Source organism: Microcebus murinus, chromosome 5, assembly GCF_040939455.1.
Source record: "Microcebus murinus isolate Inina chromosome 5, M.murinus_Inina_mat1.0, whole genome shotgun sequence".
In the NCBI taxonomy this organism is placed as follows: Eukaryota; Metazoa; Chordata; class Mammalia; order Primates; family Cheirogaleidae; genus Microcebus; species Microcebus murinus.
The window spans coordinates 113,094,561-113,164,282 of record NC_134108.1 but is presented as its reverse complement, the minus strand read 5'-3'; the positions used below and the strand labels follow the sequence as shown (position 1 = coordinate 113,164,282).

Sequence of the window (69,722 nt, the reverse complement as noted above, 5' to 3'; positions counted from 1 at the left end):
AATGTGAGATTAAAAACAAAAACAAAACATAAGAAAAACCCTAGAATCAAATCTGCTGCAATATCCTAGCAAGCATTATTCATCATGAGTGAGCATCTTAACTTTCCTGATCCTTAGTTTCTTTAGCTAAATAAAATGGGAGGAAAATCCAATATCTACTCATTTGTTTCCCTAAATTATTATGAGCTTCAAACAAGACAAGGTACCCTATAAGCTTGAAACACTGACAAAATATTAGAACTTAAAATTTCATTATGAGAGAGAAATAGATGGAAGAGAAGGTAATCCAGACCTCAAAAAGGCAGGGACACCAAGAAAAATAAACGTGTGTAATGGTCCAAGTGTGGGAGCCACTCATTGGACATTTGTAGTTGATTTAGAAACAGAGATAGGTGGTCTGGTCAGAAAGAATAAAACAAGGACTCAGAATGTTTTTCCTATGGATGTATTGATATACTTTTTAAGCGGTTCATAAGAAAATATTATGTGTTGATATCCTCTTCAACAACCACCATTAAAAGTATTACAGGTGTGCAGAGGAAATTGGCTGGCTGTGGGTTTTCTTCTCATTTGTTCAATAAATATTTATGGAGTAAGGCACTTCGCGACCACACGTGTGAGCGAGGCATGGTGGCAGCCTTCATAGCCCTACAGTCTATATGGTAGTATTAAAGCTGGAACATAGAAAGAAATAAGCTCATGGCCTGTCTTTATTATTTAAAAATCAGAATAGTGCATATATTTCTTGTGAGCACGGATTAAAATATCAAGTTTCCTTACTTTGAGGTGAAATAATTCACAGCACATGGTGCTGACTGTAAGGTTTTTCGGCGGTGGCGAAAAGAAAAGAGACACAGAAAGAGAAAGAGTGGGGGCCAAACCACGTGGCTTTATTAAACACTCGTGGACGAGGTTCTGGGAAGTCGCCGCAGTTTGAAGGGGCTGAGGCCTTTTATATCCTTTGGGCCTGGCTAGGGACTTTTGGCCGGAAGAGCTGGGGATTTTAGGAGGGGCTGGAGGTATTTGTGGAATCCAGGAGCCAAAACATTCTTATCTAGGTGGACATCTGGGTGTGGATCCTCTCAGCGGGGCCTGGCAGTTTTGTCCTTGGTGGGTCTGGTCTCCTGAGTCTTTTCTTTTTGATCCAGGGAAGGGAGGGGGCCGCCACCAGCCTTACACTGACTAGAAGATAAGTTACAAATTAAAAACATGTTTTTGCATTGTCCTGAGGACAGAGCTCTGGAAAAAAAATTTTTTAAAAGTGATATACCCCAAGGATTCAACCAAGAAACTCCTGGAACTGATCAATGAATTTAGTAAAGTCTCAGGATACAAAATCAATACACAGAAATCAGAGGCATTCATATACCCCAACAACAATCTCATTGAGAACCAAATCAAAGACTCAATTCCCTTCACAATAGCAACAAAGAAATTAAAGTACCTAGGAATATACTTAACCAAGGAGGTAAAAGACCTCTACAGGGAGAACTATGAAACACTGAGGAAGGAAATAGCAGAGGATGTAAACAGATGGAAATCCATACCATGCTCCTGGATCAGCAGACTCAATATCATCAAAATGTCTATACTACCCAAACTGATCTACAGATTCAATGCAATACCTATTAAAATCCCATCAGCATTCTTCACAGATATAGAAAAAATAATTTTATGCTTCGTATGGAACCAAAGAAGACCCCGAATATCAAGAGCAATTCTAGGCAACAAAAACAAATTGGGAGGCATTAATATGCCAGATATCAAACTATACTACAAAGCTGTTGTAATTAAAACAATCTGGTATTGGCACAAAAATAGGATTATTGACCAGTGGAACAGATGTGAGAATCCTGATATAAAACCACCCTCATATAGCCATCTAATCTTTGACAAAGCAGACAAAAACATATGCTGGGGAAAAGAATCCCTTTTCAATAAATGGTGCTGGGAAAACTGGATAGCCACTTGTAGAAGGTTAAAACAGGACCCATACCTTTCACCTCTCACAAAAATCAACTCACGCTGGATAACAGACTTAAATCTCAGGTATGAAACCATTAGAATTCTAGAGGAAAATGTTGGATTTCGAACTCCCGACTTCGAGCAATCCGCCCGCCTCGGCCTCCCAGAGAGCTAGGATTACAGGCGTGAGCCACCGCGCCCGGCCAGAGGAAAATGTTGGAAAGACTCTCCTAGACATCGGCCTAGGCAAAGAGTTTATGAAGAAATCCCCAAAGGCAATCAAAGCAGCAACAAAAATAAATAAATGGGACATGATGAAACTACAAAGCTTCTGCACAGCCAAAGAAACAGTCATGAAAGTAAACAGACAACCTACAGAATGGGAGAAAATTTTTGCATCCTACGTATCCGATAAAGGGCTGATAACTAGAATATACTTAGAACTCACGAAAATCAGCAAGAAAAAATCAAATAACCCCATTAAAAAGTGGGCAAAGGACTTGAACAGAAACTTTTCTAAAGAAGACAGAAGAATGGCCAACAAACATATGAAAAAATGCTCAACATCCCTAATCATCAGGGAAATGCAAATCAAAACTACAATGAGATATCACTTAACTCCAATGAGAATGGCCTTTATCAAAAAGTCTCCAAATAACAAATGCTGGCGTGGATGTGGAGAGAGAGGAACACTCCTACACTGCTGGTGGGACTGCAAACTAGTTCAACCTCTGTGGAAAGCAATATGGAGATACCTTAAAGCGATACAAGTGAATCTACCATTTGATCCAGCAATCCCATTGCTAGGCATCTACCCAAATGATCCAATGACACTCTACAAAAAAGACACCTGCACTCGAATGTTCATAGCAGCACAATTTATAATCGCAAGGCTGTGGAAACAGCCCAAGTGCCCATCAATTCAAGAATGGATTAATAAAATGTGGTATATGTATACCATGGAGTACTATTCAGCTCTAAGAAACAATGGTGATATAGCACATCTTATATTTTCCTGGTTAGAGCTGGAACCCATATTACTAAGTGAAGTATCCCAAGAATGGAAAAACAAGCACCAGATATATTCTCCAGCAAACTGGTATTAACTGAGTAGCACCTAAGTGGACACATAGGTACTACAGTAATAGGGTATTGGGGAGGGGGGTGGGGGGGCGGGTATATACATACATAACGAGTGATAGGCGCACCATCTGAGGGATGGTCACGCTGGAGACTCAGACTTATGGGGGGAGGGGGGAAGGGCATTTATTGAAACTTTAAAATCTGTACCCCCATAATATGCTGAAATAAAAAATAAATAAATAAAGAGAAAAAAAAGGGTGAATACCAAAAAAAAGTGATATAAATTTTTTAATATTTTATAAAAAAAACACGTTTGATTAATAAGAGAAAAATAAATGAATTATACATAAATTTAACTTTGTTGCTAAAAATCACCTCTCCAAACAGAGTTCAGGCTGGGGAAAATTTAAAAAAGCATAGAAAGCAAAAAAGCTACAGAAATGGTAGAGAAAACTTAAAGAACCACCAATTCATAGTTTTTAATAAAGCAATTATGTTATATTTATAAAACCAAGCTAGCATATTGCCATCCCCAACTGCAGCAGAAACATCTGGAAAAGAATGCCAGTCTGGTAACCTTGCCCTGGCATTGACCTGTCATAAGCCCTCTGGCCTCACTTTCATCTGTAAAATGGGCATAAAACTATTTGATCTGCTTATTCCACATACTATTGTGAGAAACAAATACAATCATAGAAAAGTGTTTTGAGGATGTAAAAATTCCATATAAGCACAAATTAGTATTTCCCTTATTGATTGGCATTCAAATAATGGCATGTTATATCACCAAGCTATTAGTTGCCCAGGCTAGAGTGAGTGCCGTGGCGTCAGCCTAGCTCACAGCAACCTCAAACTCCTGGGCTCAAGGGATCCTCCTGCCTCAGCCTCCCAAGTAGCTGGGACTTTTTCTATATATATGTTAGTTGGCTAATTAATTTCTTTCTATTTATAGTAGAGATGGGTCTCACTCTTGCTCAGGCTGGTTTGGAGCTCCTGACCTTGAGCAATCCGCCCGCCTCCGCCTCCCAGAGTGCTAGGATTACGCCCATTTGACTTCTGACATCCCTGTCTTCCCTGCACTTTGTGTCCAACCTCAGCGCAATAATTTAGTTTGACCACTAGATGGCACTAGTTACAAGGCAAGTTTAGGTCTTGTCAGAAATTGAGCATTTCTAAGGAGCAAATAGCTTTCTCCGGTTTTGTTTTGTAAATTTTTTTCTTAAATCATTGTTATAAAGGCCATATGCTCAGTGTGAAAATATATCAGGCACTGTATGAAATAAAAAGTAGATTCGTTCTTTTTAATAAACCTTGAGATAGTTTTAGCCCTGACTTGACTACAATAGTGTATAACCCTGGTTAACACCTTAGGCAGAAAGCTGTGCTAGGCCACTCCAGAAGGATAACCATAACTAGCTGAAAACCACTGTACCCATCTAACCCAGCCACCCCTAGACACCTACATCTCCACATTCAACTCCACTCTCACAACCTTGGAGGCCCCAGTCCCCCTGTAGTTTACTAGCTCCTTACAAAGTCCTCCTTCTCTGAGGGAATAGCATTGTTAATGGAAAAGAAGCCACACTCTGTAAAATAATTTTCTTTTTTTTTCCCCCTCAGGTATCATTGCATTCCATGTAAAATAATTTTAAAGAGATTTATTCTGAGCCAAATTTGATGACCCATAACCCAGAGCCACACCCAAGAAGCCTTGAGCAAGTGGACTTGCTGTGGCTGGGTTACAGTTTGGTTTTATGTTTCAGGGAGACAGGGCTTACAGGTAAAGTCAGAAATCAATACTTGGGAGGCATACATTGATACATTGGTTGGGCCCAAAAAGTGGGCCATCTCTAAGGGGGGGGGGCTTACAGGTTATAGGTGGGTTTAAAGATTCTTTGACTTGTTATTGGTTAAAGACACGAAGCTTTGTCTAAAGGCTTGGAATGTTTTAAGATCAGGAGGTCTGTTAATCAGAGACAAGCCACAGACATATATTTGTTGTGTAAATTGAGGACCTGCAGGTTTGTCTTCCATATCCTTGGGCCTATTAATGGGTTACAAAGGATGTCTCCAAGAAGGGAGGGGGCATGAGGAGGCATGTCTGACCTCCCTCCTCCTGGCAGGCAATTTAGTTTTAGGATATTCCCTTGGCCAAGAGGGGGTCCATTCAGTCAGCCAATGGGGGGTTGAGCTTTAAGGTTTTATTTTAGTTCACAGCATTAACACACCTAACTGGGCTGGTTCAACTTTTTGTGTCAGTAAGTCAGTAATTGAATCAACAGTTTCAAGAAGCATATTAAAAATCTTATATATATTATATGATATATATTATAATATACAAATATATTAACATAATAGGGTTTTTCTTTTCCTTCCACAAGACTTTTTCTGGGATACAACTCTAAGTACATATACCTTCTTGACTTGGCAACACCAACCATTCAGAATGCCGCTGAGAGCCAAGGGCAAAGGGGAAACAAAGTGCTTCAGTTTGTCAAAATGGCTGCCATGAAGTCATTTAACGAGAAAGACTATAAATAAGTTTAATTCAACTTGATTGTGTTCAGTTAAAAAAAAATTGGACCTCAATTTCCACAACTGACACTGGGAGAACCCGTTAGCAGCCCCAGGGCAGGGTGCTCAGGTCCAGAAGCACCCGGTTTCCTTGCAGAGATGGAGATGGACTGCGCAGGTGGGAAAAGCTACCAAGTCCCTTTCCTGGAGCAAGAGGGAAGATGACACAGGGAGGAGGACTTGGTTTCTGCTCTATGAGAGCTTTGGAAGTCGTGGAAGTGGATGTGGGATCTACAGTGAAGAAGGAGAAAGCGAGGGGAGGGGAGAGGAGAGGAGAGGGCGTGCCAACTCCAGCTGCCACACTTCCCGCCTGGCCCCAGAAAAGCAACCAAAGCTGCTTTCTCATGTGTCAGCCCTGCTTCTCAAATTAAATCACCTCAAGTTCCTCATCAGGATACACAATTAATTAATTCACAATTCAAGATCAAAAATAAAAAATACTAATCTCTTAGGTAACAGATTGGTGTAACCTAGATCAAGTAAAAATATAAATATAGTACTGGGGGGTTTGAATACAAGAAGGTGCCTGAGGGCGAACCCACAGCCCGAGAGGTGGTAGAATGTGTGAACTAAAATCCTCAACCCCTACCGGCTGACTGAATGGACCCCCTCGTGGCCAGAGGAATATTCAAGGGCAAAGTTGCCTGCCAGGAGGAGGGAGGTCAGACAGGCCTCCCTTCTTGGAGACTTCCTTTGTAACCCATTAACAGGCCTGAGGGTATGCAAGACAAACATGCAGGCCTTCTATTTGCAACAAATGGTGGCTTACCTCTGGTAAACAGTTTATGTTAAAACATTCCACCTCTTTATTTTTTTTATTTTTTTTTTTTTTGAGACAGAGTCTCGCTTTGTTGTCCAGGCTAGAGTGAGTGCCGTGGCGTCAGCCTAGCTCACAGCAACCTCAAACTCCTGGGCTCGAGCGATCCTTCTGCCTCAGCCTCCCGGGTAGCTGGGACTGCAGGCATGCGCCACCATGCCCGGCTAATTTTTTATATATATATATCAGTTGGCCAATTAATTTCTTTCTATTTATAGTAGAGACGGGGTCTCGCTCTTGCTCAGGCTGGTTTTGAACTCCTGACCTTGAGCAATCCGCCCGCCTCGGCCTCCCAAGAGCTAGGATTACAGGCGTGAGCCACCGCGCCCGGCCAACATTCCACCTCTTTAGACAAAGCTTCATGTCTTTAGCCAATTACAATCTAAAGAATCTTTAAACACACCTATAACCTGTAAGCCCTCACTTCAAGATGGCCCTCCTTTCTGGGCCAAGCCAATGTATACCTCCCACACATTGATTGATGGCTTTACCCATAACCCTTGTCTCTAAAATGTATAAAAACCAAACTGTAACCCAGCCACAGCGAGTCCACTTGCCCAAGGCCTCTTGGCAGTGGCTCCGGGTCATGGTCCTCAAATTTGGCTCAGAATAAATCTCTTTAAGATTATTTTGCAGATTTGGCTTTTTTTTTCCGTGGACAAATGCTAAGGGTGGAGATCTCAAGGCAGGGCTCCTAATTTGTCATCCATTCTCTGGACAAATGTATTCCATTATGTATGCCTCACCATTCGATGCCCAGGAGGGTACGCAAAACAAGACAAAGCCCTGCATAAGACAAGGGCCTAAACTTTATGCACCTTGTCTCATTTAATCCTCACATCAACACCGTGAGGTGGGTCATATAATCCCTATTTTGCAGTTAATGAAATTGAAGTTTCTTTAAGCTGTCCGCCCAGGGTCACGGGTCTTCCCACAGGATAGAATACTGGAGTGTGATGTGTCATCGGTCAACTAGGAAAGGGGGTGGGGGTGTGAAGTAACATAAAATTTTAAGGCCCACGCCCCCCACCAGCTGACTGAATGGAACCCCTCCTGGACAAAGGAATATCCTAAAATTAAATTGTCTGCCAGGAGGAGGGAGGTCAGACATGCCTTATGCTCCCTCCCTTCCTGGGAACATCCTTTGTAATCCATTAACAGGCCTAAGGGTATGCAAGACAAACCTGCAGGTCCTTAATTTACACAACAAATCTATGTCTGGTGGCTTATCTCTGATAACAGCTTCTTATGTTAAAACATTCCAAGCCTTTAGACAAAGCTTCATGTCTGACCAATGACAAGCCAAAGAATCTTTAAACCCACCTATAACCTGTAAGCAACCCCCTTAGAGATGGCCCACTTTTTGGGCCAAACCAATGTATGCCTCCCACATACTGATTTATATGAGTTTGCCTGTAAACCCCTGTCTCTCTGAAATGTATAAGAACCAAACTGTAACCCAGTCACAGCAAGTCCTCTTGCACAAGGCCTCTTGGCAGTGGCTCTGGGTCATGGTCCTCAAATTTGGTTCAGAATAAATCTCTTTAAAATTATTTTACAGAGTTTGGCTTTTTTTTCCGTTGATGGGGGAAGCTGGAATGTGCATCTGAGTATTCTAAGCTTCTATATATCCATATTTTGGAGTGAGGATATTATGAGTCCTGAAAGAGCTCTAGAAATTCCGGACTACTTAATTGTCCCTCCATATAGTTTTCTCTGCTACAAGATAAAAAAAAAAGACCATGAAGACTCTGCTTGCCAGGCTCCGAGATGATTGGCCAAGTGACAGTTGTCCAGTTCCAAAATGGCCACCATGGCATTTTCCTGGCGTCGGGGCGACAACATAGTAACGGAAGGGCCATCACCAGGTGAGCGCGCCCCGGGGCTGGGCCAGGTGCCTAGCTGGCCCCTGGCTCTTCCTTCTCCTCAGCTACCGGCCAAGCAGCATTATAGGCTCCACATCTCCTCAGTCCTCGCTGGACCAAAGAAGAGAAACGAAGCCGACTGGCGGAAAATGGGCAACGCAGGGCAGCGGTTCTGAAGCGAAAGGGCAAAGACAGCTTCGGCGGCTTAGCCTGGGCGTAGCTGCCCCGCTGGCAGGCGCCTCACTGTGACGCTTTTATAATCACCGCTTTATTCTCCGCCCCCAAAGGCTCCTGGCAGCCAATTCTCGATGCCGAAGCCGTAGACGTCAGCGGTTACGGGGCAGACTGGGCGCGCCTCCGGGTCCTTCAGCCAGCTCCCACAGCGGAGGCGGCGGAAAGTGCGGAGGCCAGGGAGAGGTCAGGAGGCCGGGAGAAGCGGAAAAGAAGCGGGAACTTATGTTGTTGTACCATCCTATAGGTAGGAAAAAACGTTAGGATGATACAGCCTAACCTGCCGTGCTGTGCTGGCTTGCACGTCCAGGAATGGGCGCTCCCTCCTGCAGGCGTTCCGCCGGGTCGGCAGCGCGGTGGAGGGTCGCTGAGCCGGACGCGGCGTCGGGTCGCAGCCCGCCGTCGGGTCGCGCGCCCGGCAGTTCCGCCCCACGAGGGCCCGGAGAACAGCCTGATGCCGTTCCACACGGCGCCCGATAGCCCAGTGGTTAGAGTCAGCACAAAGCCACCCCCGTTTCTGGGCGTGGGGAGGGGAAGCCTGACTCACAAGAAGCTGAATGCTTGTCTTTTTGAAAAATAAAAATATTGCTGAATTTCAAAATAATAGTAGCGAGAACTCGAAAATGGAAAAAATGTTGATAGATAAAATCTAAAGCTTTGGCAGACCGTCATTAGTTTTTTGTTCTCTACATTTTTCTATATTTTTTTCTAATTTTCCACACTGTATGTGTTACTTATGTAAATACACCAGTATGAAAGAGCAGCCCCTTGGGGGGAGGGGAGGGGTATATTCACACCTAATGGGTGCAGGGGATGGACTCGCTTGAAGCTCTGAGTTGGTGGGGCAAAGGCAACATATGTAACCTAAACATTTGTATACCTGTAATATACTGAAATTAAAAAAAATTAAAAATAAATTTAAAAAAATTAAAGAGCAGCCTCTGGCTTCACTGCAACACACATATGCACACAAGCTACAAGTACTCACTTGCTGGGTAGCTGCATCAGATTGATTCAGACCAGTGTTCTTGTTTCTCCTGCAGACCTATGAAGCATCTGGCTAAATGGATACAATCCAATAGTCATTGAGTATTGGTGGAATATCCACACCAATTTAAACACACAAATAGTATGAAAATAGGACCATAAAAGTAAAAAAGAAAATCTCAAATTCCTCTTGATATTTATGTCACTGGCTGGGCGTGGTCGCTCACACCTGTAATCCCAGCACTTTGGGGGCTGAGATGGGAGGATCTCTTCAGGCCAGGAGTTTGAGACCACCCTGGGCAATATTGAGACCCTATCTCTACAAAATATAAGAAAAATTGGCCGGGCATGATGGTGCATGCCTGTAGTCCCAGCTACTTGGGAGGCTGAGGCAGGAGGATGGCTTGAGCCCAGGACTTTGAGGTTGCAGTGAGACGGCAAGAGACAGCAGGGACCGGCCACTCAGGTTGACTGTGCTGTAGGAACATTCCCTGTGATGGGTTTCCAGAGCATCCCTATCCAGACCGGAGTGACCAGCAACCCCAGAAAACCCAAGCTTCCTGACAGCCAGCAGGCCACAACTGCTCCCTTGGGCCACCCCAAGGCCAAAGCCCCTGGGAGCTCAGATGACAGCAAGGACAGCAGCAACAGCTCTTCAGGGAGCGAGGAGGATGCTGAAGGGCCCCAGATAGCCAAGTCGGCCCAGCGGCCAGGTCCAGCCACCTCCAGCAGGGAGACGTTGGTGGGGGAGACCACAGACTCCAGCAAGGATGAGGTGGTGGCACCTTCCCGGTCTCTCCTCTCAGGTTATGTGATCCCTGGACTAACCCCAGCCAATTCCAAGACCTCAAAGGCCACTCCCAGGCCAGACTCCAACCCCTCAGTTTCCTCTGCTCCGGCCATCAAAGATGATCCAGATGGCAAGCGGGAGGTAGAGCCCCAACAGGCAGCAGGCATCACGTCCCCTAAAACAGGCAAAAAAGAGGCAGCTTTAGGCTCCATGTCTCAGAAGCCCCGGAAGCCCAAGAAGGGGGCGGGGAACCCCCAGGCGTCAACGCTGGCGTTCCTGGGAGAGTCCTGGCCCCTCAGCAAGGCCCAGGTGCAGGCCTCGGTGGCGAAGGTCCTCGCAGAGCTGCTGGAGCAGGAAAAGAAGAAGGCCACCAAGGAGAGCAGCAAGAAGGGCCGCAAGCGGAAGCTGCCAGGAGACCAGCTGGTTTCCAAGGCCCCCAAGAGCAAGAAGAAACAGCTGGCCACTGGGGAAGGTGGGGAGGGCGCTGTGTCCCCAGAAAAGGCCTCCGTGACTTCCAAGGGGAAAGCAAAGAAAGACAAATCAAGTGGTGATGTCAAGGAGAAGAAGGGGAAGGGGGTCTCCCGGATCCAAGGGGGCCAAGGACAAGCCAAAAGGGGAGCTTCCGAAGAGGGCAGTGAAGGTGGAGGGTGGCGATCAAAGCAGCCCAAAGACCAAGAAAGAGAAGAAATCCGACAAGAAAAAAAAGATAGGGATAAAAAAGAAAAGAAGAAGAAAGCAAAAAAGACCTCAACCAAAGACCCTGAATTACCATTCCAGAAGAAAAAGAAGACAGCAGAGCCAACCGTGTGAGGGCGCAGGCACCAGGCGCAGGGATCTCTTAGCCGAGTGGTGACCATCCCACGCCTCTGACCTTGGCCTACCTCTGCCCGCCATGGGCCGGAACTGAATTCTTAACTTCCCTTCCCTGAGAAGAAGACAGCCAGCTGCAGGGTCCCCGTACTGGCCAAGCCAGCGAGCCTGCAGGGAGCCTGGTCCCAGAAGAAAGTGGGCCCAGCTCCCACGACCTTGATCCCACCTGCCCCAGCACAGGGCGCTTCGTATAGATGTGTACTGTGAGGGGTCGAGACATTGCATACCTGCAAGGCCCACACCCCAGTGAAGCCGGAACTAACATCCGGCTTCTGGAAACTGTTGCTTGCTTGCCATGGAAACCATTGCTTGCTTGCTTGATTGCGCCAACTTTGCATTGTTCGGACCCCTGTATAGTGGGGCTGCCAGCCAACCAATCATGTTAAAGGTCAATGCATGACCACGCGTGATCAGCCACTGCATAGCGTATGCACCATAGGGATAAAAGGCATGCTGCAACCCCAGTCGGGGTCCTTGCCTGCAAGAGTGACCACTGCGTTGGTGCTCTGGGGCTTGGACCCTGGCTAGCCAGAAAATAAACCTCCTCTTGTGTAAGTACATCCTCGATGTCTCTGCTTTTCTGTCCGGTGGGGCTGTGGAAGGTCGGTCCCTAACATTTGGGGGTTCGTCCGGGATTTGCCTTCCCTACAGACCACCGGATAGAATTCAGGGCTGAGGGAGGAGTGTGAAAATCCACCCAGGACTAGCCGGGTGTGGTGTTGGGCAAGGGACACGGAATCCCCTTGCAGGACCCCGGATCAGGACGCCAGCACAGGACCTAGGCGGAGGCGCTGGTGAGTCGCCGGTCGGAGCCAGGCGGAGACGTCCTCTGGCCCCATTGGGACTCCGGAGCTGACCTTGTAGCCTAGGGCTCGGTCAGGAGGAGCTGGAGCTGACCTTGTAGCCAAGGGCTCGGTCAGGAGGAGACCGGGGAGTAGGTCCGGACCAGGTTAGTTTGTCTGTTTACCTCACTGTCCACTTGTCTGTTGTCTGCTTTGTTTGTCGCCGGCTTTCTGTGTGTGTGTGAGTGAGTGTGACATCTCTCGTTGGCTTGTTGGGGTCTCTGGGTTCTGTGGTTTCGGCCCGAGAACCCATCGGGGTTGCATGGGTTTTCGGGCTGCGGCCGTGGAATCAGGGGACCCACGAAAAGATCCGCAGAGGTGACTAGAACCTCCAGGTGAGTATTCCCCTGCATGGGCTGGCAGCACACAGTGTATCTCCTGCCGCCCGTGCCAGGAGTGGCTAGTGCGGGAGGGGCACGGCCGTTACCTCCGTAGGGAGTGTAAAAGGCTAGAGATTCAGATCCTTGTCCCCAGTGCCCTAACTGCGGAATATCGGTTTGCACATCTGCCTATTATTGACCAGCCATGGGACAGGCTCTAACAACGCTGTTGTCCATCCTGGTGAGCCATTTTTAAGGATGTCAGGGCAAGGGCACACAACCTGTCCCTAGAGGTCAAGAAGGGAAAGTTTGTTACCCTTTGTGAGGCCGAGTGGCCCACGTTTGGAGTGGGGAGGCCCAGGGAGGGCTCGTTTGATGCCTCCTTGATCAAAAAGGTAAAAGGGGTGGTATTTGGCCACCACGGACACCCTGATCAGATCCCCTATATTGTGGTCTGGCAAGACTGGGTTTGAGACCCGCCATCCTGGCTGAAGGCCCCCCTACCTGCCCCGAGGGAAAAGGCGGAAGTTCTGGCAGTTAAAGAAGTCAGAAAGAGGGGGGGGGCACGGAGTCCGAGGTCCATTGGGACACCAGTGTTGCTGGACTCCAATCTCTACCCAGACCTGACAGGTCTCGAATGAAACACCCTATAACCCTGGGGCAGCCTCTGCAGCTCTCCCGGCCCAGGAGGACGCGGGACCACCGGCAGCATGGCCGGCCTATGAAACCAGACAGCAGACTGGCCGGGCCCCAGACCCGGAGCCCTTAAAGGCGCTCCCTCTGAGAGCAGTGGGACCCCTGGGGAAGGACAGAGCACAGACATTCCAATATCGGCCCTCCTCTACCAGTGATCTTTATAATTGGAAGGCTCAAAACTCAAACTTCTGTGAGAACCCCAGAGATCTCATTAACCTTTTAGATTCTGTTCTTTTTACACATGAGCCCACTTGGGATGATTGCCAGCAGCTGCTCAAGGTGCTTTTCACCACAGAAGAAAGAGAAAGAATTCAGGGGGAGACATGGAAGCTGGCCCCGGGTGAAGATGGCAGACCTGCCACGAATCCGCAGACCATTGATCAGACCTTCCCCCTTGAATGGCCACCCTGGGACTACAATGAGGCTAAAGGTAGGGAGCGTCTCCAGGTCTACCGCCAGACTCTGATGGCCGGTCTCCTTATGGCGGCGCGAAAGCCGACCAATTTGGCCAAGGTAGGAGATGTTCGTCAGGGGCTGGAAGAGAGCCTGGCAGCATACTTAGAGAGGATCATGGAGGCCTTCCGGCAGTACACCCCCATAGATCCCACTATGGAAGGCAGCAAGCCACTGTTATGATGGCATTTGTTAATCAGGCAGCCCCAGACATCAGGCGCAAGGTGCAGAGAATAGATAGATTAGGCGAGAAGACTCTGCAGGACCTGTTAGAAGTGGCAGAAAACGTCTATAACAATAGAGAAATGCCAAAAGAGAGGTTAGAGAGGATCGGGATAGAAGATAGGAAATTCCAAGCTGGAGAGGCGCGTAAAGCAAACAAAGAAATGGCAAAAATCCTGCTAGCCGCCACGAGATGGGGGCAGACAGGGTCAGAGGAGAGGAGAAGGCCCCGGCGAGAGAGGGTAGGCAAGGATCAATGTGCTAATTGCAAGGAGCATGGGCACTGGGCCCAAGAATGCCCCAAAAAGAAAGGGGGGCGAAGACTTGGAGGTCCTGAAAAAGTCATGGTTGCAGGACAGGTGACAGATGAATAGGGAAGACGGGGTTCAGTCCCCCTCCCCGAACCTAGGGTAACTTTGCAAGTAGAGGGGAACCCAGTCAGCTTCCTCATAAATACAGGAGCTTAACTATATCGGTGGACCACACGGCGGAGATTAAATTTGGGTTCAGGACAAGTGAGTCACGCCTTTATGGTCATCCCTGAGTGCCCCACGCCACTACTGGGAAGAGACATCCTTACCAAGCTTAAGGCTATCAATAGCCCCGGGTCACTCAGATCCTGACCCTGACACAGGCAAATGAATATAGACTGTACCAGCCCATAAAAAGCAGAGAAAAAGGCATGGAATAATGGCTCTGTAAATTTCCCATGGCGTGGGCCAAGACAGGGGGCACAGGATGGGCAAAACACCGGCCGCCTCTTTACGTTGAGTTAAAACCCGGAGCCGAGCCAGCCCGAGTCAGACAGTACCCCATGTCCTAGGAAGCCAGAGTGGGAATTACGCCCCACATTCGGAGATTCCTGGACAGTGGGATTCTCCGGAAATGCCAGTCGGCCTGGAACACCCCCGTTGCCGGTGAAGAAACCGGGGTGTAAGGACTAAAAGGCTCGACCTCTGTATGAAGGGTGTAAGGCGGGGCGAGCATGAGAGTGGACTGTGCAAATGGAAGACGCTTTTCAAGCCCTGAGGGCAGCCATGCTGGAAGCCCCGGCCCTAGCACTCCCTGACAAAAGAGTTTCACCTGTTCATAGACGAGAAGAGGGGAATAGCTAAGGGCGTACTCACACAGGCCCTAGGGCCCTGGAAAAGGCCAGTGGCATACTTGTCAAAAAAAAATTAGATCCGGTGGCGGCGGGGTGGCCTGCGTGCCTGCGAATAATCGCAGCCACAGCCCTGTTGGTCAAGGACGCTGACAAGCTTACTTTGGGGCAGAGACTGTTAATCACCACACCACACGCTATAGAAGGAGTTCTAAAGAAGCCGCCGGGGCGATAGATCACAAATGCAAGGCTGACCCATTACCAAGGGCTCCTGCTGGACGCACCTCGAGTTGAGTTCCGAACCCCCACTGTCCTAAACCCCGCAACGCTTCTACCAAACCCCAATTCTGCCGCGCCTGAACACGACTGCCTCGAGATCTTGGCTGAGACCCAGATGGCTCGGCAGGACCTGCAGGACCGCCCCCTTCCGAGCAGCGACCTAACTTGGTTCACAGACGGGAGCAGTTTCGTCCGCGATGGACACAGGTATGCGGGGGCGGCCATAGTCGATGATCAAGGCAAACTCGTCTGGGCGGCATGCCTCCACAGGGAACATCTGCCCAAAAGGCAGAATTGATCGCACTGACAGAAGCTCTTACTCGGGCCCGAGGGAAGAGGCTGACAGTATATACTGACAGCCGCTATGCTTTTGGTATTGTGCACATACATGGAACCCTCTACAGAGAAAGGGGGTTCATCACAGCAGAAGGGAAGGAGATTAAGCACAAGCCTGAAATACTCCACTTGCTAGAAGCTGTCTTGCTGCCGAAGGCAGTAGTGGTAGTCCACACCCCGGGACATCAGGGTGGAGACTCACTGGAGGCACGGGGCAATCGAAGGGCAGATGCCGAGGCTAAAAGAGCAGCAGAAGGCGCTGCGCCACCCCAAATTCTGCATATAAGCCTACCACCCCCGGGCATGAGACAGATACCTTCTCTGCCAGACTACTCCAGCGCAGATGAAGCCTGGGCTACAAAACAGCTAAATGTGCAAAAAGAGGAAGAACGCCACCTGATAGTGCCAGAGACTTTGGGACGTCACCTGTTAACGCACCTACACCAGACCACACATTTAGGAAAGAGAAAAATGCTACAACTATTAAACACCGCCCAGCTTAGGTTCATGTCGCAGGGACGAGTGGCGAGCGACATCGTCCGGGACTGCCAAGCCTGTCAAGTCATGCAGCCGGGGAGGGCCAAAGGGACCCACGCAGGTACGAGGGAAAGGGGGAGGCAGCCAGGGCTGTTCTGGGAAGTAGATTTTACAGAAGTAAAGCCTGGGAAATATGGGTACCGGTATCTGCTAGTTATGGTAGATACGTTCTCCGGGTGGGTAGAGGCTTTCCCCACTAAGAGAGAGACTGCTCTAACGGTAGCCAAGAAAATATTAGAAAAAATAGTTCCTAGGTATGGACTGCCAGAAGGAATAGGATCAGATAATGGACCTGCTTTTGTCAGCCAAGTTAGTCAGGGACTGGCCCAGGCTCTGGGGACCAGTTGGAAACTGCATTGTGCCTATAACCCCCAGAGCTCAGGGCAGGTGGAGAGAATGAACAGAACAATAAAGGAGACTCTGACTAAATTGGCCCTAGAGACTGGTGGGGACTGGGTGACCCTCCTTCCCTTCACCCTGTTCCGAGCCCAGAACACCCCCTATCATTTAGGTTTAACCCCCTTTGAAATCATGTATGGCACTCCTCCGCCCGTGGTCCCCAGGGTGAGCCCCGAGGCTCTCCCAAAACACCCCAAACACGTGTTGCAAGCCGTTCGAGCTCTGCAGCGCGTTCACAGCCGAGTGTGGCCGGCCCTCCGCGCCATATACCAGGCCACCGGGCTGGGGGCGGGTAGTGCTGAACATTCTTATCACCCACACCAGTCGGGGGACTGGGTGTGGGTAAAAAGACATAACAGCAAAACCCTCGAGCCTAAATGGAAGGGCCCCTTTCAAGTTATCCTTGTTACTCCCACTGCCCTCAAGGCGGATGGAATATCAACCTGGATACACCACTCCCACGTGAGGTCGGCTAGCAAGAGCGACCAAGAGCAGTGCCAGAGCCAGTGGAAGGCAACGGTGGATCCGGAGAACCCCCTAAAGACCAGGCTGACCCGAGTGACACCAGCATAGATGAACTTAGTGACTCCAGTCCTCTTTGGAGTACTGGTCATACTAGTTGGAGTCGGACTTGGGACTGTAGCACCTAGAGGTTGGACTCCGTCGCAGAGATGCATGCTAGGCTTGTTTTATATCTTTTATGTGGGTGCTTTGGGGTTACTTTGCTTGTGGGCAGGAGTGTGGCAGCCGTGATAAATAGCAATCCCCACCAACCTCATAACCTCACATGAGAGATTGCCAATCAAGAGACTCATAAAGTCTAGAATGTGACTTCGGGGGTAGGCCCCGTAAACGGATGGTGGCCAGACCTTATGTTTAACCTAGAAGAAATAAGCCCCATCAGCGTGAGTGAGCCCCCAGGGGCGCCCGGCCCTCGGCCAAGTGGGATTGTGTCACCACAGGCAGTAGGGCCCAACCAGGTGCTGCACCCACGGCCGGCCACGGTGCACCCCAAACCAGTGATAAAGTTACAAACTCACTCACCGTAGGGAGCCCCGTAAGCGCGGTGCCTGATGTAGAACTTAGAGATCCTCTGTGGAAGATGTTGACAGCTGCATACGAGGCCCTAAATGGGTCCAATCCCAACGCTACCAAGGTCTGTTGGCTGTGTTATGACATAGGGCCTTCCTTCTACGAAGCAGTGGGAATGGCCGTCAATTTCAACCTCTCCACAGAAGCCTCCCCTAGGTCATGTCAATGGGACCGTAAAGGCCCTGGTCTCACTTTTCAGTCAGTTCTTGGCAAGGGGACCTGCCTGGGAACAGTGCCACCCAGCCATGCACAGCTCTGTGCCGGGGGTAACAGTAATAAATCAATCAGGAAAAAAAAAATAGGTCATTCCCGGGCCAAGTGGATGGTGGATTTGCTCCAAAACCGGTTTAACCCCTTGCCTTAGCCTATCAGTTTTTAATGAATCTAAAAATACTGTGTTATGGTGTTAGTGTTCCCTAAAATAATATACCATACAGTAGAGACCATATACACCAGCAGGGCAGGCCAAGGGGTCACTAACCTAATTTTCCAGAGAAAAAGAGAACCCCTTGCAGCCATTACCCTGGCCACACTTTTTGGCTTGGGGACAATAGGAGCAGGGACTGGTATCTCCTCCCTAGCGATGCAACAGAGAGGGTTCAGCACCTTGAGAACAGCCATTAATGAAAACATTGCAAGAATAGAAGAGTCTATCTCCCATCTGGAAAAGTCTCTGACCTCCCTGTCCGAAGTAGTACTACAAAATCGGAGGGGGCTAGATCTAGTGTTCCTTCAACAGGGGGGACTATGTGCTGCCCTCCGAGAAGAGTGCTGTTTCTATGCAGACCACACAGGAGTCGTCAGGGAATCTATGGCTAAAGTTAGAGAAGGGCTTGCCCGCCGCAAGCGGGAAAACGAGCTGCAGGCAGGTTGGTTTAAATCTTGGTTTAGCAGCTCCCCTTAGCTAACTACCCTTATCTCAACGCTATTAGGACCACTAGTAATTCTGCTCTTAGTCTTTACATTCGGACCCTGCATATTAAACAAGATAATAACCTTTGTAAAAGAAAGGGTTAATACAGTACAGCTTTTAGTGTTGCAGCCGCAGTATCAGAAGCTCTAGTCAGGTAGCACAGACTTGGAACCTTTAGAAGACCCAAGAGACGAGCAAGAGTGCTCGACCAGCTTCTAAAGAAAGAGGGGAATGTGAGGGGTCGAGACATTGCACACCTGCAAGGCCCACACCCCAGTGAAGCCGGGGTCGAGACATTGCACACCTGCAAGGCCCACACCCCAGTGAAGCCGGAACTAACATCCGGCTTCTGGAAACTGTTGCTTGCTTGCCATGGAAACCGTTGCTTGCTTGCTTGTTTGCGCCAACTTTGCATTGTTCGGACCCCTGTATAGTGGGGCTGCCAGCCAACCAATCATGTTAAAGGTCAATGCATGACCACGCGTGATCAGCCACTGCATAGCGTATGCACCATAGGGATAAAAGGCACGCTGCAACCCCAGTCGGGGTCCTTGCCTGCAAGAGTGACCACTGCGTTGGTGCTCTGGGGCTTGGACCCTGGCTAGCCAGAAAATAAACCTCCTCTTGTGTAATTACATCCTCGATGTCTCTGCTTTTCTGTCCGGTGGGGCTGTGGAAGGTCGGTCCCTAACAGTACAGTATATATATTTTTTTAAATGACCCACCTCTCCCCTGGCAAACCCCAAATGCCCAAGGCCTCAGGACTTTGGCCCCCAGGGAAGTCTCTGCAGACCCAGCTAGGCCCGACCTGCAGCCTGTGTCCTGCCATGTGGCCTCTGGCTCATCCTGAGGCTTTGTCCTCCTTTTGTCAGTTTTTTCGGTTGTGTTGGCTTTTTTTTTTTTAACTCAGAAAATAAAAGACTTGAGGGAAAAAAATAATAATAAAAGTACAAGAAAGCTATATTATGTATTAATGTGAAATTATGCATTATTGTACAACACAAAAAGAACAGTGTATCTATGATCATTTTCAATAATAGACAAATAGTGTGAAATATATATTTACACATTATGTGGAAAATCTTACACAGTACTGTTACTGGGTAACTGTGTAGGTAGCTACCATTCACTGATGTTTACTATTTCACATATGGACAGCGTGCTAATTATCATACACATTCATTGTATTTAGAGTGTGTCACTTTGTATATGGCCTGTCATTAGACATGGTGAGAGATGCAGATTAAACTGAGATTATTGAGGAGAGAAACACAAACAAGAAGCAACTTGAAAATACTTGAAAATCAATTAAAATAACATTTAAGTGCTGAAAGAAGTGGACAGCTCTGACTGATACAGGATGGTTTCACCTCTTGAACACATCCACATCATGCTCCTGCACCCCAGATTTCTTTACATGGAAACACTAAGGGCTTCATTTTGCTGGTGGCCCCTCTCCCCTTCCCCTGTGTATATCACCTTTGCCCAAAGACCATAGCATCCCAGGGACTGCTCCCCACGGCTCCAGGAATCTGCCCTATCAGGAGGTTTGAGGCATGGAGGTGAGTAAGGTGAGCTCCTCAGAGGCTGTGTGCGTGTGGTCACAGTACCAGTTCTGGGCCTAGAAAGCCTGGCTTGGAATCCCAGCTGTGCCACTCCCTGGCGGTGTGACCTTGAACAAGTTACCTCACCTCTTTTGTACCTCTGTTTCCTTATCTGTAAAATAAGAGTGTTAATAGTCAATAGTCTTGCTATTGTGAGGATTAAGTGAGCTAATAATGTAAGTAAACCGCTTAGAACAGCGACACACGGAACCTCTCAGTAAAGTGGTTGGATTTTGTTTTGTTTGGGTTTGGTTTTTTTCGGAGATGCTGTGATTTCTCCAGAGTGGCTTTGATTGGCTAGTTCCTGACCCTCCTTGCTCTCCATCCCTCCATCCTAACCCCCCATCCAGCTTTTGACAGTTGGCCTGTGCCGGACATTGCAAGCACCCTGCCACCCTGCCCAGAAAGCGTCTTCTGCATAATCTCCTACCTGGATGTGCATCATGGAGGAAGAGTATCCCAGGATATTTTAGGTTCCAAAGGAGTGAATCCCCATCTGAGAAAAAGCCAGGGATCCACAGTGGCCCCTTTTCCATGGGACTCACCCCTCTGACCTTGACTCTCAACCACACAGCTCCAGGGCAGCTAAACTGCTTGTGCCCAGACTCCAGCTGCCTTGCAGGGAGAAAGAATAAGCAAGTCTCAGACTCAGCTGACCAGAGTCTGTCCTTCTATCCCCCACACCCATCCCGGACAAAAGCAAGAATGTGTGTCTCAGCTATACTTTTACCCCTTGCTGCCCACATAATTTTTTGTGACGATGGGAAGAAACGCTCTATGTTTATGCTGTCCAATATGGTAATCACCAACTACAGTGCTAGTAAGCATTTGAAACACGGTTAGTGCAATCAAGGAACAAATGTTTAATTTTACTTCATTTAAATTAATTAATTTTAATGTAAATGTCCACTTGTGGCAAGCGACTACTGCATTAGATAGTGTGGCTCTAAATTGTCCATTTTGACCCTTTTTTCTTATTTGATGAGGCATGCTCGCCCTAAGATTGGAAAATATATTTTTGATACTTGATGCCAATGCTGGTGTCACCCTTGCAGGTCTCAGTTGAGTCCAGGGATAAGAAATAAGGTCCTATTTCCACTCTGGATCTCACTTTCCCCTTTGACACTGAGGAATCCGAAAGCAATGCCAAGGCTGGGGACATGCCCACATGTGGCTCTGTCCCCATGCCTGTGCAGCCTGACAGCTGCTGCCCCGCATCCTCCTTCCTCCAGCCCTGCCTCTCTGAGCGCAGTCAACTCCTGACTTCCCTAAATGCATTTCTTCGGAGCAAGAATCTAACTAAGCCCAAGCAACCCGTCACATATCTAAACACATGGAAGGGAGTTTGGATTTGTCGTGGGAGGGAGGTCAGACAATAGGAAGAATGGTTTGGTAATAACCGTTGTGAGACAACCGAAATAGGAAACCAAGTCTAAAATTTTTCTTTTTTTTTTTTTAAGCCAACAATAATCTCTTTAGATTCCATGAACAAGCCCCTTCCTGAGGTCCAGTGAGTGAGGATCTCCACAGATCAGCCCCCAGAAACCCCTCAGAGGCCGTGCCTCCCGGGGCACGACGGGGGGGAAAGCCCAGTACCAGGCAGCCGCTGCTCCGTTCCCCGGGGGGCGGGGGGAGGCAACCCTGGTCATGCCCTCGGTCTGTAGGCCTTTTGTATACGGGCCTGGCAAGGGTGACGTGGGGCTGTTCCTACCGGCACAGCTGTGGCACGGCCGGGGTGGAGGCAGGGCCTGGGCAGCGCTGCCGTACAGATCCTCCCTCGGGCTTTTCAGTGGCATGGGACATGTACCCCAAGGGCCTCTGCTTGGCCTGATGCTGCTGCGGGGCTCTCTGTCCCTAGGAACAGTGGAGATGGCAAGCTTAGCAAGCCCCTCTCTGCCCAGTTGCCTCCTCTCTCTCCTCGTCCTCCTCCAGCTGCCTTCCAGCCATGCAGGTAAGACACATTATTCCTGCGCTGGGGAGACCCCAGAACAGAAAGACTAATTTCCAGAGGCCACCTCTTTCGGTCACCCTGGAGCTGCTGTGTGGGTTACCTTTCTAAACAGGGATCTGCTGGCACGGCTCTCTTCCTGGAAACCTTCAAGTGGCTTCTTACAGCCTTCCAACCAGAGTCCACACTCTTTAATGTGACTTTAAGTGAAGGCTGTCCTTGGACTGGTGCTAACCCATCTTTCCAGCTTCAGCCTTTCATCTCTCAAAGGGGGATAAAATAATAACCTCTTGAAGCTGTTGTCAGGGTAAAATGAGATGATATATATGACATGCTTAGCAGTGCCTGTCCATAGTAAATCTCAAAAAAAGTTTGTGGAATGATAATATCATGTCATATTTGAGAGTTTGCTCTGCATAATCGGGCACCAATGAGTTTTATAAAGGAGCCCTGCTCTTCTCCGCAGAGGAGAGATGAAAGACAACACAGACTCCTGACCTCAGGAGCCACCTGACTGGGACAGGAGGCCCCGGTCCTCCACTCCCTGGGGAGGCATTCCCAGGTCTAAGGGAGAAACCAGCCTTATCTCCTAGTAGCTCAGGGTCTGACTTGAAAAACATTTCCGCATAGGAAAAAGACCGGGAATGTGGTCAGAGCAGGATCCAGAAGCTGCAGTGAGGCTGCGGGAACAGGGAAAAGCAGAATGAGCCATAGCTACCTTCAGGGTGCAAGATCTCAGAGGAGAATTTGGAGAACAAAGGACGGAGGGTGGAGAGAGATTCGAGTGGGTGGAGTGACGGCAGCAAACTCTCTAAGGGGAGAACAGGTAAATTTGGCCAAGTCCAAACCGGGAGGCCCAGGGGAGGTTCCGGGTCACCTTCCAAGGTGAAACCTGAAGGTGGGACAGAAGAGTCAGAGATGGATACAGTTGGCAAAAAGGTGGGCAGTATCTGTCGGGATGAGATGATTGCAAGAACGTTCTGTCCAAGGCATCCACAGAGGCTTTTTTTTTTTCTCAAGAAGAAAAACTGTACTCTTCCCTGGCTCTAGAATTCTGCTTAAAAGTTGAGTGCCTTCCTTCCCTGTTTTGAAGCAGCCCTGCCCACGACACGCCTGCCTACCAAGGTTCCTCTGAACCTCGGTTCTTCTCTTTGGTGTCTTGGACAGGACAGTTCAGAGTGATAGGACCAAGGCACCCCATCCGGGCTCTGGTGGGAGATGAAGTGGAACTGCCATGCCGTGTGTCTCCTGGGAAGAATGCCACAGGCATGGAGGTGGGGTGGTACCGGCCCCCCTTCTCTAGGGTGGTTCATCTCTACCGAAATGGCAAGGACCAAGATGGAGAGCAGGCCCCTGAATACCGCGGTCGGACAGAACTGCTGAAAGACACTATTGGTGAGGGAAAGGTGACCCTCAAAATCCGGAATGTGAGGTTCTCAGATGAAGGAGGTTTCACCTGCTTCTTCCGAGATCATTCTTACCAAGAGGAGGCAGCAATGGAATTGAAAGTGGAAGGTGAGTAGTGAGATTGAGACTTTGATCATTCTCTCAGTTGAGATGAGATCTTTCAACCCAAACATCTCACCTTTGAGATGGGCAATATAGTGAGAGCCCATCTCCACAAAAAATAAAAAAATAAAATTAGCTACTCGGGAGGCTGAGACAGGAGGATCCCTTAAGCCCAGGAGTTACAGGCTGCAGTGAGCTGTGATCAGGCCTCTGCCCTCCAGCCCAGGCAACAGAATGGGGCCCTGTCTGCGCCCTGCCAAAAAAGTCAATGTCCCTGAGTAGAGAAATGACTGAATAAAGGGTGGTATCCAAACCATGACTATTATGCAGCCATTAGAAAGGCTGTTTTAGAGCTATACCAGATCCCATGAGGTATTTTTTGAGTGATTAAAGCAAGCTAGAATGTAGGGGATAAAAACACGACCCTGTATCTGTGAGTATGCACAGACAAGTGCTGTCCAGAAAGCATCCAGCCATTGTCAACACAACGAGAACACACTCCATGGCTGGATGCTTCCCGGACAGCCCCGTACATGCACATGCACTTGTGCACACGCACACGTGCACACGCACACGCACTCAGTCATAGATAATAAACTAGTAAAGGAAATGTCTGCATGTAATTATAAAACGAAAGAGATGTCACCTGTGGGCTTTAGCTCCCCACTTCCATTCTCTAGAACTTCGTTTCCAGTATGTTTTGTGCGATGGATGATCTTGGAGTTTATTTTCTCAGGATGATTAAGATATGGACAAGGTGAAGTGGATGGAGGGGGGCCTTTGAGAGTGAACCACTATTTAATTGAAGAACAGAGATGATCCAAGGGCCTGAGCCTCAGACCCCTCCTTCCCCTCCCCACCACCTGCAGTGCAAAAAGCACACAACCCTTCACTGCCATGTCTAGGAGGCGACCCTTGCAGTGCTGGGACCAGAAGGCGGCATTATGTGCAAATAACAGAACACTGTTTCTACAGGCAGATTGCAGGGACATGAAAATAGTCTCGTATGCCATAGAATGTTCTTCACACAGCATTTTTATTGGGGAATTCTAACCTGCCAAGAGGTTTGATAGTGAAAACCGCTCCAGGTTGCAGATTTTCCTCCTTCTCGCTCAGTGTCTTCCTAATTCAATAGCTGCCTCCTCCACACGCCCCTCTGTCCCACCATGCCAAAAAAGAAAGAAAAGAAAATCAAAAACAAAAGAAAGAGAGAGAGAGACTCAGAAAGTTTGCCTCAGGGGAGAAAGTTTTCTTTTGAGTTGCTTTCCACATTCCAACCCCTACTCCCCTCTCATAGTCTGCACTAAGAATCTTAAAAAAAAAAAAAAATGGTTTTACAAGTAAACAGGACCATTCACCTAGCCTGAGGAGACAGGAAACCAACAAATTTAGTAATGAAATGAAGGAGGCCAGGTGCCATGGCTCATGCCTGTAATCCTCTCTGGGAGGCCGAGTCGAGTGGATCATTTGAGATCAGGAGTTCAAAACCAGCCTGAGCAAGAGCGAGACCCCATCTCTACTCTAAATAGAAAGAAATTAATTGGCCAGCTAATATATATATATAAAAAATTAGCCGGACATGGTAGTGCATACCTGCAGTCCCAGCTACTCTGGAGGCTGAGGCAGGAGGATCACTTGAGCCCAGGAGTTTGAGGTTGCTGTGAGCTAGGCTGACGCCACGGCACTCACTCTAGCCTGAGCAACAAAGTGAGACTCTGTCTCAAAAAAAAAACCAAAAGAAAAACAAATGGAGTAATTGTGTTATTGTAAATTCCGGGTGTAATTACATCTCCTCTTTCTGGAAAGCATTTTTGTTTTATTTTTTTTTGAGACAGAGTCTCACTCTATTGCCTGGGCTAGAGTGCCAGTGGTGTCAGCATAGCTCACAGCAACCTCAAACTCCTGGGCTCAGGTGATCCTCCTGCCTCAGCCTCCGAGTAGCTGGGATTACAGGCATGTGCCACCATGCCCGGCTAATTTTTTGTATTTTTAGTTGTCCAGCTAATTTCTTTCTATTTATTTTAGTAGAGATGGGGTCTCGCTCTTGCTCAGGCTGCTCCAGAACTCCTCAGCTCAAAGGATCCGCCTGTCTCGGCCTCCCAGAGTGCTAGGATTACAGGCCTGAGCCACTGGAAAGCGTTTTTGATCTCCCTTTTTGACATTATTATTTTTATTTATTTTTTTTTTTGAGACAGAGTCTCACTTTGTTGCCCAGGCTAGAGTGAGTGCCGTGGCGTCAGCCCAGCTCACAGCAACCACAATCTCCTGGGCTCAAGGGATCCTCCTGCCTCAGCCTCCCAAGTAGCTGGGACCACAGGCATGCGCCACCAAGCCCGGCTCATTTTTTCTATATATATTAGTTGGCCAAGTAATTCCTTCCTATTTATAGTAGAGACGGGGTCTCACTCTTGCTCAGGCTGTTTTCGAACTCCTGACCTCGTCGGCCTCCTGGAGTGCTAGGATTACAGGCGTGAGCCACCGTGCCTGGCCTATTATTTTTCTTGTCATTATTGTGATTTTATTACTAATCCTTTCTTTAAACTCTCCATCACGCAACTTAAAAACATGTACTAATACAAAGGCGCAGACAGAGAGCATCATAGTCAGCTTCCGGATGCTGCCACAGGTACAAACCAGGAGCACCTGGTTCACAGGCCAGTGCGCTGCTCCCTCCCTACTCACCCGCAGAGGCAAGTCCTAGGAAGCAGGATCATTTCATTGCTAAATGCCACAGAATGGATCACTCCAATGTAAGAACTTTTTTAAGAAAAAAATAAATAAATAACCACAATACTACTGTGTTTCCCCGAAAATAAGACAGGGTCTTATATTTATTTTTCCTCAAGAAGACACCCTAGGGCTTATTTTCAGGGGATGTGTGTTTTTTTTTAAGTACGGTACAACAATCTACATTTATTCAAATATATTTAAGTCGCCTTATTCTGGAACATCATCATAACTCTCCAAACCCTGGATCCCATCCTGAATTGCTTGCGACTCTGTTTCCTTTAGAACCATTGGCCCCAATCTCTCATGTCGAACACTAGAGCTCTCATTAAATGAGCAGGGCTGGCTTATTTATCAGAGATCCAGTGAGCACTGGGTCCAGTCTGCACAGTGGAGCAGCAATGATCTCTCTGGGCTCAGCAGGAGCCTGCTTGCTGAAGCTTTCCCCTATGCTCTGGTGTCTGTGGGGGACGACAGAGGCCCACAGTGCTGAGTAAAATGGCAGCCACAGCTTTCCTTCTTCTCCCTGGGGACACACAATACCTACAGCAGAGTGTCCTGCTCCTCACTTCACTGAGGAGACTTTCCCCTCAAAGCCTCAGCTTGCAGCACGCACAGGATGGCCGGGACCTGACAGGGGGAGCCGACCTTGTTGGTGGGGCTGCCCACACCTTTCCGGTCACCTCTGGGATAGTAGCTGTCATGATGGGGCAGATGAGAAGGGCTGCTCACCTTCTTTACCTCTTTACCGCTCCTCAACGACATGCATGAGTTGTGCAGATGCGCTGCGTAGCCACGATCATCACTAGGTCTTATTTTCAGGGTAGGGCTTCTATTATGCAAATGCTTAGAAATCCTGCTAGGGCTTATTTTATGGGTAGGGCTTTTTTTTTTTTTTTTTGAGACAGAGTCTCACTCTATTGCCCAGGCTAGAGTGCCGTGGCGTCAGCCTAACTCACAGCAACCTCAAACTCCTGGGCTCCAGCAATCCTTCTGCCTCAGACTCCCAAGTAGCTGGGACTACAGGCATGCGCCACCATGCCCGGCTAGTTTTTTCTATATATTTTCAGTTGGCCAATTAATTTCCTTCTATTTATAGTAGAGATGGGGTCTCACTCTTGCTCAGGCTGGTCTCCAACTCCTGACCTTGAGCGATCCGCCTGTCTTGGCCTCCCAGAGTGCTAGAATTACAGACGTGAGTCACCGAGTCTGGCCTGGGTAGGTCTTATTTTTGGTGAAACACAGTATTATCACATCTTTAAAAATATCAACAAAAATTCCCTGCTATCCTCAAGAACGCAGTCTGTGTTCAGGTTTCCCCAATTGTTTCATAAATGCACTTTGACAGCTGATCTCTTTGAATGGGATCCAAATAGGACCCATGCATTGGTGTTTGCCCTTAGGGTTTCCCAGGGTCTGCATTTTGTGTTGCTGTTTAGCTCGGTCCTCCATGCCCTGGATTTCCTGTAAACTGATAGATCTGAGCGGGATCAGATTCAAAGTCTGCTGGAGTGCAGCGCTGTGATCACAGCTCACTGTACCCTCAGACTCCTGGGCTCAAGCGATCTTCCTGCCTCAGCCTCCCAGTAGCTGGGACTACAAACATGAGCCACTGTGCCTAGCCTCTTTTTTATAATTCTAATCCTTTGTGAATGTATAAGATGTGTGCAAATTAGAGAAAAAGAAACCTTAAATACGTGCCTGCTCAATCACATTGCTATGGGTAATTTTCACTAAGGACTTGCAGGTGAAGTTTGCTGCATTTTCTCCTGGGGAACACAAAAGTAGACAAGAGCCTTAGTCTGCAGCTTGAAGGACTGTAGTTATACCTCAGCAATCCTCCTGGACCTATTTAATGTTGCTGGCTGTGACTTAATCCCTTCTTCCATGGCAGTCTCCTTATGTAGCCCCCCTAAAGCAGAGAACAAGATGAAAAGGGCTTCAACTACAGCATGGAGCATTGAGGCTAGACAGGTAGCCTTTGGGATGCTGAGGGGGAGCCAGAGAGGTGAAGGTCACCCCTCCCTCAATGGCCATCCTACTCCATATCTGAGCAGACCAAACCCTGCACATCCCACCTTCTTAAAAGCTCCAGGAGAGGATTCTTTAACTTTTTTGAGTGTCATGCACCCCTTTGGCAGACTGGTGAAGCTGATGGACCCCTTTTCAGAAGAATGTCTTAAGTACACAAAATGAAACATTTAGACTGAAATACAATTATCAAAATGTTAAAATAATGAGATTTAGGGTAGCCCAAATAAATTAGTGTCATTTCAAAATAGTGATGAACATAAGTGATATTTTGGCTGGGCGAGGTGGCTCATGCCTGTAATCCTAGCACTCTGGGAGGCCAAGGTGGGAGGATTATTTGAGGCCAGGAATTGGCATCCAGCCTGAGCAAGAGTGAGACCCCTTAGGAATCCTCAAGGCACCCCGTGGCCTTGAGATCAGATCTGAGTTCCTCAGCCTGTTCTTAAAACTCCCCAAACAGCAGTCTTGGCTTTAAACCACTTGTCATTCTAAACCAGGGGTCCCCAACTCTGGAGTTGCATAATTATTTCATCATATATTATATAATTATTTCTTTATATATTATTGCATAATTATTTCATTCTATATTACAATGTAATAATAATAGAAATAAAGTGTACAATAAATGCAATGTGCTTGAATCATCCTGAAACCATCCCCGCCCCCTGGTCTGTGGAAAAATAGTCTTCCATGAAAACGGTCCCTGGTGCCAAAAAGGTTGGGGACTGCTGTTTTAAACCACTATCCATGCCTGGAAACAAGACCACTTTTCCTTGAGGCTAACCTCCAGTGTCAATTCTGTGTCACCTTTTTCACACCGCAGTAATGTTTACTCCTTTATCCGGCTAAGGATGAAACGCTGGGCAATGTGGGTTCTGCCTTTCAGATCCCTTCTACTGGGTCAGCCCTGGAGTGCTGGTTCTCATCGCCGTGCTGCCGGTGCTCCTCCTGCAGATCGCGGTGGGCCTCCTCTTCCTCTGCCTGCAGCACAGACTGAGAGGTACGGGGACGGGGCAGCGGGTGGCGGATCAAGATCCTTCGCTAAAATGAGCTGGTCTCTTGGAGCTACATCAGTTAACAGTTATTTTGAGTGACTTCTGGGTTTAGAACTCCAGAGTGCTACTGAATGCTTTCGTCTGAGTAATAGGGCCTTGCATTTCCCTATGGGGTAAGTATGGCACATAATAACCCCATTTTACAGAGGAGACAACTGAGGCCAAGAGTGGCTCAGTGACTCACTCAAAGTGACACAGCTTATGAGTGGCAGAGCGCAGGCCGCTGTATCATCCCTAGCAGCTCCTTGCAACTGGGAGAGTGTGAGTTTCAAAGTCAGACAGGCTGAGGCTATTAGGAGTATTAACTAAAGACTCTGAAATGAAGCACATGGTAGGTGTTCAAAAATTGTTTCCTCCTTCTTCTCCATCCAACACTGAGGATTCAGGTTCAGCTGTCCCTGAAGCTCCTCTTTTGCACCCAGAGCTTGCCTCCCGAGCCCTCTCCCTCCCCAGGCGTCTCCTCTATGCCAAAGCAAGATGGACCTTCACTGCGCTCACCTCCCGCTTGTTAAAGAGGCTAAAGCACCAAGGAGGGTATGGGGAGAGGTGCAGGAATTAGAGAGATCAACGGTGCGTCTTTTCTCTCCCCTGAATTCTTCCTGGATGCTTGGTTACTACTATCTATTTCCTACTTCCTACCTACTACTTCCTACTACTGCCTACTTCCTCCACATGGAAAAGGCCTTCCGCCCACATGGCTGAGCAGAAAGAACCTGAATGTTAGACCCAGGCCTGGGTTTGAACCCCACATCAGGCACTGAGCTCTGAGCAAAATTGTCAGGTTCTCTGAGCCCAAGTCGCCATGTCTGTCAAGTGGGAGAAAACATTATCCTTCCTAAATTTGGGGGAGAACTAAAAGGGATAATGTCATGTAAAGTGCCTGGTACAGATTGGTCACAACATGGCTGCTCCCTAAATATCTAGCTCTTCCTTCCTCATTCAGATGGGAAGTGGCTTTGAACTCACCAAAGGGCAACCCAGCAGGCAGGCAGGCAGGAGTGGTGGAGTGAACTAGGAACTGCCAAGAGGAGGGAGAGCAGTGGGGAGGTATCAGAAACTCCCTTAGGTTTGGGGAACTGTCCTTTGAGGGCTGTGGCATTGGCCTAGCTCACAGCAACCTCAAACTCCTGGGCTCAAGCAATCCTCCTGCCTCAGCCTCCTGAGTAGCTGGGACTACAGGCACGCACCACCATGCCCGGCTAACTTTTTTTTTCCTCTATATTTTTAGTTGCAGAGATAATTTCCTTCTATTTTTAGTAGAGATGGGGTCTCACTCTTGCTGGCCTCAAACTCCTGAGCTCAAGCAATCTTCCCGCCTAGGCCTTCCAGAGTACTAGGATTACAGGCCTGAGCCACCATGCCTGGCCTGTCCTTTGAATTATTTATTCCACTACTTAACCCAGATCAGAGCCAGCGATCAGAGCCTCCGGGAACTGACTCAGCTGCCCTTCCCGCCCTCTCAGGGCTCAGGGCTGCGGAGAATAGTCTGTGGGTGGCCCCGGCAGGGGTGCAAGGCCCTCCTAGCCAGGAACTAAAATGTTGCCTTTTTCTGTTTTAGGAAAACTTCGAGCAGAGCTAGGTGAGTTCCAGGCCCCTCTCTCCCAATCCTTCCCTTTTGGTCTTTTGGCACAACTGAAATGTCATGTTCTTGGCCCACCTCTGCCTCTCTCCTGGTACCCTGTCCTCCCTTCAGTTGGAAAATTCACTACTTCAAATCATAACCACCAAGAATTGTGGGAAGTCTCATTGCCCTCCCCTACCCTAAGTGAAATCCTCCAGTTGTCCTTTCTCTATAGAGTGTCTTGACTAGAATCAGTTTTAAGCAATAAAATAACAAAGACTCTGGGGAGAAAGGATCCTTTGAGCACCCCACTGAGTCCATTTCCATTTGTTTCCCTTTCAGAGAATCTCCACCGGACTTTTGGTGAGTGCTGGTGTGTCCGGCCCTCCCAGGTCAACTGAGTGTTTGACTTGGATTCCAGTCACGGGGGAACAGGGACTGAGCCCCCCTTCTCTTTTTCTTTCTTTGAAAAAGTCGTAATTTGCAGTTAGGATTGGTGAGATAAAAATAAATACTCATGTACTGCTTTTATTTGCCAGGTATAATACTAACCGCTTTACAAAAAAAGTTAACGCATTCTGTTAACTCCTTATGCACGTCATTTCTCTTCTCGGGAATTACAAAAGGGAAGTAAACAGATGCTTTGCACATAAACTTAGTGTTTAGTGAGAAGGTGAAATATATACTTGATCAAGAAAACAAAGGACATATACATCATGTACTGCACTACCACGGCAGGATGAGTTTTCATGAGTACAGAACATTGACTAATCAGGGAAGGCTTCTTGGAGGAAAAGTGAAGAGCCACCAAGCCCCAGTAGGAAGTTGACCCCTCAAGAACATGGTCTCTGCCCTTTTTATCCACTACTGATTGCCCAGTGCATATGGACAATCCCTGTAACAAAAGAACATACAAATATTTGTAGAGAAAACATTGCAGAAATAAGATGGCAATGGGCAGAGCAGATGGTCCCTGCTCTGAGCAACCTTCCTGAATAGCCTCTCCTCCTGAGTCCACAGGTGACCCTACTCTGCTCCCCTGGCACTCAGTGTACATGAGGGTTCTATACTGGGATTTATGACATTAGACCGGTGTGCAGATCTCACACAGTCTTTGCACACCTAAAGAGGAGGAATCTTGTTTTGCAGGATTTGAATATCAAAGGTCTTAACTCTTTTTGCACCATGAATTTCTTTGGCTGTCTGAAAAAGCCTAAAGGACCCCTTTCCAGAATAATGCTTTTAAATATGCACATAAAATATAATAAGATTATGAAAAAATCATTGTATTGACATACGGTTTTCAACATATAAGCAAATTTGTGATATAGTGACAAATATTTCTTTACCAAAAGTAATGCAAAAGTGGTAATATAGTAGCAAGTCTAATAACTTGTAATTTCAAAGTATTGATACACATATACAGTATTTCAAGATTTCTGCAACAACTCTAATGGGAAGAAAAGCACCTGTGGTTTCCACTGCTGATTGGGTCACAGGTACTGCTGATACTCTGGTTAGTTGCTTATACATATATATATATTTCAGCATATTATGGGGTACAAATGTTAAGGTTATGTATATTGCCCTTGCCCCACCTCTCCCCTTAGTTGCTTATATTTTTGCACTTGATCTTAGCCAAAAGGCCGAGAAGCGATAGTTGCTTATATATATATATATATATATTTTTTTTTTTTTGGAGACAGAGTCTCACTTTGTTGCCCAGGCTAGAGTGAGTGCCATGGTGTCAGCTTAGCTCACAGCAACCTCAAACTCCTGGGTTCAAGCAATCCTGCTGCCTCAGCCTCCCAAGTAGCTGGGACTACAGGCATGTGCCACCATGCCTGGCTAATTTTTTTCTATATATATTAGTTGGCCAATTAATTTCTTTCTATTTATAGTAGAGACGGGGTCTCGCTCTTGCTCAGGCTGGGTTCAAACTCCTGACCTTGAGCAATTGGCAAGCCTCAGCCACCCAGTGTGCTAGGATTACAGGCCTGAGCCACCGTGCCCGGCCTGCTTATATTTTTAATGGAAGAAAATGCTAAATCCAGTTAGTGGAAATAAAGAGGTAGTGCTTTTCTCATCCAAGTTCACAGACTACCTGGATTTTGCCCCTAGAATCCTTTGGTGTTCTTGAACCTCTGGTTAAGAAACTCAAAAAGGAGAAGGGTGGTTGGGGCAGGAGGAGAAATGCGTGTTAACCCCGTTTGTTCTGGTGAACAATTCAGATCCGCACTTTCTGAGGGTGCCCAGCTGGAAGATAGCCCTGTTTGTAATCGTGCCGGTCCTTGGCCCTCTGGTTGCCTTGATCATCTGCTACAACTGGCTACATCGAAGACTAGCAGGTGCAGTGGCTGGGCAGCAGGCAGGACCAAGTAGTTGGGAACCAAGGCAGCCCTGGATGGGAAGCAGAAAGAGAATGGAACCAGGGCACAAAAGTGGGGGGCTGGGACTTCCTTCTGGGCTCCTCAAACCAAAGGGAACCCTTACTGGATCTGTGGCATCGCTCAGCAGAAAGTGGGGTGGGTAACTCCAGATTTCACAGGGAGGCGTGGGGGAAGGAGCTAGTCACCTTCCACCAATCAACTAATTGTTTCTCTCTGTTTTCAGGGCAATTCCTTGAAGAGCTAAGTAAGTTCTTTTTCTTACAAGAGGAGAGTAAAAAGCCAGGGAAGGGAGACAGACCAACAAGAGGAAGAGGGGGCCACGGAGGGATCCATCCCAAAGGGAAGGAGTGGCTGGAGTGTGGGGGAGGAGGCTCCCTCACCTGAGAGGCAGAAGGGAAGGGGGTGGATGCTGGACAGTTCCCAGGTGGCAGGGAAAGAGGCTGTAGGCACTCCCGCCTGTGGCTCAATGTGCCCCACTGTCGTGCCCTTGTGGACCCCATCCCAGGCTGGCTGCCCTGTGCCTCAGCTCCAGACTAGCCACGGAAGTGGGCACAGAGACAAGATGACCCTGATTCACAGTTTCATGATAGAGACCACTGGCACAGACTTTTCATGTTACTTTTTCTTTCTTCTAGGAAACCCCTTCTGAGTGATGTCACATCTTGGCAGGGGTGGAGGAAAGCCTGGTTGGGCCAAGGATTGGTCCTTGGGGATGTCTCATTCATCAAGTTGCACACTCACTGGCATCTTTGCTGTGGGGACTTCCCAATCTGCACTTCCAGGAACACTCTGAATTCCAAACGATTTGATTTCCCTTCTACCTTTTCTCTTCCTTCCTCTAGCTCCTTCCCTTTTTTCTAGCCACATTTTCCCACTCCTCTCCTGTCCTACCTGGAAGTCCTCTCTGGCTAAGGCCAGGCAGGTGCTCTCTTCTTCTGAGGATGCCTGTGTTGGAGGGCAGAGACAGGAGGGCCTCTGCCACGAGCTGCAGACCAGGGCCCTCCTCCCTGAGGGTTGCAGCAGGCCAGCTCTGTAGATGGGAGTAGTTTTTCCCAAGACCCCCGCCCTGACTGGGCAGAGCTGAAAGGTGTGGAGGGTAGGAGGGAAGGCGTGAAGGCGCAGAAAGAATCCAAAACTGCAAAGGGAGATTGAGGGAGCCGCAGAGTGAGGATGGGGGAGCCTAATCACCGTGGAGATGAGGAGAGGCCCACAGGATACTGGCCAGGGCTCCATCTTGTCTCAAAGCCTAGCAAGGACTCGGGGGAACAAGGGGTGAGAGCCGGGCACCCGTCTCAGAAGGCTTCCCTTCCACTTGTATGTCTGTGGGCCCCTCAGACTCCTCTCATCCTCGCACCTACCAGTGGCCATGGTTTCATTCAACAATTACCACTTGATGGTCTATCAGACACAAAGAAACAAGCTAGGTGCTAACTAACAATAATATGAGTTTCCATGTGCACCTTTCTTTTCCCTCTGATTTTATATTTCCTTCATTATCCACTCACCTCTCTCCCTCTAACCCAGCCTCCTTGCCCCGGAGGTCAGTCCTCAGGAAAACCAAACGCGAAGAAAGACCTCAGTCAGGAAGGCCATTTACTTATGTTTCAAGACCCTGCTGCCTCTTCTGCTTTGCCCGCTTGCCCCGCCTCCGGGGCGTGTGGATCCAGGGAGGAGACCCATTTCCTACACGCTTTTCATCCTTTCCAGCCATGGGGGCGGCATCGTGGAAGAAGCCAAGCCACTGGCCCAGGGTGACCCAGCATTTACGACTGCTGCCCAGACACAGTTCCCGGCCTTTGTAGCCCTTCCAGTGACCCACGAGGCCCTCCTTCTCTCCAAAGCACAGGTCACAGATCGGGCAGCGGTAGATCTTCTGCTTCCAGTGGGTCTGCTGGTGCCTGGCCAGCCTGGAGAATGAACTGAAGGACTTGGCGCAATGGAAGCAGCAGTTAAGCTGCTCTGTGGGATGGGTCTTCTGGTGGCTGGAAAGATAGTCTTTCGTGCTAAAAGTCGAGGGACAATGGGGGCAAGAGACCATGAATCGTGAGGGCTTCACTGGATGAAAGTTGGATCTGCTACCTAGGCAGGGGGCCTTAGTGTTAGGTGCCTGGGTGCTGGTCGCAGGGGCTTCGTTCTCAAGCACAGGGGGTTGGGTCTGGGCCACAGGACACTCAGTTCTAAGTGTGGATTCCTGGGTCCTGGCCACCGGTGCGTGGCCCACACCCACAAGCTCCTGGACCGCCCCTGGGCTTCCAATGATGGGCGTCTGGCACCCAGCGGTGGCGCCTGGAATCCTCACAGTGCAGTCCCGGGTTCCGGCCACCGGCTCTTGGGTTTGGTGTATCTTCTGGTGGCGTTTGACCTCAGACTGGTCCCGGAAGGCCTTCCCGCACACAGAGCACGAGTGGGGCCGGTAACCCAGATGGACGCGGCGGTGGCGACTCAGCCCAGAAGCATCACAGTAGGTCTTGTCACAGAGCAAGCAAGAGAAGGGCCTCTCCCCCAGGTGCACGCGTCGGTGGTAGCTAAGGGACTTGGGGGTCCGGAACAACTTCCCGCACTTCCTGCAGCTGTTAGTCTGCTTGGGGCTGTGGACAAACCGGTGGCTGTAGAGGGAGGAGCGCCTGCTGAAACCCTTGCCACAGGCGTGGCAGAAAAAGGGTGGCCCAGCCTGGGATGCTTGGAACACGGGGGTCCTGCCCACAGACCTGGCTAGAGCAGAGGACGGGCACTGGCAGGCCCCTCCGCAAGCGAGAGTGACCTTCTTGTCGTCACTAGTCCCCTCATCCATCAGATTCTGCTCTTGTTCATGACGAGCCTCCTCCTTGTCTCCTGTGGAGAATGAGGAAGAAGACTGCAAGAGTCACTGTGAGAGCCCAGCTCGAGCTGTCCAGCCCAGGCCACTCCCCTCTGTCCCTGCTTTCCCACCCAGCACAGCCATCCTCACCCCTGGGCCTCAAAGACTAGAAATAAGGAAAAAGTTTGGCTTTTCAAATTAAAAGCAAATAAAAATCAGCACCAGAGATCTGAATTTTAACTCATAACCACATTTCTTGAAATCCATTTTCTCTCATTGTCAATATTGCTCACAGTCCCACAGAAACCCCACAGGCAACCACGTGAAACCTCACGCACACTGGGGCACACGAGAGTGAAGAGGTGCTGTTAATCCTCACTCTGCCCCCAGGAACAAGCCTTCCTTACTCAAAGCCAGCATCAAGCCTCTCTCCTTCGCTTCTGTTTTCTCTTGGAAAGAACTTTTTAATCTGAGCAGTATCACAGACAGAAGCAACCTACATGTACTCTCTCAATCTCTAGACATTCCCGTGCCCCGAAAGGCTGACAGTCATCTTGAAGCCAAGGGACTGGAGACTGTGATCACAAGGTCTCTTCCACCTCATGTCTGAGCCGTCTGGAAAGGCGCAGGCTAGGAGAGGACACACAGAGCCTGACGCTCAGTCACTCTCCCTCCCTCCAGGGCTTGTCCCAGCCCTTTGTACCTTCCTCTCTCCCTTGCAGTGCTTACCTGAAAGGAGACCTTCTCTGTCTGGGGGATGGAGACACGCTCTCCACTGCTCCTCTTCTTGCTCCAGCTTGCTGACCAGATCTGGTTTATGCAGAAAGGCTCTGGCTGGCGAGTGGGATGAGAAAGAGGTGAGTTGGTCCCAGGCTGCACCTTCATACCTGATGGACAACAGGCTGCCTCCTGTGCCCTTTGTTTCAGAACACAGCCTGGGACACTTAGATGCAGGGAGGAGGCATTCAGAGGGCCAGTTCCCGGTAGAGTCCCGGCATGCAGGAGTAACTTAGTAAATACTGATTGGATGAATATGCAAATTTGCATGTTTGAGAACACTGTTATCATTTTACAAGTGCTATCTTTGCCTTCATATTTGCTTTCATTGCTTCTCTTTTTACCCCTGAGCTTAGTCCTCCAGATCTTTCACACCTGAAAGGTATAGATTAGAACCAGGGGCCAGTGAAACTAACTGTGAGCCAATCTCCCTGCCCAGGGAAGCTGGATGTTCCAGGGGCACAGGAGGGAAGCCCAGCCTCTTACCCACAGACTCTAGGTTCCTGAAGGTCTCTGACATGACATCCTGGTAAAGGACCCTCTGACTGGCACCGAGACATTCCCACTCTTCCTGCGAGAAATTCACTGCCACATCCTCAAAGGTGACTGGCTTCTAAAACAGTAGGAGAAACTGAGGGAGTCCACATACACACAGACTGACATCTATCGCAAAGTTCAGAGAACGAAACCTAAGAAAATAATAAAACCATGGAAGCAGGAGAGAAATATGAAAGACACAAAAAGCCAGCAACTGTGAAGTATGGAAAGGAAAGGGTGGAAAGAAAGGCAGAAAGATGGGGCAGCGGGGAGAAGATACACAGAATATAAATGGAAAGAAGAGCAAAGGCAACAGGGCTGCCACTCTGACAAGTTTCAGGAAGTGCTCCACAGAGGATGCCGGGTGGCATGGGAGATGGAAAAAGGTCTTGCGGCTCCTCTTCCTGGGTGCTGTTCAGCCAGCAATAACCTGAGATTTCATCTGGCCTGCAGGCAGGGGAATGGATGGAAGCGCTCCTGGAGTCCAGGTTCCTACCTGTCTCTAGCTTGGCCCCTCACCTGCACCCATGCTTCCCACCAGCTCTCTGTTTTCATGGCTGCCTTCAGGGCAGTTGCCACCTCGCCCACCCACGGGGACGTCTTCTGCACGGATTCCATCGGCTTCAGCCAGTCAAGCACTTTCTCTTCCCTGGTGCCTCCTTCTTCCTTTACCCACTCCTGGGTTGGCCCCCAGGGCTGGCTGGTCTCCTTCCTGGAGCTATCCACCTCCCCAGAATCAAGCAGAGGGGGACGCCCCACAGGGGCCCCAGGATTTGATGTGGCTTCCTGTGACAAATGTGTCTGCTCCGAGGGGCTGTCTTCCTTTTTGGTTGTGCTGTCCAGATTCTCCTCTTCCACGGCTGAGGACACCTTTGGTTCCCTCGAGGTCTGGGCCACAGAGTTGAGGGCCCTGCTCACCCTTGGCCCAACTGCCATTATCCAGCAACGCCAGGCTGGGGGGGAGGGGTGTGTCTGGCCTCTGTTCCACCCTGCTTCTAGAAACCTGAGGTCAGAGAGAGACAAAACATATCAGCAAGAAGGAGAGTATGAAGCACCTTCCTTGTTTGGTCAGGGAATGCCAGGAGCTAGTTGTTAACCCCCTGCTCTGTACCATCGAATCCTCTCAGCGCTGCCCAGGGGTGAGTACTGGCCCCATCTTAATGGCCCAAAGCGCAGAGATGCAAGTAGCCTGGCCAAGGACACTCCTAAGCCACAGTCCCCTAAGTCAGTGCTTAAACCCTTGACTCAGTGCCACTGAAAATTGTGTGCTTGGTGTGACCAGCCCTGGACCCGTCACAAACCACCTTGAGTGAGTCTCTTCGTTGTCTCTGACCTGGCTTCATCAGACACATGAGAATAAAGGGGTCACTCTTGAAGATCCCTTTCAGCACAAAAAAATGAAAAATTCTGTGACCCCTAGTTTTAATATATACAGTAGTCACCCCTTATCTGTAGTTTCCTTTTCTGTGGTTTCAGTTACCCATGGTTAACCATGGCACAAAAATATTAAATGAAAAATTCCAGAAATAAACAATCCCTAAGCTTTAAATGTGTGCTGCTCTGAGCAGTGATGAACTCTTGCCTTCCTACTCTAGCACACAGGCACGAGTCGTCCCTCGTCCAGCATATACTCGCAGCGGACAGTCGTCTCCAGCCATCTCCGCCAAAAGGTCAACTGTCCTGGTATCACAGTGCTTGTATCCAAGTACCCCTTGGTTTGCTGAATAATCACCTCCAGGAGCAAGAGTGGTGATGCTGGCAATTCAGAGAGGCCAAGAGAAACCTACAGCACTTCCAATAAGTGAAAAGGCGAAAGTTCTTGATTTAAGGGGAAAAACAAATCATATGCTGAGGTTGCTAAGATCTACAATAAGATGCTCTGAGAGATACCACATGCATATAACTTTTATTAAAGCATGTTGCTGTAATTGTTCTATTTTATTATTAGTTATTGTTGTTAATCTCTTACTGTGCCTAATTTGTAAATTAAACTTTCTTTTTTTGTTGTTTTTTTTGAGACAGAGTCTCACTTTGTTGCCCAGGCTAGAGTGAGTGCCGTGGCGTCAGCCTAGCTCACAGCAACCTCAAACTCCTGGGCTCAAGCAATCCTCCTGCCTCAGCCTCCCGAGTAGCTGGGACTACAGGCATGCACCACCATGCCCAGCTAATTTTTTCTATATATATTAGTTTGCCAATTAATTTCTTTCTATTTATAGTAGAGACAGGGTCTCGCTCTTGCTCAGGCTGGTTTTGAACTCCTGACCTGGAGCAATCCACCCGCCTCGGCCTCCCAGAGTGCTAGGATTACAGGCGTGAGCCATCCTGCTCGACCATAAGTTAAACTTTCTTATAGGTGTGTATAAGAAAAACAGTTTATACAGGCTTCAGCACTAGCTGTGGTTTCAGCCATCCATTGGGGTGTCTTGGAACAAATCCCCCGTGGATAAGGGGGGACACTATGTAGACGTTGCCTTGTAACGAATAATATCAGTCACAACCCAACAGCAGTCGTCTACTCAGGGCTCCGAATGAGCACAGGGCTGGAGCTCCCTGCGCAGCCTTGGAAACCTCCTGCTCTGACGCAAAGATGGCTGACTCCCGCCTTTTCCTGCGGGGTGGCCACTCACCCTCATCTCTCCTCCTCAAGATAGAGAGGAAAACATAAAAACGTGTTAACTTTTTTTCCTTTCACCTTTCGGGAAGGGTTGTGGAATTGAAAATACCAGTTAGGAAAAATGGCATTTAAGAATAGCATTTCTGGGATAGGAATTTGATTTCCTTCCTTCCTTTCACTTTCTCTCCACTGCCCTTCCTTCCCTTTCCTTTCTTTCTTTCAAGGTCATTCACACTCATCTGGAAAGGTATGCAGATCTGGGATAATTCCTCTGCTTCCCAGCCAACCACACTCACAACAGCCTCAGCGACAGTGTCCTCGCCCACCGGCTTCCGGCCTTGCAGCAGGGAGGGCCACAGCACTCACTAGTCCTCCTGGTGGCACTCGCTGGCGTGGCAGGAAGAGGCCTCTGGTGCCGATTCTAACCCCGCGGGGCCTGAATCTCGGCAGCTGCTGCCAACACCCCCCCTGCAGCCCCCCATTTACCTCCGACGGCGTTTTCCTCACCCTGAGGCCCCAGGCGCAACCAGGCTGGAGGGTGGGAGGAGGCCGGGTAAAACTCACTGGACTCTTGTGGCCGTTAGGGGCTGGAGGTCGCCTATGAGGTTGTCGGGGCCCGCCTGTCCGCCCTTCTAGAATGTAAATCCCCTGAGTAATGTGTCGCCATTTTCCACCAATCTCTCTACCCGCAAACCTTCAATGGCTTCCCACAGCAGTTCTGAGAACAACCGAACCCCCCAACACGTCCGCAAGGCCTTGTGGGGTCCTCGTTCGACGCCCCCAACACTTTGGGCCTCTGCTCAAGCCTTCAAGAACCCTTCGCAGCCATCGCCCGGTCCCCGCGCACAGATCGCGGCCGGCCCGACCCTGCGCTCGCCGTCCGGGCGCGCCCCGCTCCCGCGCCCCGGCCTGCACGCGCCCGCGGGGCGGCCCCAGGCTGCTCGGCTCACCGCTGCGCGGCGCCGCGGGCACCTCCTCTCACCCGCTGCGTGGGCGCCTGTGCTCAGAAGTGGCGCCACCGGCTGGGACGGCATGCCCGAAGCCCGTCTGTCCCGAAATGTCCTCTCTGGAATTCCGACTCCCAGCGTGTGCCCTGAGCCCCTCCTTGGCGCCGAGTCCCCAGCGTGCCCGGAGTGGACAGGACACCCAGCCACAACCCAGACCAGCCCAGGTTTCCCAGAGGCACCGCAGAGGCTGGAAGCGCCGTCAAGATTAGGGGCGGCGGAGCACGGACAAACACCCTCCGCCGGCCGGCACCGCCGCCCTACGCACCTGACGCCTTCCCAGGACCCAGACGCAGCCAAGGGCGCAGAGCTCCTCGGGGACCAGCAGCTTGAGCGCTCCCGCCCGGCGCGCGCCGGCCCCGGGCGCAGGCGACCCCGCGCGGGCTGGGGTCCTCCTCTCCCGCCGCCGCGCACCCAGCCCGCGCGAGGCGGTGGGCCCGCCAAGGTCAGGAGAGCCCACCCTAAGCGCCGGATGCCCGGGAAGGCCCGTCACGCCCACCGGCTTGCCCCTCCCCCGACGGATCGCCTCGGGTCCCACAGAGCGCTAGGATCTTGTCTTGTCCCCAGTCTTAATTTACTCTTGGAAACATGAGGGCTAAATTACCTACAACTAAAACACACACATCCACCAAAACCCGTCACCTAGAGCCTAGAGGAAAAGAACAGGCCTTCACAGGCCGCTGAAATAAGCCGCGGGGGCGCTCGGCACCTGTGAAAAGCGAAGGCAGAGGACAAAGGCGGCGAGACGTAACTGGTGTGCAGGTATCCAGAAGACCATGTTCTTGGCCGGCCCGGTGGCTCACGCCTGTAATCCTAGCACTCTGGGAGGCTGAGGCGGGCGGATTGCTCAAGGTCAGGAGTTCGAAACCAGCCTGAGCCTGAGTGAGACCCCATCTCTACTAAAAATAGAAAGAAAAAAATCGGCCAACTAATATATATAGAAAAAAATTAGCCGGGCATGGTGGCACATGCCTGTAGTCCCAGCTACTTGGGAGGCTGAGGCAGAAGGATTGCTTGAGCCCAGGAGTTTGAGGTTGCTGTGAGCTAGGCTGAGAGTGAGACCCTGTCTCAAAAAAAAAAAAAAAAAAAGAGGACCATGTCCAGGTAAAGTCCTACTGGTTAGTCCCGGCCACTTACCCAAACCCAGTTCAACCTTTTTCAGTAACTTTTTTTATACTTTTGATCAGCTCAGCTGAAACCACACCACTTATTTTCTTTTCACTTAATTAGCACTTGCCACATTCCATTTTGTATTATGATTGTTTTTGATGTAAAATATAAACATGAGCATGGGGTTTTATAATTTACAAAATGTTTTGCAAAAAAACGTAACCTCCATCAAACTTTCACAACCACCCTGGAAAGCAGGAATGGCTATTCTGTCTTCTTGCAGGCGAGGAAACAGGCGAGCGGTGTTGGGCCTTGCCCGCTGCCCCAGGCCTGGAAACCAAACCCTCTGCTTTCCTGTCTCCACACTGGTGTCTTGGCTCCATAGAAAAGCACTGGATGGCTGGCAGGTGCAGGTTTCAGATCTCTCAGCGTTCCCAAGGTACCTGGCACAGTGCTCTGCCCCTTGCAGGCAGACAATCCCTGTCTGTGAGCTAGGGCCACTCAGGCAGAGTCGGAGCAAGGCCTGCGAGGGGAGAGAAGGTGGTGAGAAGTGCCTGAGGCAGAGAATGGAGCAGCCTTGTAGATCGCCCGAGCTTCAGACGGCGTGAAAATGGGCAGAGGTGGGAGTGGCAAATATGCTTTCCATTACACATGGACAAGCAAACCAGCTTTCCAATAAAGACAGGATCTGGCCCAATCACTGTGCCTGCCTCACTTGCCCCACCCTAATCCCCACCCTTGTGCCAAATCGTCTTATTAGGAAACTGGAAACCAGCCCCCAGGTCATGGTTTGCAGATTTGATTTGACCTTCAAATCTAGAGGATCAGCAAAGAATTATGGGATGAATAGGGCATTTGGATGAATAGGACATTAGGATGAATAGGTCATTCATTCATTCAAGAAATATTAGACCACAAGTGACAGGATGTTTGTGGGGCCCCTCCCGGACCTGGGCACCAGCTGTGTGGCCGGGAGACCTCTCTCTGCCCTGAGGTCAGAGTCCACAGTCACTCAGTGGAGAGGACACGTATATGTCAGCGCGGATTTGGGGAACACTTTCCGAATCTGACATGTGATGAGCGCTCCATGTGTACATGGCCTTGTCCAGCCAAGGGTCACCCTGGGGAGATCGACTCTCGCGTTGTCAGCCCCGTGGCCACAGGGGGGCGCCGCTGCCCTGTGCTCTGAGATGCTGATTGAGCAGCCGGGGAAGGACTGGGCTGTGGTTCACACCGTGGAGGGGTGGCCGGCGTCAATGACCGCGAGGCTGACTTCTGTGCCAAAGGAGAGAGCCCCAAGCAGGAACCCTGCCCTGTTTCTGAGATTTCTGTCTCTTCTCCCCACAGCCCCTCTCTTGGACCCCTTGCTGACAACACCCTGGGAAAATGAAAAGTAGATCATTTTTACTTCCACTCACTAATCTTTTTTGAGGACTGTTTTTTAAGAATAACCTTTTTAGCTTCAGAATACTTTTTGATTTACAGAAAAGCTGTGCAGGCATTGTGCAGTTCTCATATATCGCTCAGTTTCTTGTATTCTTGACGTCTTAATTTATTATCATACATTCACCACAGCTCAATATTGATACAACACTAACTCCTACTTTGGATTCTGTTACTTTTTCTTATTGTCCTTTCTCTGTTTTAGGATCCCATCTAGGATGCGACTGAACATTTAATCCCAGGCGTGTGTCCTTGGCCTGCTCCGGTCTGTAACAGTTTCTCACACCTTCCTTGTTTTCAATGATCTTGACATTTTGGGGCAGTACTGGCCAGGCATATTGTAGAATGTTCTCTGATTTTAGTTTGGTTGACTGGAGTTGTGGGTTTGGGGAATAATATCACAGAGATGAAATGCAGTACTCTCAATACAGAATACCAACAGTATATTACTTGATTTACCAAATGATGACGTTAACCTTCCTCGCCTGGCTAACGTAGTGTTTCCTAGTCTACAATAACGTTTGTTATAGCAGCTCAAGAGGCTAAGACACCTCCCTTGTGTACAGAACCCACAACCCTTTCTAGCACCTTGATGACAAAACCTGAGAAAGCTAAAAAGTAGATAATTTTTTTCTTCAACTCTCTATTCCTTTTCTGCAGGCTGTTTTAAAAAATAAACATTTTTTTATTTTAGAGTATTTTAAGAGCACACAAAAGTAACAAAGCTTGCTTTTTTATGTGGGATATAGCTGCCATATATCCCACATCCATGTCTTCCATTGTTGACATGTTTCATTCCCATCATACATTTGTCACAGACGAAACAATATCATACATCATCACCAAACTCCTTACTTTATTTGGATTTCATTAGTTTCTTCTACTGCCCTTTCTCTGTCCCAAGATTTCATTCAGGATATCACATTGTATTTAGTTCCAATCATGTCTGCTTAAGGCTCCTCCTCCCTTGACTTTGCTTGTTTTTGAGAACTGTCTTAGTCTGTTTAGTGTTGCTATAACAGAGTACCTGAGACTAGGTGGTTTATTTTTTAAAACGTTTATTTTGTTCATGATTTTGCAAGCTGGGAAGTTGGAGAGCACAGTGCAGCATCTGGCCAGCTTCTGGTGAGGGCCAAGTGCAGGGTGGAAACATGGCAGAGGAGAGGAAAGGAGACCACATGGTGAGGCAGAAGGCAAGAGAGAGTCTAGGATGCCAAACTGCTTTTATAAAACCTGCTCTCTGGTAACTAATCCAGTCCCAACTGAACAGGAATTCACTCACTGTCACAGCAGGGTGTTAATCTATTCATGAGGTATCTGCCCTGATAACCCAGCACCTCCCAGTAGGCCCCAGCTCACAACACTCCCACACTGGGATCAAATTTCCATGTGAGTTTTGGAGAAGACAAATTCAAACCATAGCAAATGACTCTGATAATTTTAAGGAGTCCTGCTTATTGTGCAACAGAATGTCCCTCAACCTGAGTTTGGCTGACTGGGACCATGGGTTGTTTCGAAGAAGACCGAGAGGGGAAGTGCCACTCTAAATACAACATACCAAGGGTGCATGGTATCGACTTAACTCATCACTGACGATATTAACCTTCATCACCTGACTAAGGACAGTTTCCCAGAGTTCTGTCTGTAAAGTTCCTTTTTATCTGCATCCCTTTTCATACTGTGGTCTTTGGAAGGAAGTCACTATGTGCAGCCCACAGTGAGGGGTGTTCTGCTATAAATATTTGTGTACAGGTTTCTGTGCAAACACAAGTTTTCATATTAGTTGGATAAATACCAAGGAGTGTGATCACTGGACTATATGGTGAGCCTTGATTTAGCTTTACAGGAAACTGCCACATATCTTCCATGGTGGCTGCAGTTATGCACATGCACCAGCCACAAATGAGGGTTGATGTTGCTCCCCATTCTCAGAAGCACTTGGTATAACCAGTTTTTTGTTGTGTTTTTTGAGACAGAATCTCACTGTGTTGCCCAGGCTAGAGTGAGTGCCATGGCGTCAGCCTAGCTCACAGCAACCTCACACTCCTGGGCTCAAGCGATCCTCCTGCCTCAGCCTCCCGAGTAGCTGGGACTACAGGCATGCGCCACCATGCCTGGCTAATTTTTTGTATATATATTTTTAGTTAGTAAATTAATTTCTATTTATAGTAGAGACTGAGTCTTGGTCAGGCTGGTTTCGAACTCCTGACCTCGAGCAATCCTCCCGCCTCAGCCTCCCAGAGTGCTAGGATTACAGGCTTGAGCCACCGCGCCCGGCCTAATTATAATCATTCTAATAGATGTATAATGGTATGTCATTGTTTTCACTTGCATTTCCTTAGGGATAAGTGATGTTGAGCATCTTCTCATACGCTTACTTGCCATTTCTATGTCTTATGTGATAAAGTGTCTGTTCAGACATTTGCCTGTTTTTAAATTGGGTTAATTCTTTTCTTATTGTTCAGCTTTAAGTCTTCTTTCCTAGACCGGGAGAGATTTCACTTTGACTCGGAACTTCACCTCTGTTAGCTGTAAAACAGTGTGAGCATCTACGTGAAACCTTGTAGTTTGAGCCAACGTTGGTGAAGACAGGATGTTCCCTCAGGTCCCTGGGCCCGAATGTGAGAGGACACAGTGTTGTTACTTGGCACTGTTTGTCTCGTCAGGTTTTACCAAGTTCTGTCTTTAGCTCTTTCTTTTTTTTTTTTTTTTTTTTTTTTGAGACAGAGTCTCGCTTTGTTGTCCAGGCTAGAGTGAGTGCCCTGGCGTCAGCCTCACTCACAGCAACCTCATACTCCTGGCCTTAATCAATCCTCCTACCTCAGCCTCCTGAGTAGCTGGGACTACAGGCAGACACCACCATGCCCGGCTGTTTTTTTCTATGTATATTAGTTGACCAATTACTTTATTTCTATTTATAGTAGAGACAGGGTCTCGCTCTTGCTCAGGCTGCTTTCGAACTCCTGACCTTGAGCGATCCACCCGCCTGGGCCGCCCAGAGTGCTAGGATTATAGGCGTGAGCCACCACACCTGGGCCTAGTCTTCTTTATTTATTCTAGATGCAAGCCTTTATCAAGTATATGATTTGCAAATATTTTCTCTCAGTCTGTAGCCTTTACTGACATAACAACACACATTAATGCATAGACATATTTTTCTGGGAAGAGAAATGAGAAATTGTAACTGTTATAGTTTCTGGGTAGAGGACCTGAGGGAAAAGTGATGGGGTGGGGGTGGGGGGACAATATGACCTGATTATCTGTGTATATTCTTGAGTATCTTTTCAATTTTCTTGTGTGTATATGATTAGTATTTTAAAAAATAAATTACATTAGGTGGGTGTGGTGGTTCACACCTGTAATCCTAGCACTCTGGGAGGCTGAGGCGGGCAGATCGCTCAAGGTCAGGAGTTTGAAACCAGCCTGAGCAAGAGCGAGATCCCATCTCTACTATAAATAGAAATAAATTAATTGGCCAACTAATATATATAGAAAAAATTAGCCGGGCATGGTGGTGCATGCCTGTAGTCCCAGCTACTTGGGAGGCTGAGGCAGAAGGATTGCTTGAGCCCAGGAGTTTGAGGTTGCTGTGAGCTAGGCTGATGCCATGGCACTTACGCTAGCCTGGGCAACAGAGTGAGACTCTGTCTCAATAAATAAATAAATAAATAAATAATTACATTAAAAATCCTTACACTTGTGAAATTCTTTTCTTTTTAAATTATTTTTAGAGACAGGGTCTTACTATGTTGCCCAGGTTAGTCTCAAACTCCTGGCCTCAAGCAATCCTCCCACCTAGCCTCCCACAGTGTTGGGAGTACAGGCGTGGCCACCGTGCCCAGCCACTTGTGACATTTTTGACATCATGTCTAGGTCATCTGTTAAGATTCAGATTCTTATCCTCTATTTTAGGACCAATGATCTTCTCATTGAACCATTTTGCCTCAAAATTTCCATTTCTGGAAAAGGTGGACTAGATTATATGGACACATCATCCCACTGGAAAAAAAGCTAAAAAATCTGTATCTTCTTAAAATCATCAAATTGCTGAAAAGATAAGAATAAATGACCACACACCACAGGGCAGGGAAAGATGCCACTTGGCCTCCATAGAGAAATGGAGAAAGGCTGTAAGTTCCCTGCCCTGGAGCCCAGACGTGGGGGCCCTGCGCTTCCAGCTCTTTGCTCTGAGCTCTTGACTTTGGACTCAACTGCCCTCCCTTCTAAACTTTCAAACAAAGCCTTTTCTCTGATTATAATGCATATGCATATGTATAATGCATAATATATATGATATGATATCTAGTCACTGTAGAAAATTATAAAATGCTGGCAAGAGACAGGCGCGGTGGCTCACACCTGTAATGCTAGCACTCTGGGAGGCCAAGGCAGGAGGATTGCTTGAGCTCAGGAGTTTGAGAACAACCTGAGCAAGAGCAAGGCACCATCTCTACTAAAAATAGAAAAAATCAGCCAGGCATGGTGGCGCATGCCTGTAGTCCCAGTTACCTGGGAGGCTGAGGCAGCAGGATTGCTTGAGCCCAGGAGTTTGAGGTTGCTGTGAGCTAGGCTGATGCCATGGTACTCCAGCCTGGGCAAGAGAGTGAGATTCTGTCTCAAAAATAAATAATAAAATGCTGATAAGGATAAATGAAAAATTAAAAATAACCCTTAATCCTCACACCAGAGATTTTGTTGCATTTTGGTCTAGTCTGTTATATATTTTCCTGCTGCTGCCCAAGTGCTGGATCAATCTCTCTCCCCTCACTCTCGCTCTCTCTGTCTCTGAGTTGATGAGCACACACCCTCACAACCCAGTCCTGCACTCTCTGGAGGTCATTTCCCAGGTCAGTTCAGTCTCTCACCTCCAAGGCGACTCTATTTCTCACTTTCTCCTCTCTCCCCACACCTCTTCAATCCTTTCCCACCCCTCACTCTTAGATGAGCTTATTTCTTTTTTCACTCTAAAAAAGAAGAAGGACTCAGGTGAGTACTGCCCCGCACTGGGACACAGGATTGGACCCTCCCTCTCCTGCATCATCAGTCCATCCCTACTGGCTCATTCAAGCATGTCGTGATATTGCCCATTAAAACAAACACAATTAAAATGAATAAATCAAAACAAAATTCTACCATAAAGATTCACCACCTAATCCAATTTCTCCCTCCAACATCTGCCCCATTTTTCTGACACTCCTTATCTTACTAAGCACATGCAAAAACAAGGCTCCCTGGAACTTGCAAAATCCCAGGCATCTCCCTGCTGGCTAATACGAGTGATGGCTATTTCTGTACCAATTACTGCTTTATTCTTATTACAAGGAAGATTTGAGACATTCAAATTCAAATTGCTCCTGCATCTGGACAACACACAATCTAGAGTGAACTCCTGCCTCCGTAGCTCTCCCTCAAATCATCTGACCAAGGCCCAAATTCTATATTATGTTTTTCCTAACTTTCTAGAATGGCCCATGCTTCCCCTTGGTGTGCATTCTCTCTTGCCCCAATGAGCAAAAAGCCCAAGTTTTTTGCAGGAACACTACAGGTGTGTTCCTGGTGGTATTTGCCTGATAAACATTGATACATGTTACTCTTGTCTGCTAATTCTTTATGTGTCTTTGCTTTTGGTCATAGGCACACATTTGTATATTTGTGAGTTTGTGGCTGACATAGAGGCATTTTATTTTTTATTTATAGTTTTTCATCTTTTGGTTGTGCTTAGAGAATCCTTCACTCCACAGTTATAAAAACTTCACATATGTTTTAATTTAGGTAGAGACAATGAGGAGAGAGGGGTCCAAGAGTGAAGAGGAACTGAGCTATGTTTGAATTTAGGAGAAAGCTGGGTGTGGGAAGTAAGGGTGGGTAAGAGGAAAAGAATGCTCAGGTGTCCTAAGGTTTAAATTTTTAGCTTATAATTCAGAAAATATGTCTACAGGGCTTAGAGGATATTTCTTCAATAAATACTTTCTGTTGGGCTAAGTGAAGACTTATGTGCCTCCTTTTGTTCACCAGGTTAAAGAAATAAGAATGCCAAGAGTCTTAATGAAATACAGGTTAAGCACCCCTAATCCAAAAACCCAACAATCAAAATTCTACAAAATTCAAAACTGTTTGACTGCTATCACAATGGCACAAGTGGAAAATCCCACACCCAATCTAATGTGACAGGTCACAGTCAAAACATAGGTACATGATACACATGATATACTGCTCAGCCTCCACAGGGGGAAAAAAGACCTTCCCAGCCCCTTTCAGCTATAATGTATCTCTTTTGTGCATGCCCAGATTCCCCCTCTCAAGCATGACCACAAAGGGTAATAACATGGCATGTGTACAGGCTCTGCAGTGTAGAGATACCCCTATAGCATCTCATGTTTATACTTGGGTTTTATCCCTAAATTATCTCATTATGTATATGAAAATGTTCCAAAATCCACAAAAAACAAAAAATCTGATATCCAAAATGATTCTGGGCTCAAGTATTTCAGATAACAGATTTTCAATACTACATAGACAAAGATTAGCTCTGGTGATTGCCATTTTTGAAAATGGCAATAAATCATGTTTTGATGACAGCTGATAAATCATGTTTTGATGACTCAGTACACTCTAATTGTTAAAATACATATTAAACTTTCTTTTTTTTTTTTTTTTTTTTTTGACAGAGTCTCACTCTGTTGCCCTGGCTAGAGTACCATGGCGTCAGCCTAGCTCACAGCAACCTCAAACTCCTGGGCTCAAGCAATCCTGCTGCCTCAGCCTCCTGAGTAGCTGGGACTACAGGCATGCGCCACCATGCCTGGCTAATTTTTTCTATATATTTTTTAGTTGGCCAATTAATTTCTTTCTATTTTTAGTAGAGACAGGGTCTCACTCTTGCTCAGGCTGGTTTCGAACTCCTGACTTTGAGCTATCTGCCTGCCTCAGCCTCCCAGAGTGCTAGAATTACAGTGGTGAGCCACCACGCTCAGCCATATATTCAACTTTCTTTGGCATGGTGTATGTTAAGGACATGTCTAAAACCCACATAGACAAATCCATGTCTTTCAAATGAAGATATTAATAATTTTAATATATTTAATACTTAAATCCATAGTCACAAGGTATCCTTTTTACCCAAAAAGGTGGGACATTGAAAGAACACACTAGATATGCACTATCAAAAACAGTAACTACTAGCTACACATGGCTATGTATAGTTAAATTATTTGAATAAAATAAAAAAGTCAACTGTTTAGCACACTAGCCACATTCCAAGTGCTCATTAGCCACATGTAACTAGTGGCTACCATATTAGACAGCACAGATATAGAACAATTTTGTCATTACAGAATGTTCTATTCAACAGCATTGCTGCTATATACTGAATATTTATGCCCCCCCTGAAATTCATATGTTAAAATCTAATCCCCAGTGAGATGATATTTGGAAGTGGGGCTTTTGGGAGGTGATTATGTCATGAAGATAAAGTCCTCATAATGGGATTAGGACCCTTATAAAAGAGACCCCAGAAAGCTGCCGTGGCCCTTCTGCCACGAGAGGCCCTGGGGAGAAGATGGCTGTCCATGAGAAAGTGGGCCCTCATGGGGAAAGGAGCTGGCTGGCAACTGGATCTGGGACTTCCTGGCCTCCAGAATGGTGATAAATACAGTTCTGTTGTTTAGGAAGGAACTCTCACATTGTCTGCTGGTGAGAGTGTAATTCCTGCTTCCTTTGGATACCAATCAGAGTTATCTCACCAAGTGTTTGATTGCTGTGGTTGGTGCTGCCCAGTTAAGACTGGCCTCTGCCCTCCTGCCCTGAGTGGGTGCACTGTCCCGGAAGTTTCAGGGCACCACCATTGCAATGTAAAAAATACAAACTGTCAGCAAGGCATCTATGTTTTCAAAATAAAATGGATAAACTGTGGTGTATTAGACAATTAAACATGGCAGAGAAAATGAATAAACGTCAGCTTCACTTGTTAACAAATGAAAAAAATATAAATTTCTATTGTTTTTAAGCCACCCAGTCTGTCTCATTTTTGTTATAACAGCCCATTGGACTAAGATAATTGCTCTTGACACTAATACATGTGCCTCAAGACAAATGCATTAGACCCTTTAAAACAAAGGGCTGATATTATTTCTCTAGCGGATTACACCAGTGTCTTTCTGGGATATGGATACATAAAACCAAAATGGAGCATGAGAGAATCTCTATGTGGTGCCTTCAGGCACAAACTACCCCCAGCTCCAAAAGGGAAGCTCATGTGTAGTCTGTGGAACCCTCAGAGCTACTGAGACCCCTTAATGGGATCTACAAGGTCAAAACTATTTTTATAACATCACTAAGACATTATCTGCACTAAAGTAAACCTTAGCAAGAATGGAGGCTACAGTACCCACCTGCAATAGTAGTTATATTCTTCACTACCTCTTTCTTTCTTTTTTTTTTTTTTTTTTTTTTTTTGAGACAGAGTCTTACTCTGTTGCTCGGGCTAGAGTGCTGTGGGGTTAGCCTAGCTCACAGCAACCTCAAACTCCTGGACTCAAGCAAGCCTACTGCCTCAGCCTCCTGAGTAGCTGGGACTAAAGGCATGCACCACCATGCCTGGCTAATTTTTTCTTTGTTTTTAGTTAGCAAATTAATTTCTTTCTATTTTTAGTAGAGACAGGGTCTCGCTCTTGCTTAGGCTGGTCTCCAACTCCTGACCTTGAGCAATCCTCCCGCCTCGGCCTCCCAGAGTGCTAGGATTACAGGTGTGAGCCACCGCGCCCGGCCTTCACCATCTCTTAATTGAAGAAGAAAAAGATTTCAATTAATTATGTCCTGGTTGAAGTATTTAAAAATTATTAACACTATTAAATCTCCATTCTAGAGTCCACATTTTTACTATCTGATATGATTAAATAGGAAGTATACCTAAAGCACTTTTACTACATTCCAAAATAGGATGTGCATGTCAACAAAAATCATTTTGTGAGCTATGCTACCCTGTTTTTTGTTTTTGTTTTTTTTTTTTGAGACAGAGTTTCGCTTTGTTGTCCAGGCTAGAGTGAGTGCCGTGGCGTCAGCCTAGCTCACAGCAACCTCAAACTCCTGGGCTCAAGCGATCCTCCTGCCTCAGCCTCCCGAGTAGCTGGGACTACAGGCATGTGCCACCATGCCCGGCTAATTTTTTATATATATATCAGTTGGCCAATTAATTTCTTTCTATTTATAGTAGAGACGGGGTCTCACTCTTGCTCAGGCTGGTTTTGAACTCCTGACCTTGAGCAATCTGCCCGCCTCGGCCTCCCAAGAGCTAGGATTACAGGCGTGAGCCACAGCGCCCGGCCTGTGTTTTTTGTTTTTAATGAAATACCATGTTTGCTTTAAAAGGAAGAATAACAGAGAAACTATGTAGACTTGGATAGTTGGCTAACATTTTCTCAAAAATGAACTCAAGCCTGTCCCTTCCAGATAATCCACTGACAGTATCATTGCTAATGATAAAATGTGAGCTCTCAAAAGAAAATTAGGATTTTGTAGACCTTGTATCCACCAACATAAGCTTGACAGCTTTCCAACACTCCTAGCTCTTTCTGGTGCTATCTGAGTAATATTAACAAATGTGATTCTGTGACAATTTTTAATTAAATGTATCAACACCAAAAGATCTATATCACTTGTTGAAACAATGCTTTCTTTTTCAGAAAAATCATGCATTAGTACAGATCCATTCAATGTTTGAAACGGACCTATGGATTTTAATATAACAGAATATGAAATAGTCATTGATAATGTTTCATGTTCCACATTGTTGTGGGTCCCCAAGATAAAAACCAGATGTGGTTTCCCTCTCATTTTATGTCCTTAAGAGCTTGACTTATGACCAAGTGGACCCACTCTTTCTTGACCTCTGCTATCCAGGAGGTGTAATTTTTGTGTCACATCAGGTGGCCAGTCTGAAAATGACTGGTAAAATAAGATAGGTAAGATTTTTAGCAGCATACTTTTTGTTCTGAATGCATTGAGCTCTTTGAGCAATCTGTCTTATTTAGAAGTCCCATCTATAAGGAGCTTTTGTCATCTCAACACTTGCTGCCTGGTTAGTCCTGGGAAACTCCAACCCCAGGACAGCCTATTCAGTGTCACTGACTAACAGGTCTGTGACTGGTGGCCCCCCATAAATTTGTGAGATAACAGAGCTACCATTCACACAGACACCATCCTTAACTGTCTATGGCAACAAGGGTCTTTTGCTATCTTAGCTTATTGCTGGAAGTGATTTTTTTTTTTTTTTTTTTTTGCTGGAGGTGGGGATCATTGAGACTGCTCATCTATGCCCTCTCCAGGACACAGCTCTTATTTCTTTTTTCTTTTTTTTTTTTTTTGAGACAGTCTCGCTTTGTTGCCCAGGCTAGAGTGAGTGCCGTGGCATCAGCCTAGCTCACAGCAACCTCAAGCTCCTGGGCTCCAGTGATCCTCCTGCCTCAGCCTCCCAGCCTGTAGCTGGGACTACAGGTATGCACCACCATGCCCGGCCAATTTTTTCTATATATATTAGTTGGCCAATTAATTTCTTTCTATTTCTAGTAGAGACAGGGTCTCACTCTTGCTCAGGCTGGTTTTGAACTCCTGACCTCGAGCAAACCACCTGCCTCCGCCTCCCAGAGAGCTAGGATTACAGGCGTGAGCCACTGTGCTGGGCCTGGTTTTGAACTTCTGACCTCAAGCAATCCACCCGCCTTGGCCTCGGCCTCCCAGAGAGCTAGGATTATAGGCGTGAGCCACCGCACCCGGCCTCTTTTCTTTTTTTCTTTCCTTCCCTTTCCCTTTCTCCTCCCTCCCTTCCTTCCTCCCTTCTTCCCTCTCTCGCACCCTCCTTCCCTCTCTCTTTCTCTTTCTTTCTTTCTTGACAGAGGCTCACTCTGTTGCCCCAGGTAGAGTGCAGTGGCATCATCACAGCTCACAGCAACCTCAAACCCCTGAGCTCAAGCAATCCTCCTGCCTCAGCCTCCCAAGTAGCTGGGACTACAGGCATGCGCCACCACACCCAGCTAATTCTTTATATTTTTAGTAGAGATGGGCTCTCACTCTTGCTCAGGCTGGTCTCAAACTCAGGACCTCAAGCGATCCTCTTGCCTTAGCTTCCCTCCCAGAGTGCTAGGATTACAGGCGTGAGCTACCACACCAGAACACTTCTTATTTCTAAACCTAGAAAATTACTTCCTACTTTTCATGAAGAGACTTATTGGATTGAGTTGCTAGGAATAAATATACCAAACAGAAATTATTTCTGTGCTCTTGACTTTCTGAGGAACCCATTTCCCCTTTCCTTCCGAGGGCAGCATTTGATTTCCTGTCTTCTCTGTCTGTGGGGCACATGGCGGTTTTGGGCCTTTGTGTGCAGTCAGCTGAGGAGCTGAGATTGTAGAGAACACAGCCAGAGAGAATGGGTTCCATCCCATTCACTGCTAGGGATCTTTCCTTTTCTCGAGATATCTGTGGTGGTTCTGGATCTCATGAGAACGGCGCTGCACCTCTTTGGAGATGCCTAGTGTATCCTTGGTTAACTCATAACTTGGCTATAGCTTACTGGTTTTATGATTCATTTGGAATGGTACCTCTGGTTTAAAAGAAAGAAAGAAAAAAGTTAAAAGGCCAGGAATATTGGCTGTTTGTCCTTGCTGGAATCTGATAGGAGATTTGAAAAGATTTTTCAAATAGCTGTATGGTCAAAAGTCAGCTAACTTAAAAACTGACACTCACGGCCAGGCGCGGTGGCTCACACCTGTAATCCTAGCACTTTGGGAGGCCGAGGTGGGCAGATAGCTCAGTCAGGAATTCAAACCCAGCCTGAGCAAGAGCGAGACCCCGTCTCTACTATAAATAGAAAGAAATTAATTGGCCAACTAATATATAGAGAAAAAATTAGCCAGGTATGGTGGCCCGTGCCTGTAGTCCCAGCTACTCGGAAGGCTGAGGCAGGAGGATCGCTTGAGCTCAGGAGTTTGAGGTTGCTGTGAGCTAGGCTGATGCCATGGCACTCACTGTAGCCTGGGCAACAGAGCAAGACTCTGTCTCAAAAAACAAACAAACAAACAAAAAAACCCCAACACTCAGGCTATAATTTTTGTTTTTGAAAAAAATAAGGCCTTTTTGCTTTTTCTGTTTTGGATCCTGTTTTGGGGAATTTTTTTCAGTTGACTGAAGTCCCTTTTAAATTATGTGACTGGTCCCTCTGTTCCTTTCCCGTTGGTATAATTTTTGCTGAAGAAAAAAAAAATTTAAATGTCAATGGACTTTTTGGAAAGCTTAAAATTAGCTCCTCTAAGAATTATTCCTCCATTTCATTCCACTTCTCATCCTACTTCCTTTTGCCGTCTTTGGTATCACATGAGGAGATCAAGAGGGGACTTCTTATGACCCTGAGACCCGTAGAGGAACACAGAAGGCAGCACCACACTCCCTCTCTGGGGTCCTTCCTCTTCCTTGTGGAGTTTAAAGATTCACAGGGAGGCTCCTCTCAGCCCAGAGGCTCTTCTCTCTTTTCTTTGGGGCTTTATTCTCTGCCCCACACTCAATGTCTTTGGAGGTCTGACTCCAGCTTTTCTGTGTCTCTCAGCCTCCACCCAGGTCAGAACCCAAAGTCCCTCTAAGAGACCTAGAGCCTCTTAACTTGGGCTGTCTTACCCTGATTCTAGAATTTTCCAAGGATCAGGAACATTATTCCTGATACCAAAGTCCAGGCTAGTGTTTTACAGCCCACCCCTGACCCCAAGTGTCCTGTCCCTCCTCAGGATGTCACGAGACCTGCTTCAGGGCACGTAGGAGGTAATTTATAATGCCTGCATTTCCTGACTCTTCCCTCAGATCCCCAAAGACATATGTGACCCACATATATGTGGCACCACCCCAGCCCTGATGAGGACATCACCTAGGTGCTGGGCCCTGGGCTTCTACCCTATGGAGATCACACTGACCTGGCAGCGGGATGGGGAGGACCAGACCAAGGACATGGATCTTGTGCAGACCAGGCCTGCAGGGGATGGAACCTTCCAGAAGTGGGCGACTGTGGTGGTGCCTTCTGGACAGGAGCAGAGATACACGTGCCATGTGCAGCACGAGCTCCTGAGATGGGGTAAGGAGGGCGTGGGGGTCACGTCTCTTCTCAGGGAAAGCAGGGGCCCTTCAGCAGGGTCAGGGCTGAGCCTGGGTCAGGCCCTTCACCTTCCCGTCCTTTCCCAGAGCCGTCTTCCCAGCCCAGCGTCCCCATGGTGGGCCTCCCTCCTGGCCTGGTTCTCCTTGGAGCTGTGCTCACCTCCGTGATGTGGTGGAAGAAGAACTCAGGTTGAGTGGGGCTCAGAAACCAGTACCCCAAACCAATACGGCACTCTGACATGTTGAATTGAAGAAGCCTCGTCTTTCTGACCTCCTCCCTTTTCGCAATCCTCTGCCTATTCCAACGCACAGGATGAAGTTATTCTCTTAAGTTCTTTTATCTGCCTAAAGTCCAGACCCACCACAAAAGAAGAAAACAATTATCTCTGGTCCTTTTTCTGAGTTTTTATTAACTGAACTCATCTAAGAAAGACCCAAGTCTGTCAACACACCTGGACAGGCTTTTGTCCCAAACCACTGTCTGCTCTGTGGGCCTAACAGACTTTGTCCCACGCCACTGTATGTTCTTCAAGCCCATTAAATTCCCCTAAAAATCATTTACCATGCCACAAGAAGAGGGGTATATAACCATCTGTACCACATTGCACAGTGGGGTAATAATCACTCTGTGATTTTCTCCCTGTGCATGTTAATAAATTTGTATGCCATTTCTCCTAATAATTTTCCTTTTGTAAAGTTGATATTTTAGCAAACCTTCAGAGGGTGAAGGGGAAGTTGTCCTTTGGCTGCTACACGTGCGTTAGTACAAGATCCATTCAATGTGCAAAATAAACCTATGGATTTTAATGAAACAATATGAAATATTCAATGATAGAGTTTCAGGTTCCACAGTGCAAATAACTTTTAAGAAGCCAATGCCTGTGTCCTTTTAGTGTAGTACTGAAGATGAATATCGACAATTCTTTGAAAAATGTTACGAAAAATATTACACCTACATATTTGTATGAGGCTGGATTTATTTTTCATATACTCCAGCCAAAATAACAAGTTAAATGCAGAAACTGATATGAAAATCTAGTGATCTTCTAATGAGAGAGACAAGAAAAGGACTTATAAAAATGTAAATATAGGCCAGGCATGGTGGCTCATGCCTGTAATCCTAGCACTCTGGGAGGCCCAGGTGAGCGGATCCTTTGAGCTCAGGAGTTGGAGACCAGCCTGAGAAAGAGCAAGACCCCATCGCTACTAAAAATAGAAATAAATTAATTGGCCAACTAAAAACATAGAAAATATTAGCCAGGCATGGTGGCACATACCTGTAGTCCCAGCTACTCGGGAGGCTGAGGCAGGAGGATTGTTTGATCCCAGGAGTTTGAGGTTGCTGTGAGCTAGGCTGATGCCACGGCACTCTAGCCCAGGCAACAATCTCAAAAAAAAAAAAAAAAAATATATATATATATATATATATATATAAATACAGAAAGATGTACTGTTTTCATTATACTGTTTCATTTGGAAAATAGTTAATTCCCATAAAAACATCATTTCTGCTAACACACAATGGGTTATTAATATTCTAAGTGAACTAAATATTTTCAAAAAGTTTTTTTTTTTTTTTGAGACAGAGTCTCACTTTGTTGCCCAGGCTAGAGTGAGTGCCGTGGTGTCAGCCTAGCTCACAGCAACCTCCAACTCCTGGGCTCAAGCGATCCTTCTGTCTCAGCCTCCCAAGTAGCTGGGACTACAGGCATGCACCACCATGCCCAGATAATTTTTTCTATATATATATATTAGTTGGCCAATTAATTTCTTTCTATTTATAGTAGAGACGGGTCTCGCTCTTGCTCAGGCTGGTTTCGAACTCCTGACCTCGAGCAATCCGCCCACCTCCGCCTCCCAGAGAGCTAGGATTACAGGTGTGAGCCACCGCGCCCGACCCACAAAAACAGTTTTAATTTTCAAACTGGCAGAAGTTAATAAATATAACCCTCATAAACAAAGTTACCTTTGGGATCCTCACTAACTCCTAAGAACATATAGAGATCCTGAAACCAAAACATTTGAGAACCACTGATTTAGACAGCTCCCGGCCAGGACTCAGGCGACGTCTGCGGTCCCAACCCGGGAGAGACCAGTGCTGGTCAGAAGCCCGCAGCAAGAGAGGGCGAGCGAGCATGCGCAGCTTCGTCTGTGCTCGCAGCCGCCACCCTGCGCGGGCATCAGCGCCTGAGCTCCGCCTCCTGTCGCATCAAGGGGCATTAGATTCTCGTAGGAGCGACACCCCTACTGTACACGGCACCTGCGAGCGATCTCGTTGCGGCTCCTTAGGAGAATCTACTCTTCCCCCCACCCGCACCCTGGTCCGTGCAAACACTGACTTCCACGAAACCCGTCCCCGGTGCCAAAGAGGTTGAGGACCGCTGGAGGATGTACCAAAGGGTGCTCGGTGTAGACGAGATGGACCTGGACAAAGTCCAGATACACCGGCGCGAGCGGCTCTCAGGGTCTCAGGCCCCGAGGGTGTGGTGTGAGCTCGGGCAGCCAAGGAAGATTTCCCATTGCTCCAGAGTTTTGCCGTTGTCCTCTCACAATCGGCCATGTGTTTGCTCCTGCACACTCATGACGCGGCCCCCAGTTCTCACGCCCATTGGGTTTTGGGTTTCTAGAGAAGCAGATCAGCGTCGCCGCGGAGGCTTAATTCTGGTGGGAGCACGAAACCTCCCGTGAACTGTCGCCAGCAGGGGACTCGGGCTGCGAGCTTCCGCTCAGTCTCGGGACTCGGGCTGCGAGCTTCCGCCGAGGCTGGTGCCTGCGGATCTGTGGTGGAGCTCAGGCCGTGGTGCCCGCGCTGGGCAGCGGCTGCCAAACACATTATCCCTGGCAGAGAGGTGTGACTGCACAGAGACCAAGAAGAAACAATTGCTTGCAAACGCAAATCAATCATCTGAAGGCCATATCTGCTCCCCTCGCGCTTCCTGGAGGCATGGTTTCCTGTGCAACCCGTCCCTGGTGCGAGAAAGGTTGGGGACGAGAAAGGTTTAAGGTGTCAGTTGATACCCTGCTTGCTCTGTGCCTCCCTGAGGGCCTGGGCGGTCTTGGACAAATGGAATTTGATTTGTTCCATTACCACGCGGAATGGCTTGAATGCATTGGAGAGAGGTGTGTGTGTGTGGGGGGGGGGAGAGACAGAGGGGGGTGAGAGAGAGAGGGAGTTGTGTGTGTGTGAGAGAGAGAGGGAGGTGTGTGTGAGAGGGAGGTGTGTGTGTGTGAGAGAGAGAAAGAGAAGTGTGTGTGAGAGAGAAAGGGAGGTGTGTGTGTGTGTAGGAAAGAGGGAGGTGTGTCTGAGAGAGAGGGAGGTGTGGGGGGGTGACAGAAGGAGGTGTGTGTGTGTGAGAGAGAGGAAGGTGTGTGTGTGTGAGATAGGGAGGTTGTGTGAGAGAGAGAGGGCGGTGTGTGTGTATGAGAGAGGGAGGTGTGTGTATGAGAGATGGAGGTGTGTGAGAAGGAGGTGTGTGTGAGAGACAGGTGTGTGTGGGGGGGGAGAGACAGGGGTGAGAGAGAGGGGGAGGTGTGGGGGGGGGGAGAGAGGGGGTGAGAGAGAGAGGGAGGTGTGTGTGACAGACAGAGAGGTGTGTGTGTGACAGAAAGGAAGGTGTGTGTGTGGGAGAGACGGGGTAAGAGAGAAGGAGGTGTGTGTGAGAGACAGACAGGTGTGTGTGAGAGAAAGGAAGGTGTGTGTGTGAGAGGGAGGTGTGTGAGTGAGAGGGAGGTGTGTGTGTGGGAGAGATGGAGGTGTGTGTGTGAGAGAGGGAGGTGTGTGACAGAGAGGGAGGTGTGTGTGAGGGAGGTGTGTGTGTGAGAGAGGGAGGTGTGTTGTGAGAGAGGGAGGTGTGTGAGAGAGGGAGGTGTGAGTGTGAGAGAGGGAGGTGTGTGTGTGAGAGAGGGAGGTGTGTGTGTTAGAGAGGGAGTGTGTGTGAGAGAGGGAGGTGTGTGTGTGAGAGAGGGAGGTGTGTGTGTGAGAGAGGGAGGTGTTTGTGAGAGAGAGGGAGGTGTGTGTGTGAGAGAGGGTGGTGTGTGCGTGAGAGGGAGGTGTGTGTGTGTGAGAGGGAGGTGTGTGTGTGAAAGAGGGGTGTGTGTGTGTGAGATAGAGGGAGGTGTGTGTGAGAGAGAGAGGGAGGTGTGTGTGTGTGAGAGAGAGGGAGGTGTGTGTGTGAGAGAGGGAGGGAGGTGTGTGTGTGAAAGAGGGAGGTGTGTGTGTGAGAGAGAGAGGGAGGTGTGTGTGTGTTAGAGAGGGAGGTGTGTGTGTGAAAGGGAGGTGTATGTGTTAGAGAGGGAGGTGTGTGTGTGAAAGGGAGGTGTGTGTGTGGGAAAGGGACGTGTGTGAGAGAGAGAGGGAGGTGTGTGTGTTAGAGAGAGGGAAGTGTGTGTGTGTATGAGAGAGGGAGGTGTGTGTGTGAGAGAGAGGGAAGTGTGTGTGAGAGAGACAGAGGGAGGTGTGTGTTAGAGGAGGAGATGTGAGGGGGGAGGGGGGTGTGTGTGAGGGGGAGGGGTGTGTATGTGAGAGGGGGAGGTGTGTGTGTGTGAGAGAGGGAGGTGTGTGTGTGAAAGGGAGGTGTATGTGTTAGAGAGGGAGGTGTGTGTGTGAAAGGGAGGTGTGTGTGTGGGAAAGGGACGTGTGTGAGAGAGAGAGGGAGGTGTGTGTGTTAGAGAGAGGGAAGTGTGTGTGTGTATGAGAGAGGGAGGTGTGTGTGTGAGAGAGAGGGAAGTGTGTGTGTGAGAGACAGAGGGAGGTGTGTGTTAGAGGAGGAGATGTGAGGGGGGAGGGGTGTGTGTGTGAGGGGGAGGGGTGTGTATGTGAGAGGAGGAGGTGTGTGTGTGTGAGAGAGGGAGGTGTGTGTGTGAGAAAAGAAGGTGTGTGCGTGAGAGACAGAAGGAGGTGTGTGTGTGAGAGATGGAGGTGTGTGTGTGTGAGAGATGGAGGTGTGTGTGTGTGAGAGAGAGACGGAGGTGAGTGTGTGAGAGACAGAGGGAGGTGTGTGTGTTAGAGGGGGAGGTGTGTGTGAGGGGGGAGGGGTGTGTGTGTGAGAGGGGGAGGTATGTGTATGTGAGAGGGGGAGGTGTGTGTGTGTGTGTGAGAGGGAGGTGTGTGTGTGAGAGAAGGAGGTGTGTGTGTGAGAGACAGAAGGAGGTGTGTGTGTGAGAGATGGAGGTGTGTGTGTGTGAGAGAGAGAGGTGTCTGTGAGAAAAAGAGGGAGGTGTGTGTGTCAGAGAGAAAGGGAGGTATGTGTGAGAGGGTAGGTGTGTTTGTGTGAGAGAGGGGGGATGTGTGTGTGTGTTAGAGAGAGGGAGGTCTGTGTGTGAGATATAGAGGGAGGTGTGTTTGTGTGAGAGAGAGGAAGATGGGTGTGTGTGAGATAGAGGGGGGTGGGAGTGTGATAAAGACGGAGGTATGTGTTTGAGAGATAGAGGGAGGTGTGTGTGTGAGAGAGGGAGGTGTGTGTTTGTGAGAGAGAGAGGGAGATGTGTGTGAGAGAGGGAGGTGTGTGTGAGAGAGGGAGGTGTGTGTGTGAGAGAGGGAGGTGTGTGTGTGAGAGAGGGAGGTGTGTGTGTGAGAGAGGAGGTGTGTGTGAGAGGGAGGTGTGTGTGTTAGAGAGGGAGGTGTGTGTGTTAGAGATGGATGTGTGTGTGAGAGAGGGGGAGGTGTGTGTGTGAGAGAGAGGGAGGTGTGTGTGTGAGAGAGGGAGGTGTGTGTGAGAGAGAGAGGTAGGTGTGTGTGAGAGAGAAAGGTGTGTGTGAGAGAGGGAGGTGTGTGTGTGGGACAGAGGGTGGTGTGTGAGAGAGAGGAAGGTGTGTGTGACAGAGGGAGGTGTGTGTGAGAGAGAGAGGGAGGTGTGTGTGTGAGAGTGGGAGGTCTGTGTGTGAGTGAGATGGAGGTGTGTGTGTGAGAGAAAGGGGGAGGTGTGTGTGTGAGAGAGGGAGGTGTGTGTGAGTGGGAGGTGTGTGTGTTAGGGAGAGAGGTGTGTGTGTGTATGAGAGAGGGAGGTGTGTGTGTGAGAGAGGGAGGTGTGTGTGAGAGAGAGAGGGAGGTGTGTGTGTGAGAGAGGGAGGTGTGTGTGAGTGGGAGGTGTGTGTGTTAGGGAGAGAGGTGTGTGTGTGTGAGAGGGAGGTGTGTGTGAGAGAGAAGGAGGTGTGTGTGTTAGAGAGGGAGGTGTGTGTGTTAGAGAGGGAGGTGTGTGTGTATGAGGGAGGGAGGTGTGTGTATGAGGGAGGGAGGTGTGTGTGTGAGAGAGAGAGGGAGGGTGTGAAAGAGAGAGGGAGGTGTGTTTGTGAGAGAGAGAGGTGTGTGTGAGAGACAGAGGGAGGTGTGTGTGTGTGTTAGAGAGGGGGAGGTGTGTGTGAGAGGGGGAGGTGTGTGTGAGAGAGAGGGAGGTGTGTGTGTGAGTCAGGGAGGTGTGTGTGTGAGAGAGAGGGAGGTGTGTGTGTGTTAGAGAGGGATGTGTGTGTGTGAGAGAGAGGTAGGTATGTGTGTGAGAGAGAAAGGTGTGTGTGAGAGGAGGTGTGTGTGTGAGAGAGAGGAAGGTGTGTGTGACAGAGGGAGGTGTGTGTGTGTGAGAGAGGGAGGTGTGTGTGTGAGAAAGAGGGAGGTGTTTGTGTGTGAGAAAGGGGGAGGTGTGTGTGTGAGAGGGAGGTGTGTGAGTGGGAGGTGTGTGTGTTAGAGAGAGAGGGAGGTGTGTGTGTGTGTATGAGAGAGGGAGGTGTGTGTGTTAGAGAGAGGGAGGTGTGTGTGAGAGGGAGGTGTGTGTGTGAGAGAGGGAGGTGTGTGTTAGAGAGGGAGGTGTGTGTTAGAGAGGGAGGTGTGTGTGTGTATGAGGGAGGGAGGTGTGTGTGTGTGAGAGAGAGAGGGAGATGTGTTTGTGAGAGAGGGAGGTGTGTGTGAGAGACAGAGGGAGGTGTGTGTGTGTGTGAGAGAAGGAGGTGTGTGTGTTAGAGAGGGAGGTGTGTGTTAGAGAGGGAGGTGTGTGTGTGTATGAGGGAGGGAGGTGTGTGTGTGTGAGAGAGAGAGGGAGATGTGTTTGTGAGAGAGGGAGGTGTGTGTGAGAGACAGAGGGAGGTGTGTGTGTTAGAGAGTGGGGGAAGAGTTTTTGTGTGAGAGGGGGAGGTGTGTGTGTGTGAGAGAGAGGGAGGTGTTTGTGTGAGTCAGGGAGGTGTGTGTGTGAGAGAGAGGGAGGTGTGTGTGTGAGTCAGGGAGGTGTGTGTGTGAGAAAGAGGGAGGTTAGTGTGTGTGAGAGAGAGGGAAGTTTGTGTGTTAGAGAGAGGGAGGTATGTGTGTGAGAGAGGGAGAGGGAGGTGTTTGTGTGAGAGAGATAGGTGTATGTGTGAGAGACAGGTGTGTGTGAGAGAGGGAGATGTGTGTGTGAGAGAGAGAGGGAGATGTGTGTGTGAGAGAGAGAGGGTGTTGTGTGTAAGAGAGAGGGAGGTGTGAGTCAGAGAGGGGGAAGTGTGTGTGAGAAAGACAAAGAGTTGTTTGTGAGTGACAGAGGTGTGTCTCAGAGAGAGAGGGAAGTGTGTGTGTCAGAGAGAAGGAGATGTGTGTGAGAGATAGAGGGAGGTGTGTGAGAGAGGGAGGTGTGTGTATTTGAGAGAGATAGGGAGGTGTGTGTGAGAGAGAGAGCGGTGTGTGTTTGAGAGGGAGGTGTGAGAGGGGGGGGAGGTGTATGTATTTGAGACAGATAGGGAGGAGCGTGTGAGAGAGATAGGGAGATGTGTGTGTGTGAGAAAGGGAGTTGTGTGTGTGAGAGAAATGGAGGTGTGTGTGTGATAAGGAGGTGTCTGTGAGAGAGATAGAGGTGTGTGTGAGAGAGAGAGGGAGGAAGGTGTGTGTGTGTGAGAGAGAGGGAGTTTGTGTGTGAGAGAGAGGTGTGTGTGTGTGTGTGTGTGTGTGTGTGAGGGAGGTGTATGTGAGAAAGAGGGAGGTGTGTGTGTCAGAGAGAGAGGGAGGTATGTGTGAGAGGGGAGGTGTGTTTGTGTGAGAGAGGGGGGAGCTGTGTGTGAGAGAGGGAGGTCTGTGTGTGAGATTGAGAGGGAGGTGTGTTTGTGCGAGAGAGAGGGAGGTGGGTGGGTGTGAGATAGAGGGAGGTGGGGGTGTGTGATAAAGATGGAGGTATGTGTTTGAGAGATAGAGGGAGGTGTGTGTGTGAGAGAGGGATGTGTGTGTGAGAGAGAGGGAGGTGTGTGTGTGTGAGAGAGGGATGTGTGTGTGTGAGAGAGAGGGAGGTGTGTGTGAGAGAGAGGGAGGTGTGTGTGTGAGAGAGAGGGAGGTGTGTGTGTGAGAGAGGGATGTGTGTGTGTGTGAGAGGGATGTGTGTGTGTGTGAGAGGGATGTGTGTGTGTGTGAGAGAGGGAGGTGTGTGAGAGAGAGAAGGAGCTGTGTGTGTGTGAGAGAGAGGGAGGTGTGTGTGTGAGAGAGAGGGAGGTGTGTGTGTGTGTAAGAGAGGGGTGTGTGTGTGAGAGAGAAGGATGTGTGTGTGTGTGAGAGAGGGAGGTGTGTGTGTGAGAGAGAGAGGGATGTGTGTGTGTGTGAGAGAGGGAGGTGTGTGTGTGAGAGAGAGGGAGGTGTGTGTGTGTGAGAGAGGGAGGTATGTGTGTGAGAGAGAGGGAGGTGTGTGTGTGTGAGAGAGAGCGATGTGTGTGTGTGAGAGAGAGGGATGTGTGTGTGAGAGAGAGGGAGGTGTGTGTGTGAGAGAGAGGGAGGTGTGTGTGTTTGAGAGAGAGGGAGGTATGTGTGTGAGAGAGAGGGAGGTGTGTGTGTGTGAGAGAGAGCGATGTGTGTGTGTGAGAGAGAGAGAGGTGTGTGTGTGAGAGAGAGGGAGGTGTGTGTGTGTGAGAGAGAGGGATATGTGTGTGTGTGTGTGAGAGAGGGAGGTGTGTGTGTGTGTGTGAGAGAGAGAGGGATGTGTGTGTGTGTGAGAGAGAAGGAGGTGTGTGTGTGTGAGAGAGAGGGATGTGTGTGTGAGAGAGAGAGGGATGTGTGTGTGTGTGAGAGAGAGGTGTGTGTGAGAGAAAGAGGGATGTGTGTGTGTGTGTGAGAGAGGGAGGTGTGTGTGTGTGAGAGAGAGAGGGATGTGTGTGTATGTGAGAGAGAGAGAGGGAGGTGTGTGAGAGAGAAGGAGGTGTGTGTGTGTGAGAGAGAGGGATGTGTGTGTGTGAGAGAGGGATGTGTGTGTGTGAGTGAGAGAGAGGGATGTGTGTGTGAGAGAGAGAGGGATGTGTGTGTGTGAGAGAGAGGGATGTGTGTGTGTGTGAGAGAGAGGGATGTGTGTGTGTGAGAGAGAGGGATGTGTGTGTGAGAGAGAGGGATGTGTGTGTGTGTGAGAGAGAGGGATGTGTGTGTGTGAGAGAGAGAGGGAGGTGTGTGTGTGAGAGAGAGAGGGAGGTGTGTGAGAGAGGGAGGTGTGTGTGTGTGAGAGAGAGGGATGTGTGTGTGTGAGAGAGAAGGATGTGTGTGTGTGTGAGAGAGAGAGGTGTGTGTGTGAGAGAGAGGGATGTGTGTGTGTGAGAGAGAGAGGGAGGTGTGTGTGTGAGAGAGAGGGAGGTATGTGTGTGAGAGGGAGGTGTGTGTGTGTGAGAGAGAGGGATGTGTGTGTGTGAGAGAGAGGGATGTGTGTGTGTGAGAGAGGGATGTGTGTGTGTGAGAGAGAGGGAGGTGTGTGTGTGAGAGAAAGAGCGATGTGTGTGTGTGAGAGAGAGGGAGGTGTGTGTGTGTGTGTGAGAGAGGGAGGTGTGTGTGTGTGAGAGAGGGATGTGTGTGTGAGAGAGAGAGGGAGGTGTGTGTGTGTGAGAGAGGGATGTGTGTGTGTGAGAGAGAGGGATGTGTGTGTGTGTGAGAGAGAGGGATGTGTGTGTGTGAGAGAGAGGGATGTGTGTGTGTGTGTGAGAGAGGGATGTGTGTGTGTGAGAGAGAGGGATGTGTGTGTGAGAGAGAGGGATGTGTGTGTGTGTGAGAGAGAGGGATGTGTGTGAGTGAGAGAGAGAGGGAGGTGTGTGTGTGTGAGAGGGATGTGTGTGTGTGAGAGAGAGGGAGGTGTGTGAGAGAGGGAGGTGTGTGTGTGAGAGAGAGAGGGATGTGTGTGTGTGAGAGAGAGAGGGATGTGTGTGTGTGTGTGAGAGAGGGATGTGTGTGTGTGAGAGAGAGGGATGTGTGTGTGTGTGAGAGAGGGATGTGTGTGTGTGAGAGAGGGATGTGTGTGTGTGTGAGAGAGGGATGTGTGTGTGTGAGAGAGAGGGATGTGTGTGTGTGTGAGAGAGAGGGATGTGTGTGTGTGAGAGAGAGGGATGTGTGTGTGTGAGAGAGAGGGATGTGTGTGTGTGAGAGAGAGGGAGGTGTGTGTGTGTGATAGGGAGGTGTGTGTGTGTGAGAGAGAGGGATGTGTGTGTGTGTGAGAGAGGGATGTGTGTGTGTGAGAGAGAGGGATGTGTGTGTGAGAGAGAGGGATGTGTGTGTGTGAGAGAGAGAGGGAGGTGTGTGTGTGTGAGAGGGATGTGTGTGTGTGAGAGAGAGAGGGAGGTGTGTGAGAGAGGGAGGTGTGTGTGTGTGAGAGAGAGGGATGTGTGTGTGTGAGAGAGAGGGATGTGTGTGTGTGTGAGAGAGGGAGGTGTGTGTGTGTGAGAGAGAGGGAGGTATGTGTGTGAGAGGGAGGTGTGTGTGTGTGAGAGAGAGGGATGTGTGTGTGTGAGAGAGAGGGATGTGTGTGTGTGAGAGAGGGATGTGTGTGTGTGAGAGAGAGGGAGGTGTGTGTGTGAGAGAAAGAGCGATGTGTGTGTGTGAGAGAGAGGGAGGTGTGTGTGTGTGTGAGAGAGGGAGGTGTGTGTGTGAGAGAGAAGGATGTGTGTGTGTGAGAGAGAGGGATGTGTGTGTGAGAGAGAGGGATGTGTGTGTGTGTGAGAGAGGGAGGTGTGTGTGTGAGAGAGGGAGGTGTGTGTGTGAGAGAGAGCGATGTGTGTGTGAGAGAGAGGGAGGTGTGTGTGTGAGAGAGAGGGAGGTGTGTGTGTGAGAGAGGGAGGTGTGTGTGTGAGAAAGAGGGAGGTTAGTGTGTGTGAGAGAGAGGGAAGTTTGTGTGTTAGAGAGAGGGAGGTATGTGTGTGAGAGAGGGAGAGGGAGGTGTTTGTGTGAGAGAGATAGGTGTATGTGTGAGAGACAGGTGTGTGTGAGAGAGGGAGATGTGTGTGTGAGAGAGAGAGGGAGATGTGTGTGTGAGAGAGAGAGGGTGTTGTGTGTAAGAGAGAGGGAGGTGTGAGTCAGAGAGGGGGAAGTGTGTGTGAGAAAGACAAAGAGTTGTTTGTGAGTGACAGAGGTGTGTCTCAGAGAGAGAGGGAAGTGTGTGTGTCAGAGAGAAGGAGATGTGTGTGAGAGATAGAGGGAGGTGTGTGAGAGAGGGAGGTGTGTGTATTTGAGAGAGATAGGGAGGTGTGTGTGAGAGAGAGAGCGGTGTGTGTTTGAGAGGGAGGTGTGAGAGGGGGGGGAGGTGTATGTATTTGAGACAGATAGGGAGGAGCGTGTGAGAGAGATAGGGAGATGTGTGTGTGTGAGAAAGGGAGTTGTGTGTGTGAGAGAAATGGAGGTGTGTGTGTGATAAGGAGGTGTCTGTGAGAGAGATAGAGGTGTGTGTGAGAGAGAGAGGGAGGAAGGTGTGTGTGTGTGAGAGAGAGGGAGTTTGTGTGTGAGAGAGAGGTGTGTGTGTGTGTGTGTGTGTGTGTGTGAGGGAGGTGTATGTGAGAAAGAGGGAGGTGTGTGTGTCAGAGAGAGAGGGAGGTATGTGTGAGAGGGGAGGTGTGTTTGTGTGAGAGAGGGGGGAGCTGTGTGTGAGAGAGGGAGGTCTGTGTGTGAGATTGAGAGGGAGGTGTGTTTGTGCGAGAGAGAGGGAGGTGGGTGGGTGTGAGATAGAGGGAGGTGGGGGTGTGTGATAAAGATGGAGGTATGTGTTTGAGAGATAGAGGGAGGTGTGTGTGTGAGAGAGGGATGTGTGTGTGAGAGAGAGGGAGGTGTGTGTGTGTGAGAGAGGGATGTGTGTGTGTGAGAGAGAGGGAGGTGTGTGTGAGAGAGAGGGAGGTGTGTGTGTGAGAGAGAGGGAGGTGTGTGTGTGTGAGAGAGGGATGTGTGTGTGTGTGAGAGGGATGTGTGTGTGTGTGAGAGGGATGTGTGTGTGTGTGAGAGGGATGTGTGTGTGTGTGAGAGAGGGAGGTGTGTGAGAGAGAGAAGGAGCTGTGTGTGTGTGAGAGAGAGGGAGGTGTGTGTGTGAGAGAGAGGGAGGTGTGTGTGTGTGAGAGAGAGGGATGTGTGTGTGAGAGAGAAGGATGTGTGTGTGTGAGAGAGAGGGAGGTGTGTGTGTGAGAGAGAGAGGGATGTGTGTGTGTGTGAGAGAGGGAGATGTGTGTGTGAGAGAGAGGGAGGTGTGTGTGTGTGAGAGAGGGAGGTATGTGTGTGAGAGAGAGGGAGGTGTGTGTGTGTGAGAGAGAGAGCGATGTGTGTGTGTGAGAGAGAGGGATGTGTGTGTGAGAGAGAGGGAGGTGTGTGTGTGAGAGAGAGGGAGGTGTGTGTGTGTGAGAGAGAGGGAGGTATGTGTGTGAGAGAGAGGGAGGTGTGTGTGTGTGAGAGAGAGCGATGTGTGTGTGTGAGAGAGAGAGAGGTGTGTGTGTGAGAGAGAGGGAGGTGTGTGTGTGTGTGAGAGAGAGGGATATGTGTGTGTGTGTGTGAGAGAGGGAGGTGTGTGTGTGTGTGTGAGAGAGAGGGATGTGTGTGTGTGTGAGAGAGAAGGAGGTGTGTGTGTGTGAGAGAGAGGGATGTGTGTGTGTGAGAGAGAGGGATGTGTGTGTGTGTGAGAGAGAGGTGTGTGTGTGAGAGAGAGGGATGTGTGTGTGTGTGTGAGAGAGGGAGGTGTGTGTGTGTGTGAGAGAGAGAGGGATGTGTGTGTGTGTGTGAGAGAGAGAGGGAGGTGTGTGAGAGAGAAGGAGGTGTGTGTGTGAGAGAGAGGGATGTGTGTGTGTGAGTGAGAGAGAGGGATGTGTGTGTGTGAGTGAGAGAGAGGGATGTGTGTGTGAGAGAGAGAGGGATGTGTGTGTGTGAGAGAGAGGGATGTGTGTGTGTGTGAGAGAG

General features: G+C 48.7%; 2 protein-coding genes and 1 pseudogene across 3 annotated transcripts; 2 read left to right on the top strand and 1 right to left on the bottom strand.

The window, feature by feature from the left end:
* Window positions 1-8,847: 8,847 nt before the first annotated feature.
* On the top strand, window positions 8,848-11,286 carry LOC105868933 (treacle protein pseudogene; annotated as a pseudogene).
* A 10,454-nt stretch (window positions 11,287-21,740) lies between these two features.
* Window positions 21,741-34,657, top strand: MOG (myelin oligodendrocyte glycoprotein). 2 transcript variants are annotated; one of them, XM_012736291.3, is made up of 8 exons: window positions 21,741-21,928; window positions 23,093-23,440; window positions 29,079-29,192; window positions 30,806-30,826; window positions 31,151-31,171; window positions 33,040-33,156; window positions 33,422-33,442; window positions 33,834-34,657. In XM_012736291.3, the coding sequence occupies exons 1-8, from the start codon at window positions 21,772-21,774 to the stop codon at window positions 33,845-33,847; spliced, it is 813 nt and encodes a 270-aa protein (XP_012591745.3). In that variant the 5' UTR covers window positions 21,741-21,771; the 3' UTR covers window positions 33,848-34,657. The 2 variants fall into 2 exon arrangements, with proteins under 2 accessions (XP_012591745.3, XP_012591746.1); XM_012736292.3 differs by lacking the exon at window positions 33,040-33,156 and having other exon boundaries at window positions 21,743-21,928.
* A 99-nt stretch (window positions 34,658-34,756) lies between these two features.
* ZFP57 (ZFP57 zinc finger protein) lies at window positions 34,757-38,574 on the bottom strand. Its single transcript, XM_012736286.3, has 4 exons — window positions 37,829-38,574; window positions 37,259-37,385; window positions 36,725-36,829; window positions 34,757-36,030 (listed from the first exon to the last, which is right to left on the bottom strand). Exons 1-4 carry the CDS (start codon window positions 38,243-38,245, stop codon window positions 34,796-34,798), a joined length of 1,884 nt encoding a protein of 627 aa, XP_012591740.3. The 5' UTR covers window positions 38,246-38,574; the 3' UTR covers window positions 34,757-34,795.
* Between the last annotated feature and the right edge of the window lie 31,148 nt (window positions 38,575-69,722).

Coding starts and splice junctions, on each gene's coding strand:
- ZFP57 (XM_012736286.3), bottom strand. CDS start 38,245: ATGGCAGTTGGGCCAAGGGTGAGCAGGGCCCTCAACTCTGTGGCCCAG. Junction 36,830..37,258: donor CAGGAACCTAGAGTCTGTGG/GTAAGAGGCTGG, acceptor CCCACTCGCCAG/CCAGAGCCTTTCTGCATAAA. Junction 36,031..36,724: donor CAGAGAAGGTCTCCTTTCAG/GTAAGCACTGCA, acceptor CATTCTCCACAG/GAGACAAGGAGGAGGCTCGT.
- MOG (XM_012736291.3), top strand. CDS start 21,772: ATGGGACATGTACCCCAAGGGCCTCTGCTTGGCCTGATGCTGCTGCGG. Junction 29,193..30,805: donor CCTGCAGCACAGACTGAGAG/GTACGGGGACGG, acceptor TTTCTGTTTTAG/GAAAACTTCGAGCAGAGCTA. Junction 30,827..31,150: donor AAAACTTCGAGCAGAGCTAG/GTGAGTTCCAGG, acceptor TTTCCCTTTCAG/AGAATCTCCACCGGACTTTT.